A 71,080-nucleotide genomic window follows, 5' to 3' on the forward strand; every position below is an offset into this window, starting at 1 on the left:
GCCACCTCCGGGCTGGGCGCCGTTCCAGGGCTGGGGACCATGATGAGTGAGGCACGTGCACTGACAGGCATACATGCGGTGCACGCAGAACGTCACACAGAGAGCGCCGCGCATGGGGGTGCGGCGGGAGCAGAGGTGGGGAGACAGGTGGCCTGGACGCCCCGCTCCTGTGGTGTGTGACAGAGATCTCCGCTTCCAGGACCCAGCAGAGGGACAGATGGGAGGCCCTGCGGGCCTGACGGGTGGGGAGATGGCCGGACGGGTCTGTGGTGGGGAGATGGCCGGAGGGGTCCGTGGTGGGGAGATGGTTGGAGGGGTCTGTGGTGGGGAGATGGCCGGAGGGGTCGTGGTGGGGAGATGGCCGGAGGGGTCCGTGGTGGGGAGATGGCCGGAGGGGTCCTGTGGTGGGAGATGGCCGGTGGGGTCCGTGGTGGGGAGATGGCCGGAGGGGTCTGTGGTGGGGAGATGGCCGGAGGGGTCTGTGGTGGGAGATGGCCGGAGGGGTCCGTGGTGGGGAGATGGCCGGAGGGGTCCGTGGTGGGGAGATGGTTGGAGGGGTCCGTGGTGGGGAGATGGCCGGAGGGGTCCGTGGTGGGGAGATGGCCGGAGGGGTCCGTGGTGGGGAGATGGCCGGAGGGGTCTGTGGTGGGGAGATGGCCGGAGGGGTCCGTGGTGGGGAGATGGCCGGAGGGGGTCCGTGGTGGGGAGATGGCGGAGGCGTGGTGGGGAGATGGCCGGAGGGGTCCGTGGTGGGGAGATGGCCGGAGGGGTCCGTGGTGGGGAGATGGCCGGAGGGGTCCGTGGTGGGGAGATGGCCGGAGGGGTCCGTGGTGGGGAGATGGCCGGAGGGGTCTGTGGTGGGGAGATGGCCGGAGGGGTCTGTGGTGGGGAGATGGCCGGAGGGGTCCGTGGTGGGGAGATGGCCGGAGGGGTCCGTGGTGGGGAGATGGTTGGAGGGGTCCGTGGTGGGGAGATGGCCGGAGGGGTCTGTGGTGGGGAGATGGCCGGAGGGTCCGTGGTGGGGAGATGGCCGGAGGGGTCTCGTGGTGGGGAGATGGCCGGAGGGTCTGTGGTGGGGAGATGGCCGGACGGGTCTGTGGTGGGGAGATGGCCGGAGGGGTCCGTGGTGGGGAGATGGCCGGAGGGGTCTGTGGTGGGGAGCCGGCAGGAGGGGTCTGTGGTGGGGAGCCGGCCGGACGGGTCTGTTGTGGGGAGATGGCTGGAGGGGTCTGTGGTGGGGAGCCGGCCGGAGGGGTCTGTGGTGGGGAGATGGCCGGACGGGTCTGTGGTGGGGAGTTGGCCGGAGGGGTCTGTGGTGGGGAGCCGGCCGGAGGGGTCTGTGGTGGGGAGATGGCCGGAGGGGTCTCTGGTGGGGAGATGGCCGGACGGGTCTCTGGTGGGGAGCCGGCCGGAGGGGTCTGTGGTGGGGAGATGGCCGGACGGGTCTCTGGTGGGGAGCCGGCCGGACGGGTCTCTGGTGGGGAGATGGCCGGAGGGGTCTGTGGTGGGGAGATGGCCGGAGGGGTCTGTGGTGGGGAGATGGCCGGACGGGTCTGTGGTGGGGAGATGGCCGGAGGGGTCCGTGGTGGGGAGATGGTTGGAGGGGTCTGTGGTGGGGAGATGGCCGGAGGGGTCTGTGGTGGGGAGATGGCCGGACGGGTCTGTGGTGGGGAGATGGCCGGAGGGGTCCGTGGTGGGGAGATGGTTGGAGGGGTCTGTGGTGGGGAGATGGCCGGACGGGTCTGTGGTGGGGAGATGGCCGGAGGGGTCTGTGGTGGGGAGATGGCCGGAGGGGTCTGTGGTGGGGAGATGGCCGGACGGGTCTGTGGTGGGGAGATGGCCGGAGGGGTCCGTGGTGGGGAGTTGGCCGGAGGGGTCTGTGGTGGGGAGATGGCCGGACGGGTCTGTGGTGGGGAGATGGCCGGAGGGGTCCGTGGTGGGGAGATGGTTGGAGGGGTCTGTGGTGGGGAGATGGCCGGACGGGTCTGTGGTGGGGAGTTGGCCGGAGGGGTCTGTGGTGGGGAGCCGGCCGGACGGGTCTGTGGTGGGGAGATGGCCGGAGGGGTCTGTGGTGGGGAGATGGCCGGAGGGGTCTGTGGTGGGGAGATGGCCGGAGGGGTCTGTGGTGGGGAGATGGCCGGAGGGGTCTCTGGTGGGGAGATGGCCGGAGGGGTCTGTGGTGGGGAGATGGCCGGAGGGGTCTGTGGTGGGGAGATGGCCGGAGGGGTCTCTGGTGGGGAGATGGCCGGAGGGGTCTGTGGTGGGGAGCCGGCCGGAGGGGTCTGTGGTGGGGAGATGGCCGGAGGGGTCTGTGGTGGGGAGATGGCCGGAGGGGTCTGTGGTGGGGAGCCGGCCGGAGGGGTCTCTGGTGGGATTGAGGAGCATTCAGCCAGTGCAGCGGGCAGCATTCCCTCCGTGCTAGCTAGTCGTCTTATTACACTTACCAGTAAACCTTTCCCATCACGGCACGCTCCATGGGAGGGTGTGGAGGATGGATGCAGAAGCTGGACTTGGAATTTGTGGGACTGGGGCTGAGGGTGCCCTGGGGACACAGAGGGGCCACAAGGGCCTAGGCCAGAGGACAGGTGCAGGGAGGACCCAGGTCCATGGGCAGCCGGGAACCGGGGCAGGGCATAGGGCAGGGCATAGGGCAGGAGGGTGAACCGGAGGAGGCAGAGAGCTGAGGGAAACCCGGTGATGGAGCCGAGGCAGAGGGAGAGGCCGAGGGAGAGGAGACACCGAGGGGAGGCGGAAGGAGAGGCCGAGGCAGAGGTGGACACTACCTTCCCCAGGCCACCCTGCTCCCAGGAAGCTTTGCTTCCTTCAATCATTTGAAGGAATAAACATCTGAATAAAACTTTCCACGTCCCCTGCCCCAATGTGCACACCCGCGCTGGCCGGCGTGGCTCGGCTGGTTGGAGCGTCATCCCACACCACCTGGGGGTTTGCTCCTGGTTGTGGCGTGTAGGGGCAACCGAGCAGTGTTCTGTTCCACGTGGACGCTTCTCCGTGGCGCTCTCCCCTGCCTCCTCCCCCGCTAAAGTCAGTGAGCGTGCCCATCAGCCCCGACACGGTGCACAGCCCTTCTCTTGGTCACAGGCTCTGTTTCCTTCTTCTAGAACATCGGCTCCACGGACACAGAATAGTCCTTTAGTTCACCTCTGTGTCCCCAGCACCTGGAATGGTGCTGAGCATGTACGAAGCCCTTAGAAAGTATCTGATGAACAAACGAAGGATGAGTGATGAGTGGATGAGACGAGTATGAGCCTGGAGCTGGCAGTCGGCTGAGGAGGGCTTTGCAGAAGGCTTGGTCTCTGTCTGAGCCCGGGCACTGCACATCCAAGCCCATGTTCCAACCTGCCCAGGTGGACAGGAGCCTGCACCTCCCGCTTGGGCCTCCCGCGGTCCCTCCCCCGTGAATTGCTCAGGAACCCCTGGGGGTACTCTGTCAAAGTCCTGGGTAGGGAGATTGTGAGGGGTTTTCAACCTGTTAGTGGTGAACAGCACCAGATGTTAGACCTTGGTCCTTGAGTTGGGCTAGAAAAGAATTCATTGTCAAGACTCAAATGCAAGGGACAGTGTATTTAGAAAGTCACAGAGGTAGCCCTGGCCAGTGTGGCTCAGGTGACTGGGCATCGTCCCAGGCACCAGAAGGTCCTGGTTCGATTCCCCGTCAGGCCACGTGCCTGGGTTGTGGGCTCCATCTCCAACAGGGGGTGTTCAGGAGACAGCAGATTGATCTCTCTCTTTCTCTCTCTCTCTCTCTCCCCCCCTTCCTCTTTTTCTAAGATCAATAAAAAAATATTTAAAAAAAGAAAAAAAGTCACAGAGGTAGAAGAAGTGAGCCAGCTGGGCTATGTGTGCTTGGGAAACAAGTTACAAAGTCAGAGGAAGGGCCCTTGAAGCTTAGGAGAGAGAGGAGAGAGCCCTGGGCCTTCATCCGCAGGCTTCTCTAAAGGCAGGGATTTTAGGGGATGTCCCAGGGAGGATCTCAATCCCTGGCATGTCCTTTCAGGGTCGTGGTCTCTACTGACTGGTCGGTGCTGGGGTCGGGGGGTCACTAGTCAGTGCAGCTGGTCCTGAGGCAGCCAAGGGTCCCTTCGTCTGGTTTGGGGCGTTCCTGGGCCTGGAGCTGAGACACAGCTGAGGCCTGGATGCGTCTCCAGTCTGACCGGATGTCTCTGGGGTCAGCAGCCCCGCGGCTTTGCCCCTAAGAGTATCTGATGTGGGTCAGAGCCTCACTGTCCCGAGGGCTTAGTGCTTAAGGGAGTGGGCAGGCAGGGCTTGTGTGGGAGTCTGGGAGGCGACTCTGGGGCCCCGCCCCTCCTCTAAGGGGGTCTGAAACCACATGGCTAGTGACCTGCCAGGGGGGACAGGTCGGGGGTGTCCAAACTGCATCACCAGCGATAGGATAGGTCAGGGGATCTAAACCGATGTGTTAGGGTGGAAAGGTCACTCTGGGGGTGAAGGCCCACCCTAAAATACTTGTGTTCCAAGTTTCGCTCGTTGCTAGGCACCTGGGCCTGTCCGCCCTGGTGACCTCTGTACCTGGCCTAGCGTACCTGCTCTGCTCATGTCTGTCTGCCTACCGACTATCAAACCTACAGCCTGCCCACTTGAATTACCTGGAGGTTTAAGAGACACACCAACCAACAATAATACATGGATCTCATTCGGACCCAATTCAAACAAACAACATTTATGAGATAATCAGGGTAATTCACACACTGGCCAGTTGATAATATGAAGGAGCTATTGTGAATTTAAGCAGGATGATGGTATTGTGGTTATGTTTTATTAAAAGTTCTTATCCTTAGAGAGGCATGATGGGGCACTGTGGGTGCAATGGCACGATGTCCGGGGCTGGCTTCGGAAGGACCCAGGGCAGGGCGACGGTGAGAATGTGAACGAAATGAGATAAAACAAATTCTTCTCCATCTGCTCCCGCCACCCTGGAAGGCGGGTGCTAAATCTGACGGGGACTCTGTGGATCGGGACATCTGTGAACACTTCCGAAGCCCGAGATCCAGCGTGAGTGTGAGATGTGCTGTGACGGCGGTGTGGGTGCTGATTTGGACCTAAGGCCGGCGAATCTTCGGGTGGAAGGCCAGGTCACTAGTGTTGGCTTTGCTGGCCGCAGAGGGTCTTGGTTGTAGGTAAAAGCAGCCGCAGACCACAGTGAAGACACGGGCCAGGCTGAGTCAGTGACACTGAGCACAAGGGCAGCCGTGTGGACCAGTGGCCGACCCCAGGTGTCACTCCTCCATCTACCAGCTGGGTGAGCTTGGATGGGTCTGCAGGCTGGTAAAGTGGCATCATGATGGCACACACCCACGATGGACGTGCTGTGAGCATGAACGAGCTGGTGAGGGTAAAGCTCACACTCCAGCGTAAGGCATGTGATTTCTCTATGACTAGAGGCAGGTCCGAGCCTGGGTGCTGCGTCTGCAGGGCCCGCGGAGAGAGACAGGCTGGGTTCAGGTCAGAGACGAGGCAGAGGCCAGGGCCCTAGGTGCTGCGTCTGCAGGGCCCGCAGAGAGAGACAGGCTGGGTTCAGGTCAGAGACGAGGCAGAGGCCAGGGCCCTGGGTGCTGGGTCTGCAGGGCCCGCGGAGAGAGACAGGCTGGGTCAGGTCAGAGACGAGGCAGAGTCCAGGGCCCCTGGGTGCTGGGCCCGCAGGGCCCGCAGAGAGAGACAGGCTGGGTCAGGTCAGAGACGAGGCAGAGTCCAGGGGCCCTGGGTGCTGGGTCTGCAGGGCCCGCAGAGAGAGACAGGCTGGGTCAGGTCAGAGACGAGGCAGAGTCCAGGGCCCCTGGGTGCTGGGTCTGCAGGGCCCGCGGAGAGAGACAGGCTGGGTCAGGTCAGAGACGAGGCAGAGTCCAGGGCCCCTGGGTGCTGGGTCTGCAGGGCCCGCGGAGAGAGACAGGCTGGGTCAGGTCAGAGACGAGGCAGAGTCCAGGGCCCTGGGTGCTGGGTCTGCAGGGCCCGCAGAGAGAGACAGGCTGGGTTCAGGTCAGAGACGAGGCAGAGGCCAGGGCCCCTGGGTGCTGGGTCTGCAGGGCCCGCAGAGAGAGACAGGCTGGGTCAGGTCAGAGACGAGGCAGAGTCCAGGGCCCTGGGTGCTGGGTCTGCAGGGCCCGCAGAGAGAGACAGGCTGGGTTCAGGTCAGAGACGAGGCAGAGGCCAGGGCCCCTGGGTGCTGGGTCTGCAGGGCCCGCAGAGAGAGACAGGCTGGGTCAGGTCAGAGACGAGGCAGAGTCCAGGGCCCCTGCAACACTGGGATGTATTGAGAACACCCCCCCCACCCACACACTCTCTCACACACCCCCACACACTCACACCCATACACACACACATACACTCACACACACCCACACTCACACATACATTCACACACTCTCACACACACTTCCCCACACCCACACACGCATATATTCACACACACACACTCTCACACACACTCTCTCACACACTCACTCACACACTCACACACTCACACACACACACACACTCACACACACACACACACACACACACTCACACTCACTCACATTGGAACGGAGTCCAGGGAACGAGAAGAGCCCCTTGTCAGGGCCCCGGAGCATCGCAGCTCTAACTCCTCCACCCCCTGCTCCTGGCTGGAAGGCTGCTCCCTCTGTCAGCACTTGTTCTTCGGAACCCAGAGTCTACAGCACATACCGCCGGTACTCGGCCCCATGCGGCCTGAAGAGCCCACTCTTGCAGCTTGTGCACTGGGTGGCGGGTCCCTGCGGTGAGTTCCAAAGACGTGTTTTGGAGCCCAGATAACACATCATCGCACCCCAAGGCTGTCGTAGAGAGGTGGTGGCATGGAAACAACGGAACGTGGAGCTGCAGGTCCTTATAAAATACACACTGAGAACTGGTCACGATTCGCTGCTTATGGGCCATAACATTGCATTAGATCTATTTGTTTTAAATCCTCAGATAGTTTGCTAACCGCAGTCCCCAGATTAATATAAAACATTCATTCATTCATTCATTCATTCCACTTGCTCATTTTCCTACCCCCAGTGCCAGCTGCTGGGCAGAGAGCAGTCAGCACAGAGTAATGTAGATTGTGCTCACAGAGTCTGTGCACTACCCAGGAGAACACCTCTGTGCTTGAGCAGGTCAGCAGAGACCTCGTGCTCTCGAAGGTGTAGGGAAAACGTTACTAGGGGGAGAGGCGGCTTCTGACCAGACATCATCCTGACAGTGCGCCCCCATCCTGCCCCAAATGAGAAAAGAAGGAAAGGAAACCATGTTATAGATCTAATGTGTACTTTTATGGCAAGATAGCTAGGATATATTTTATATTTTTGAACAAGAAAATCAGAACACCAAACAATATGCATATCTGATTCCACATTTTCAACACCTGTAAGGATTTATTCCAGACTGTTAAAAGTAGCTTCCTCAGGGATGGGGTTATGGGAGAGATTTTTATTTTCTACTTAACATATTTTTATTGTATCGGTTGGCATTTTTACAAGGATTCTAGTCGTGACTTTTAAAAGACATCATTACACTTGAGAAAATTTGTTAAAAAAAATGGGGTACACTGTGAAGTAGTGAGCTTCCTGTGGTAAGGGGCATTCAAGCAAGAGCTGGAGGAGCATGAAGCAGAGGCTGTGATGGGGGATTGGACCAGTCATCTCTGGGATCCAGGAACTCATCTCTTTGAAGGACTTGTTCAGTGTTTGGGGAGCCAGTGGGCTCCACGGCTGGCATGGGAATTCGCTTCTCGCTGCTCTGAGCTACCTCTGTGCGGTTTACACAGGTCCACCTGACGCTCTGCCTCCCCTCCAGGGCCACTGCCAAGCTGTGGCATTGCTGGGGAGATGGTGGGCCCTGCCCCCCATGCAGGGACTGGTGGGCAGGGAGGGGCAGTGAAGATGTGAGCTCTGGCACGTGTGTTAATAAGGGCCCCTGTTCCCCTCCCCCTGCAGGACAGCCATGGAGCTGCTCTGGGGGTCTCTGCTGCTGGTGGCTGCTTGTGTGCCTGCCGCCCAGGGCTGGCCAGAGGACCACGTCAAGGACGCTGACCTCGACATGCCCCAGCCCTTGCACCTTGTGGAGGAAGGCAACCTGAAGGTGCTGACCGCCGCGGGCCTGACCCAGATGCTGAACCAGACCCGCTTCCTCATGGTGCTTTTCCGTGAGTGCCGCCTCCTGGGGTGGGCGAGGACGGGTGAGGCCTGCCCCTTGCCCCTGGAGGACAGGCGTTTTCTCTATTGCTAAACACGGGAGAACGCATATTAATATTTCAGAATGTAATGTGTATATTGACATCATTCCCCATTTCCAGATGAGAATAAGCACAGGGAGATTAAACGGTTTGAAGATCATACGTTACTGCTCCAGTCTGGACTGGTGTGGGGCTCCTCTGTCCCTGCGACAGCGAGGAGCCAGGCCTGCCCTCGGGTGTCCTTACATTCTGGAACTCAGTTTTTCCTTCTGTAAAATGGGCGTGCACCTGATGGCCACACTGGCTTGTCGTCAGGCAGCTGGAACACATCCGGAGAGCAATGTGTGTTGACGGTCATGGGCATGCTCTCTAGGGGGAGTTTCAGACCGTTATCTCTACCAGCTGAATCGCTGGCCACTCCGCTCTCCAGCTGCTGCTCTGCAGGAGCAGACGTCTGGGGGAGAGCAGCGTCTTTTCCCCCGAGTGGGCGATTTCTAGGACAGCTGCCCGTGGTGAGCACTTCCCGGCCTCACTCAGTGCTCAGTCATGTGATCCTCACAGCAGCCTGGTGGGGTGGACTCTCCCGGAAACACGCTCAGAGGTCAAGGGAGCTGGCGCCCAGTTCATAGTGGAGGCGCAGACCCGGGCTAGAGCACTTCCCGTGGGAGGACGGGGCCCAGAAAGCAGGTGGGAACACTGATTCCAGCCCTGCCTTCAGAGCCACTTCTGGGGAGTGGCTGGTCCTGTCCGTCCCCAAGTCCGCTCCAGGGCGCGCAGGCCTGCCAGTACCCACCCAGCTCCCAGCTCCCAGAGGCTGGGCGGCAGGGCAGGCCTGCTCCTGGCTTGGTTTCTGCCCCTTCCAAGCAGCCCCTCCTCCTACATCCCCCTCCCCCCTCTCAGCTGCTGTGTGTGTGGCTTCACCCCTCCCGCTTGCCCTCCTCTGGCCACAACCTGCGAAGGCTCCCTGTCAGCTCCGGTCTGACCAGGACACGCAATGGGAAGAAGCTGGCCTGAGGGCGCAGGCCTGTGCGGAGGCCTGGGCTCCGTGCTCACTGATGAGGGGCCTTGGGCACTTCTGGCCTCTGTCATCCAGTACTGAGAAATGGGGCTTTAATACTGTAACATGATTCCAAAGGAGTTCAGCACGGGGCCTGGTGTGTAACAGGAGCTAAGAATGTATTCTCTTTATTATCATTGCTGGCTTCCTCATCTGTGCCAAGAGTCAATGATGTCTCCCTTCAGGGGGTTGGGGTGACGGAATGAGGTCAGACACGCAGTCAGTAGCTCCTGGGGAGCACTCATGGGCAGAGCTCCTACTGTATAAACCCCACTTTACTCAGTGGTGCTCATGTCAGGCCCCGGCTGGGCCTGTAGGGGTCCCAGAGCCAAAGGGCTTGGTTCATGCTCAAAGAATTGTCTGAACCGTCCACACTTCGGTCCATAAGCAACATCACATTTGCGTGTGAGTGAAGCTCCGTCCTGCCCAGATGTTCCGGCCTTAGAGGCATGTCTGTGCCTCACCTTCCTCCCCTGTGAGGGCCAGGGCCCTGGAGTCCCTGCAGGGCCACCTGAGCATGTCTGTGCCTCACCTTCCTCCCCTGTGAGGGCCAGGGCCCTGGAGTCCCTGCAGGGCCACCTGAGCATGTCTGTGCCTCACCTTCCTCCCCTGTGGGGGCCAGGGCCCTGGAGTCCCTGCAGGGCCATCTGAGCATGTCTGTGCCTCACCTTCCTCCCCTGTGGGGGCCAGGGCCCTGGAGTCCCTGCAGGGCCATCTGAGCATGTCTGTGCCTCACCTTCCTCCCCTGTGGGGGCCAGGGCCCTGGAGTCCCTGCAGGGCCACCTGAGCATGTCGTGGGGGACCTGGTGCTCAGAAGATGCTCACACCCAGCCCGGCCCCGGGCACCTGGACAGAAGTGTCCGTCAGTGAGGACTGGGCTCCGCTACAAGGAACAGACCTGCTGCGGAGGCCGTAGTGAGCGCAGCTTCCCTCGCTGGTGGGCCCCGTAGCGGCCAGCGGCTGGCACAGCAGCTGGCACAGCAGCTCCCAGCGTCGGGCTCCTTGGCCCTTCTTGCACCGTCATCCTTGACATGTTAGATGGCGGCGGCACCTCCTGTGTTGCATCGTGGACCCCAGCTAGGACATAGGGGGACAGGCCAATAGCAAAGGGACAAGAAAACAAAAAAAATGTACCAACAAAGTATGTTCCTTAAAACAAACATTTCCAGAAACCCCACCAGTGACTTGGGTTAGACCTGGGCTGTGGCCCCTCCTGAGGTGTCTGGAGGGGGTGGTGAAGGTCCCCGCCCCCTGGTTGAGAAAGCAGGAGGCAAAGTGGCGGTGAGAGGCGAGTCACAGTGTTTGCCACAGGATCCAAGGCTGTAGCTCACCTGGCTGTGGGAACTGTCTTGCGAGAACTTTCCGTTTTGTGAGTTCGCCGTGCTAGGTGACGTCCTTGAGAGAAATGAATTCTCAGGTTGACTGCGAACTTTTACGCTCAAGCTGCTTTTCTGTTGTGATTCTGACTGGCTGTTTCCGAGGTCACCGCTAGCGGGAGAGCTCACCTGCATAACCCTCCAAACCCAGGTTCACAAAGGTCCACGGCACGCTTACCTCAGTCCCGTCAGGCCGGCAGGGGCCGTGCTCCCCGTCGCCCAGGCGCCCAGCCCTCCCGGAGCCTCGAGCTCCCCGGCCAGGGCCGGCCTGGCTCCTCTGCCCCGCCAGCAGGAGGCAGAGAGGAGGCGTCGGCGGGCCGGCCTGAGAGTGGCGCACAGCAGAGCTTCTCAAGGTGTGGCCCACGGGCCAGCGGTGCCAGCACCTGGGGGGCTCCCTGGAAATGCAGGCGCTCAGGCCTCACCCCACGAATCGGAACCTGCATTCTCATGAGATCCCAGGTGACCCCGCACTGCAGTGTGAGCACCCCTGGTGTGCGTCCCCTCTGCCTGCACCCCTGCCACGGGCCATCCCTTCCGGGCAGGGAGGCGGGAGGGCAGCGTGGCCGTGTCCTTGAGGGAACGCCAGGGTCTGGGGACACGTGGGGGTCTCCTTCTCCCTGTACTTCCTGCTGCTGGAGAAGCCTAGGAACGAGGTTCGGCCCGAGACAGCCCGAAGCTGTGGCCGAGGGCGACGGAGGCGCGTCTGCCAGGGGCTGGGTCCGCGTGTCTCAGCTTCTCCTGTGCGGAGCATAATGGAGCTGCGAGGTCCCCACGCCCCAGGCGGCCTGCGCGCTCGGACGTGACCCCCCGGAAACCTTGTCTTCTGAGCAGGAGTGTCAGCAGCTGTTTCCTCAGGGGGGAAGTGACTTTCTGGAGCCTGTTTTGTTCAGGTTGACGTTCTGAGGACATCTGGCTCCCGGATCCAGGGGCGCTTGGCTTCCCCCTTCTTTGGCTTCTTTGCGGCCCCATGCTGGGACCTGAGCCCCTAATGTCCCTCTGTGGCTCACTTCCTCAGTTCTGCTGCGTCTCCTCTTCCCGTGACCCGATTCGGGGTGCCCTAGGAAGACGGCCGGCTGGGCCGTGCTCGGCCCACACAGCGTTCCGGAAGCTGGGCTTTCACAATGAACATTGACTTTACATCTGCTCTGACAAGGTAGACCACCTGGAGCCCCACCCCATCCTCTTGCAATAGGACCGTCGGCTGTGAGTGACTAATGAGTTCTCCTTTCGATCGGAAAACTGGCCTGTCAGCTTGCACATCCCTAACCCTAACCCCACAGTCATACCGTCTCCAATCTGAGTCCGTGTCCCCTGCGGAAAGTCGGGCCTTGCGGCTCTCCCTCGGTCTCCGTCTCTTCTCCTCGGATAGGTTCCTCCGAGCGACCCCACTTCCACGGGGAGCTGAGGTGTCTGCCAGTATCAGCAGCCTTGTGGCCCTGGGCCTTGGGGCCTCCCCAGGAATCCTGTGCAGTCATGTCATAGAACAGGGCACTCGCGGGCACCCCTCACCTTGAGGGTCCCCAGAAGGGAAGATCAGATGGTCACGTCTGCCTGCGTCCAGCACGCTCATTGCATCCATTCCATCAGAGCAGTTCCGCCCTCCGACTCCCTCGGGCTCGGGCTGTTCATGAAGGATTTCCTTCAACCCAAGTGCCAGGGCCCCTGCTGGAGGACGCGCGGGGCCCCTGGAGCAGGGCCTGGCGGGAGAGGCCCAGGTTGGGCCGTTTCCTTCCCGTTGCCTGCGCGCCCGGCAGACACTTCCTTCCCTTTGCTGGACACTCCCCGGCCGCTGCCAGCACCGGTCACCCCAGCAGGACGCAGGCCACCGCGGGCACGTCTGTCCCCTGCTTCCTTTTATAGGGAAGAGCCGGGAACCGCGCATACTGCTCTGCTTCTTGTGGAAGCACAAGTGACGGTTTGCGCAGATCAGGCACCCCTTTTTCTGCCGTGGTTCTCATCTCTGCACCTGGGACCTCAGCAGGTGTGGAAGGGTTCACAGCCACACCCCTAGCATGACCCGGCACACGTCTAAACACAGGCTCACCTTCCCCGGGCCACGGCCCGTGGACGACAGGGCCCTGCGGTCATGTGAGCAGGCGACCCTGCTGCCCATCTTGAGTGGGGCTCGTGACTGCGTGGTTTTCGCTGACTGTGTGTCACTTAGAGGTGGACACTGAGCCTGGGCGACAGAGACAGCCAGTTGATTTCAAATTCTGTAATGACTCTTGATAACAACCAGTCTGAACCCTTTAAACTTCATGCATTCCCACCAGCGAGTGTGTGGTTCCAAGCAATGAACACCAGCAGAGACTTTTATCTCTAAGAGACACTCAAAACTCATTACATTTGAATATTTAATTCCTTCCAGAACACAGTTTACATCTAAATGAGTTTGCAAACACTGACCGGCCTTTTAAAGTGAATTTTGGGAAAACGAATCGCTTGGCAAAAGCAGTGTAAAAGCTTTTTTCCAAGGGCAAACGGGCTCTTTACAGAGAGGATTTTTCCAATATTACCCTGAGGGAAATACTGTCCTGGCAGCTCTTGTCCTCCTCTCTCCAAGGACTCCAGGCTCAAAAGCTAATGGCAGGAACGTGCCTGGCACATCGCAAGTGCTACGTGTCCCAAGACAGCCCTCGCCCTCTCTGACGCCCTGAGCAGCGAGCTTCCCCTCACACTCGCCTCGCTGGCAGCACCACTGCCCTCCCGGGTCCGAGCCACACACCTCAAGGTCATTCTCCACCCCTGCCGGGCCCAGCACCCATCCCCAAGCCCCTGCAGGCTCCAGTTCTTCCTCCCGCCTCCTTCCGCCCCCAACCACTGCCGCACCTTCCTGGACGGTCTCCTTTCTCCCTCCAGCGTTGTCCCTACAGGGGACACAGACACATTGTTTTTTCTAAAATGCAAATCTGATTAAGAAAACGTAAAGGCTCTGGAACACCCCAAACTCCTTCATGTAGGTACCACGTTCTCTGCGTGACCCAGCCAAGGCCGAGGCCCAGTCCTCTCCAGACCCGGAGTTGCTGGGGTTGCAGGCAGGCCCCTGGGCCTCTGCACTGCTGTTGCCTCTCCCTGTCCTGTGCTCTCTACACATCTTCATTGGGGCCCTGGGGCTTAGCTCATGGGATCACCTGTTGGAGGCTGTGTTCACCTCACTCTTCCCTAGAATGACTATCCTTACCTCCTGTGGGCTCACAGCCCTCTGCCCCCCCTCCCCCTCCTGTGGGCTCACAGCCCTCTGCCCCCCCTCCCCCTCCTGTGGGCTCACAGCCCTCTGCCCCCTCCCCCTCCCCCTCCTGTGGGCTCACAGCCCTCTGCCCCCACCCCCCTCCCTCCTGTGGGCTCACAGCCCTCTGCCCCCCCCCTCCCTCCTGTGGGCTCACAGCCCTCTGCCCCCCTCCCCCTCCTGTGGGCTCACAGCCCTCTGCCTCCACCCTTCCACAGCATTTGCTATACTGTATTAACACTGCCTTAAACATCTGTGCTCCCTGGGGGATAGGGACCAAATTTTATTCCTCTTGTCATTCCTAACATCTAGCATAGTGCTTGGAAAAACAAATGAATAAACTTTCCTTTGGCCCATGATGTTCTCCACTAATGAGGCAAAGAGGGAAGAGAAGACCTTCCTGAGAAGGTGGCCATGAAGCAGTGAGGCAGCCGCCCACGCAGATACCTGGGAGGACAGACTTCAGGCAGCAGAGACAGCAAGTGCAGGGTCCCTGAGGCCTGAATGTGCCGCGTGGCTGAGAATGAACAGCAGAGCAGGCCTCATAGGCCCTTGCAATGGTCAGAGGACTTTGTGGGCTGAGCTCTGAGGAGCTAGAAGGGGTGATGACCATCCTGAAACCCTTACCACCTGTGAGCACCTTGCACACTGTAAATGGCCCGATGGGATGGAAAGACGGTTATTCTCAGAATACTTTTGCATGCTTGATCTGGAGCATGGTTTAAAATAGGGTTTCCCGTCCTCAGCAATACTGACACTTTTGCTAGATAATGCTTTGTTGTGTGTATGGGGGGCAGGGGTCATCTCTGTGCATTGTGGGATGTTTAACATTGGCCCCTGTCTCTGCCCAGTAGAGGCCAGTAGCCCTCCAGTTGCCACAACCAGAAATGTCTCCAGATGTGGCCAGGTGTTCCCCATGGAGAAGCACAGTCTAAAGAGAGGCCTACTTCAGCTTCCCATGACAGGAGCCAATCTGCGGCCCCGGCACTCAGCCCCTCCCGTCCATCACTCCCACAGGCTGCTCAGAAAAGGGCTGTCTACTAAAGACCCAGGCAAACACTGACTCCGGGTCCGTTACCCAAAGACATATCTATGTGCAGACAGAGAACCACAGCCTGTTCTCATATGCTTACCCCAAACCCAGTGACAGCCACATGGGAGGCCGAAGCCTTGGATTGGGGGACTTGATGCTGGTTACCCTTGTTGACCTTTATCCAGGAGCCAGAAGATCTGCTGAGGATTCAGATCTCTCCATAGGAACCCCTTCCCAGAGCGAACCCTGCCAGAGCAAGGCCAAAGTCTGCCCATCTGCGTCGTCACAATGGCTCGCTTTTATTGGGCACTTCTGTGCTAAAGCTTTTCTTACTATGTAGGATCATCCTCAGGTATAGGATTTATTAATTTCCCATTCTATAGATAAAGAAACTGAGGCACAAAGATGTTTTAAAAAACATCTTACCTGGGCCTCAGCTACTGTACATCATCGTAACTGTTGTATGAGCTAACCTGATCATCACCACCACCACCACCACTGTCACGACCACCACCACCACCACCATCACCATCACCACCATCACCACCACCACCACCACCATCATCACTATCACCACCACTACCACCACCATCATCACCACCACCACCACCACCATCACCATCATCACCATCACCACCACCACCACCATCACCACCACCATCACCATCACCACCATCACCACCACCACCACCATCACCATCATCACCATCACCATCACCACCACCACCACCACCATCACCACCACCATCATCACCACCATCACCACCATCACTATCACTATCACCACCATCACCATCACCATCACCATCACCACCACCACCATCACCACCAACACCACCACCATCACCATCACTATCACCACCATCACCACCACCACCATCACTATCACTATCACTACCATCACCATCACCATCACCACCATCACCACCACCACCACCACCATCACCATCACCACCACCACCATCACCACCATCACCACCACCATCACCATCACCACCACCACCATCACTATCACTATCATCACCATCACCATCACCATCACCATCACCATCACCATCATTATCCTTCTGGTGGCTCAGGTAAAAAACCTCAGAGTCCTCTGGATTCCTCTCACTCACATCCCATGTCCTATCTGTCACAAAATCCAGGCAACTCCTCCACAGTATCTCCAGTTCTGACCATGTCTCCCCCTCCATGGCTACTCCCCTAGTTCAAGCCAATACCATCTCTCCCCTGGGTTCCTACAGTGTTTCCAGCTGGTCTCCCTGGATCCACTCGCCCTTCAGTTCAATCTACACATAACATTCAGAAAAATCCAGGTAAAAAGGAAGTCAACCCACATCTCACCCTGCCCCAAACCCTTTGGCACCTTCCAAAACCCTTAGAGGAAAGGCCAAAGTCTGTTCAGTGTCCTGTAAGGCCCTACCCCAGGGCCTTTGCACAGCTGTTCCTCTGCCTAGAACACTTCCCTTCAGACACCCACATAACTTGCTTTCTTACCTCCCTTCTCAGGGAGGCCTCCTTTTAGACTCACGTAGATTCAAGACCCCTGGCGCTCGGCATCTCTAGCTCTGCTTCTATCTCCACCACACTGAGCATCAAACAGAATATTTCCTGCTTCTTCATTTTGTTTGCTTTCTGCCTTCTCCAGTGAGGGCAGGGATTTTTATCTGTTCACTGTTCAATCTTCAGTACCTAGGGCAGTGCCTGGCACAGGGCAGATCCTAAAACACATCTGCTTGCTGGCTAGATGGGCACCTCCCCATTATGACAGCCAGCGGGTCCTTTCCTTTAGCCTTCCAGCTGGGAGCAGAGCTGTGGAACTCTCAATGCTCCACCATTTGCACAGTCGTTCCATGTGTTTCTCTTGCCCTGAGCTGCTTCCCGTAGACACTCAGGTTTGCAAACTAAGTCAGTCAACAGTCCCGAGCCAGGCACCACCGAGTTACCAGGAGGCGGGAGGGCCCGCAGGCGGTGCAGCTGGCAGTGACGGACGGGGTGCGGAAGGCAGTGATGAGCCAAGGTCTGTGAGGGAGCAGAAGTCCCACTTCCCATTCATCGGTCAGGTCGCATTGCGGGAGCAGGAGCTGACTGGCCATGGCACATGCCCGCTGTCCCAGGCCTGGCTTTCTGTGTTTTGCTTTATAAACAACCTCTCTGTTGAACTTGAAACTGGTTCTTGGCAGTGAAGGGCTCCAGATGGACAAGGTGTTTGAAAATGATCAAGTGTTCTGGCTGGAAAAGTCAGATGAGCCCCTGCCCTGGCTCAGTCCACCTGCCACAGATGTCAGGTGGTGAGGGCCAGGTGTTGTCAGGTGCACAATGTTATCAGAAGGAAGAAAAGCAAACCAGATTGCCCTCTAGTCCTCGTCCCTCAGGCCAGGAAGACCCCACAGGCTCCCAGGACCACCCGCCCTCTCCCTGAGGCTATTTCTAGAGAAGGGCTCTCACCCCACCCCACCCACTGCCCAGCAATGTGACGAGCCAAGGCATTTTAAGTATTCAAACGTTTTACTAACGTGTAGTTGGCCTGCTATATCACATTAGTGTCAGGTGTACAACATAGATTCTATATCTCTGTTCCCTATGATGGTCCCTGGTCCAGGAACCATCTCACCGTGCAAACCATAAGCCAGACTGTGAGGTCTTGTTTTTTATCCTCATCTGAGGACATTTCTTCAGATAGAGCGGGAGGGAGAAAAGAAGGGAGAGAGAGCGGGAGAGACATCGATGTGGATGTGAGAGACACTGGACTGGCTGCCACCCACACGACCCCAACTGGGGCTGGGGACAAACTACAACCAAGGTCCGTGCCCTTAGCGGGAACCGAACCTGGGACTCTCTGGTCCGATGCTCTAACTGCTGAGCCAAACCGGCCAGGGCCAGAGTGTGAAGTCTCTGAGGGGTAGGGGAGCATTATAAACTATCCCTGTGCATCGTAAACTGTCCCTGTACCCACCTTCCCCTCTCCCTGCCTTTCTTACCCAAGAGTCCCCTGCCCTGTTTTATCAGCCACAGGGCTGCTGGGGCCTAATTTGGCCTGTTGGCTCTAGGACTTTCCACCAGATGGCGCTCTTACTCTCTCCTTCTGTCTCCCTGCCACTTCCCTGTACTTTCTGACCATAGAAATTTTACAGCAATAATAACAGTAGCTATTATATATGTATATTATAATATGTAACATATTAAAATGCATATTTTTATATATTATAACATATAACATATTTATTGAGATACTAATACCTACCTCATGGGAAAGCTGAGAAACAGGAAGTCCTGTGTAACTGATTGTTAAAAGGCCTCTGATGGTGCCAACTCTGAGCGGCAGCCGCTGTCTCCCCCTTGGGGAAGTGGAGCTTAGAGAGACTAAGTTGCCCAAAGCTGTATTGTTTGCAGTGATGCTGAAAACCCCTTTTCCCAAACCTTGATGTGTCTCTTCCCAACGGGCCAACTTCAGGAGACATGTGTCACCTTTCTGAAAGTTTGCCCGGTATCGGCAGAGCGTGGGAAAGGCCCAGCAGCTAAGTGACCACATTGAGTTCTGCTTCGCATTGGCCCTTTCAGACAACCCATCCTCCAAGCAGTCCAGGAAGCTGGCCAAGGAGCTGGGCAAAGCCGTGGAGATCGTGGGCAAAAACAAGAATGGGGTCGGCTTCGGCAGAGTGGACATCACGGTCGAGAAGGAACTTTGCAAAGAGTTTGACATTGAGAAGGCCCCAGAGTTGAAGCTGTTTTTTGAGGGCAACAGGACAGAGCCCATCAACTGTGAAGGTAATGGTGTCTGTGTGTCAGTCAAGGTGATGTTAGCTATAGAAACTCTTACACACCAGCATCTTAGTGGTTTAACAGAATTATAAATTCAGTTATTGCTCGTGTAGAGCCCTGTTGGCAGCCAGAGAGTAAAGGTGGGGGCCTCTGCTCCTTGTCTTTCAAAGACCCAGGCTCCTTCCAGCTTGTGGCTCTGTCTTCCCTTAGGGCCTCTGAACCACCGCCGTTTCCTCTGCATCCTGCCATAATGGGGGCAAGGAGGCAGAGGACCCTCACTGGTGGTGTTCACCACCCAGGCCTGGACATGGCAAACGCCACCTCTGCTCTCGTTCCGTTGACCAAAATTCCATTACATGCCTGCACCATTGACAGGCTGAAAAGTACATGTTCAGAGGAAAAGAAAGCAAATTCTGGAGAGCATGTAGCTACATCTCTCTACAGCTTGCGTCTCAGCTGGTGGGTCCTAGAAGCACCATGAGGTGGGGGAGTGAGGTGCATGGTCTATAAACCACCAGAGACCAGAGAGTGAATTCCTAACTTCACCGTTTCCTTCCATCTCAGTCTTCTACTCCAGAATAATTTTAGAGTCATTTTGGTCTCAGGCCAAGGAATCATTGGCTTCCAAGAGGGCGACTGAGAGATGATAGAGCAAGATGGGCTTGGGACACAGTGACTACCTAACTCGTGCCTCCATCATCATCTATTTCATTCATTAACTCAGACATTCACTTATCCAATGCTCTTTTATTGAGAACCTACCATATATCAAGCCCTATCTTGATGCTGACAATACTTGAAGAAGTATGTGCCTCAGTGTGGTACATGGTAGGTTTTTTAAAAAATGTTAACTGCATAAATGCATGCACAGTGGGTAGACGGGTGGACTGCACGCTGAGCGCGGAGGAGCGCGGAACAGACTGAACCATGGTGGTGGAATGTTCCCATTGTGTGTGTGCAGAATGACTGGATCTCAGGAAACGAAGATTGTTTTTGCAAGGCCGGGTGTTCAGTAGGTCTGCGGTAAGCCTGTTTGAGAATTCTTGCGAGAACTCAGAGAGTGCTGCCACCTGCAGGGGCGGTAGGATGCGTTGCAGTTCTCAGAATAGAGCGGGAGGGAAAGAGAAACATCGATGTGAGAGAGACACATCGAGTGGTTGCCATCCACACGACCCCAACCAGGGCCGGGGACAAACTGCAACCGAGGTACGTGCCCTTAGTGGGAAGCGAACCAGGGACTCTCCAGTCTGTGGTCCGACGCTCTAACTGCTGAGTCAAACCGGCCAGGGCCCTCATTGTTGTTTTAATTTGCATCTCTCTGATGATTAGTGACGTTAAGCATTTTTAAATATATTTCTTGACCATTTGTATGTTCTGTTTGGAGAAGTGTCTATTTAGTTCCTCTGCCCATTTTTAAATTGGGTTCTTTGTCTTCCTTTTGTTGAGTTGTATGAGCACTCTATATTTTTGAAAATTAACCCCTTATCTGATGTATCATTGGCAATTATGCTCTCCCATAGAGTGGGTTCCTTTTCCATTTTGGTGGTTGTTTCTTTGGCTGTGCAGAAACTTTTGAGTTTGATGTAGTCCCATGTGTTCAATTTTTTCTTTGTTTCTCTTGTCTTAGGCGTTGTATTAGTGAAAATTCTGCTGTGTGTGATGTCTGAAATTTTGTTGCCTGCATTTTGTTCTAGGATTTTTATGGATTCACAAGTCACATTTAAGTCTTCTATTCATTTTGAGTTTATTCTTGTGTATGGTGTAAGTTGGTGGTCTAGCTTCATTTTTTTTGCATTTTTTTGCATGTAGCTGTCAATACTTTGTTTCTTAAAGTGTAGTTACTGAGTTTACGTGGAATGAAATGGCAAAGCCTGCGGCCAGAGGCAGCTTGGGGTGAGGCGCCAGCCCCTAATTTTGCTGGGCTTCCCATTCTCTGTTTTCCTCAGTATCACCCCTCAACCAGAAAAGGAGGCAGTGGGATGCTGGCTTGGAGCCTGGCCTGGATTTTAGGAGAAGCACTAGCTTTGGGAATTTAACCCAGCCTTTCAATTTCTCATTTCCTAAAACGGGATGAACAGCGGGTGCCGGTCCTGCCGACTTGACTGGGCTCCTCGGAGCTGAGAAGGGTGACAGTGGACTTTTATGAAAACCTCTGTAGGAGGCAGGTGAGGTGTAGTTCTTGTTGGGTCAAAGCCCGAGACCACACGTCTTGCTGTCAGGGATTGAATAAGACTTGCCGTGGCTGTCTCCTGGAGGGAGGGGACTCAAGTTGCCTCCAGGGCCTCCATTGATCATGCATTTGCAGCCATGCCCAGGAATGTGCACAGAGTGGCAGCCCGTCAGTCTGACTCAGCGTTCACACCTCACCAGGCCCCTGGCTCAGGCGCCTGCCCAGCGGGGACAGTCCCTGGCTCACAGACACTCGGAAAGGGACTGTTAGCCAAGTTCAGAGCTACCTCGGTCCCATGGGGTCCAGAGGGGCAAAAGAGGCTCACATGTCCCAGAGAGGGGGGCCCAAGGCAGGGTCCCCCAAGCCAGCTTCTCTGGTGATTGACCCACCTCATTCATTCGCTCCACAATGACTTCTTGGGCACCAGTGTGAGCCAGAAGCCACAGGAGCTACTGAGCAAGTCGGTCAAACATCAGCATTTTGGGAAGAGATAGATTCAATGAAGAAAATACAACAGGTCATGAACTAGAGAAAGATGGTGGGGTGCTGGTGGAAGGAAAGACCCCCCCAGAACTGAACAAGCAGGAAAGTGCCCTGACAGCTGAGGACAGCCAGGGCCTGGCACAGGTCAAGCCTGGTGTGCCTGGCATGGGCTGGAGTCGGACAGCGGGCAGAGTGCCATCAGAGCGGCCGATCTGAGGATCTGAGAGTTAAACCTGCTCACAGGTGACTGTCCCCCTCTTTCGGTATTTTCAGAACTTTTAAACCCATGCCTTTCAGGGCACTTACAGCATAATTTTTTCAAGTAAAAGCCTTTAAGAGAAAGTTTGTTTCCGTGATAGGTGCCTGTTTTCCTCCGAGAAATGGCTCAGAACACCGTAAAATTATACCCTCAACCTGGGTGTAAATCCACGAGGTGGGGGTGACTGCAGTGAGCTGGGGTGTCAGGAAGCCTCGCCCGCCCTCTCTTTCCCTTGAAATCACCACATCCTTCTTCTATGAACTTCCATAGGCCTGCCCCTGTGGCATTTAGCATGTCCCACGGGCGTCCACGGAGCCGAGCCCGGTGCCGCCCTGAGCCCGGTGCTGCCCAGAGCCCGGTGCCGCCCAGAGCCCGGTGCTGCCTTGAGCCAAGTGCCCCCAGAGCACTGTGCCGCCCGGAGCCCGGTGCCGCCCGGAGCCCGGTGCCGCCAGGAGCCCAGTTCCACCTCGAGCCCGGTTCCTCCCTGAGCCTGGTGCCACCCATAGCCCGGTGTTGCCCGTAGCCCAGTGCCGTCCATAGCCTGGTGCCTGGTGCCGCCTCGAGCCAAGTGCCACCAGAGCACTATGCCGCCCCGAGCCCAGTGCCGCCTGGAGCCCGGTGCTGCCCAGAGCCCGGTGCTGCCCGGACAGAGTTCTGCGTCCTCCGGAGGGTGGAGCTCAGGCTGGAAACAGCCCGAGTGCGCCGGCGAGAGGGGGCTCGTCAGCTGTGGACCAGTCACCCACCAGGGGGCTGAGCGGCGTGTGCACGTGCCTACAAGTACAGGCAGCACGGGGACCTCTCAGGCATGGCCGAACCTGGACTGAACTGCACACTGCGTGGTTCATACGACATTTCAGTCGCAGACTGAAACAGGCTGTGGGAACTCAGGAGAGACTTACCCCGGTGGGAGGGCCGGGCAGGGCCGGCAGGGTGCACTGGGACTTGCCAGCGACTGGTAATGTCCCATTTCTTGATCTGGGTGGTAGTGACTCAGGTGTGTTCATTTTGTGAAAATTCATCAAACGATTCATTATAATTTGTGTACCTTTCTGCATGTAAATATACTGCATTGAACATTAAAAGAAACTTTTTTTCTTTATTGATTTTAGAGAAAGAGGAAAGGGGAGGGAGAGAGAGACAGAAACATCGTAAGAGAGAACATCGATTGGCGGCTTCCTGCACGCCCCCAACTGGGGATCGGGCCCACAACCTGGGCATGTGCCCTGACAGGGAATCAAACCGGTAATTTCTTGGTGCAGGGTCGATGCTCAACCACTGAGCCACACCAGCAGGGCGCACATTTTTTTTTTTTTAAAGGTCTAAAGTTCTTAAAAAATGCATGAGTCCTTTTCAGGAAAAGAAAAGTCCTTTCCAGTTGATCGACCACTGAGTGTGCATTCACCAAGCCCAGGAGCCATGTGTCCTGTGCCAGGGCCTTTGCACGGCTGTCCGCTCTGCCTGAAGCTTTCCCTCCATGTGTGTACTTCCCGCGCATCCCTCAGTTCCCAGCTCTTAGCGGTTTCCTCCAGACAGCCCTCCTTGACTCACGGAATGTGCTTTCAAATACTTACCTGGTTGTGTGTGTACACTTGTTGGTGTCATGACTGTCTGTCCTTAGCAGAGTGAGAGCGGCAGACCAGGCAGTGTGTGTGTTTCTGCTCACCACGACACCCTTCCCCAAGAGCAAGCACGGCCTTGCACAACTTCGCAGACACCCCAGCATGTCTATCCCATGGCAAGACGAAAGGATTGACGAGTGAGTGAACGAATAAAGCCCTATGGATGTAGCCCAGGGCTATTCACAACAGCATTGCTTCATCTCATGAACTCATTTGAAACGCGCCATTCTATTCTGTAGCTGGCTTTGATATGAAATACTTTTCATAATCCGCCATCACGTGAAATTACGATCCCAGCAAACACGTGTCTGTGTGAGCCCGGCACGCCACGACGTCTCCCAGAGAGGGTGCATATCTCACACTGTCAGAAGCGAAGATGTTTCTGTGTTTGGCACCTCCCACATGGAGCTGAGAAATGAAAGTCAGGACCTGTCATCTTAGCACACATTTGTGTCTTGGCTGAACAACTGCAGACACGATGCTATGATGGAGTTTTCCCAAGGTCATGGAGCTAGCCAGTCTTTTGATTTACATTTTATTTATTTATAGTTTAAAAAAATCAATCTTACGGTCACTGTGGAGGGTGCAGAAGAAAAGAAGGCTGGGCTGGCTCCCCCTGAGTTTGATCCCAGGTTCGATCGGGAGGTGGGCATTGGCAGGTTCAGCGTCCACATCTGCAGGGAAGGGGACAGTAGTGATATCTGAGGCCGAGAGCAGGACGGTGGTGGGATGTCACGTGAGTGCCTGGCCCTGGTGCGTGCTCAGTGCAGCTTGCCTGCTGTTGTTCACGCTCGCGCCTTGGGGCCTGGGGGAGGGGGTGCTGGACAACTGACCATGGCTTGGTGTGAGCCCAAGGTAGGAAGCTTCTAACATACAACTTGGGAAAGACAGGCTTATTACACCGCTGAAGAGAAAACTCCTCTGGGGTCCATGTACCTGTCTCCCTCCAGGGGTGGTGGAAGCTGCTGCCTTGGTCGTCTGGTTGAGAAGACAAATTAGCCAGAAAGCATTTTTATTCACCGACACCGAGCAGGTGGCAGAGTTTGTGAAAACCAGGCCCTTGGTGATCATCGGCTTCTTCCAGGTATTGAGCTCCAGAGGTGGGAGGTGGCTTTTCGGTTGGCGAGGAGTCCAGTGTCGGAGGGGAGGCGGGGGAGGGGGGGGCGTGCCCTCGGGTTGAGTCCATGCCTGCTCTGCATTTGCAATGAGCTGGTTTTCTGGGGGAACCAGGTTTACAGCGAAGAAAGGAAGAAATGGATGCTGAACAGAGTAGAAGCTCATTCGATAGGAGGATGAGTGAAGAGAGGAGGTTGAGTTGGTTTTCATAGTATAACTGATCATTTTGGGGTTGATTTAGAATAGCACCGAATAATCAATAATTTGCAAATTGTTTTCCCTTTTGGAGCATGGGGTTCTTGAACATCGTAACTCATGTGCTGTAACTTTGATGACTCCACCTTCTTCCAGTGAAGTCAGCATTTTGGCATTAAGTTTATGCCTGGGGAGAGGACGGACATACCTCTTGCCCGTCCGACTTTCTGACAGTGTTTCTAGCCCCCCTTTCTTCTAAGCTTAAGAATGAAGGCTAACGCTACCGCCCTATCTTGATACCAAATTTGTATTTGACACTATATGTAGTCAAATTAATCGCCCCTTCTGAAAACAATTAAGGAACAAATGTCAGAAAGCTACAACCCACTCTAATACTTGGAAAAGGTCAAGTTTATCAACTCTTTCCATCATCTCTGTGGATTTGCCTATTTTAGCCTAATCATAGCCATAAAAGTATTCTGGGTATGAAACATCCATAAAATGGGACTTAGGTGACACAGCAAAATTCCAGAAGTTGGAAAAGTAAGGAGACAAATTGGTCACCATTTCCACCTTGCCCTGAAATGAACCATGTGTTTTGCTTTCTACCAAAACCTCACCCAATGTCCTTCCCCAAACAGGATTTAGAAGAAGAAGCAGCAGAGTTGTTCTTTGATGTGATCAAAGACTTCCCAGAGCTAACGTTTGGAGTGATGTCGATTAGTAACGCCTTTGGGCGTTTCCACGTCATCCTTGACAGTGTGCTGGTGTTTAGCAAGGTCAGTATTTGATCCTGTTGCTAGTGAGGAGTCTCTGGTTCAAAATGGGAGACTGTGCATAGATGTATGGCTTTGAGTATAAATTCCAGTTCTGCCACTTGTGAGCCAAGTGGCAATGGACAAGTTAGCGTTTGCAAAATCAGTCTCCTGGTGTGTCTCTGGCCTTTCCAGCCATTCTCCTCTAAGCTCACCTTCTTTTCTTTAACCAGTAAATGTAAGTCTGCCTTGTGTTTTCTTGTGGTCTGTGCTCCCCACCAGCCTCCCTCAGCAGTTCCTACCCGAATACCCAATGGCTTACACATATCCATCTCCAGACCTTCATATCCATCACCAGATGTCTCAACACGGCCAAGTCTTCATCTCCCTCCAGATCCTCTTCCGGTGTTTTCTCTCTCCCATGTGAGGAAAGCCAGAACACCCGGGCATCATTCTGACACCTCCTCTGCTCCGCCCTTCATAACCAAACCGTCACTCCAGCGTACTGGTTTTAAACCCAAAAGGTCCCTTGCAGCTGCCTGTTTTTCTCCACTGTGTTCCCCCTACACCAAGCGATCATCATCTCCCTCTGCAACAGCCACTCGACTGATCTGCCACATTCTCCTTTGTCCTCTAAAGAGCAGTTTTTTCAAAATTCAGATCTATTGGTCACTTTCCTTTTCTCGTCGAAAGCCCTTTAGTGGTTTCCTATTACTGATCCTATTATTATAGGATAAGGATTCAAGTCCTTAATGAGACCTACGAGGCCTCTGCAGTCTATCCTCTATCATATACCTTCTCCCGCCCCCTCTGGACCTAGATCTGAGCTATCGAATGTGCAGCTACTGGTCACTTGTGACTATTTAAATTAAAATTTTAGTTCCTCAATAAAAGTAGCTTCACCTGGACATGACTACTTTACTGGGCAGCATCAATTCACAGAGCATTTCCATGGTCACACAAAGCTATATTGTGGTCTGGTTCCTGGAACATGCCTTACTCCCTCCCTACACAAAGCCAAATCCTTAAAATAACCATGTTCCTTATAGATGTGGCTCAGAGAGGTTAAGTTACTTGCCAAAGGCCACACAGGAGGTAGGTAGAGTGATACTCAGATCTGCTTGACTTTAAGAGAAGACTGTGAGCCCTCTGTATTTTTACATGGGCCCATGGGAATCACTTAAAGGTTTTAATTTGGAGAATAAAATAACTCGATTTGTGTTTCTGAATGGGACAACAGAATCCTTATCCTATAAGTAGTCCAGAAGTAGATTCAAATACATATGAAAATTTAGTATGTAATATCTATAGAGAAAAATATATGGTATTCAATGACTAGTGTTGAAAGAATTGAATAGCCATTGAAAACAAAACACTGAAGCTAATTTAATACATCACTCCCTTCATCAAATGGAAAGACTGGAAGACGCCAAGGAAGAGTTCGCTTTGCAGTCTTGGAGTGGGAAGCCCCAGAAACAAAGAAATGAAATATTGATAAATTTTGACCACACAGAAATTTAAAAGTTCTGCAGGATAAAACACACGACAAAATCGAAAGCCAAGTAGCAAACTTAGAAAATGCATTTGGAAGAGAGTTGGTCTGTTTCAGGGGTTAAGGGCATGGGCAGTGGCGTCAGACTGCCTGGGCTGGAATCTAGGCTGTGCCTCCTGCTAGCTGAGCAACCTTAGGCAGGTCACTTCACTTCTCTGTGCCTCAATGTCCTCATCTGCAAAGTAGGAGAATAGTAGTCTATAGCTCACTGGGCGTTTGAGGATTAAATGAGTTAGGCATACAACATGAGATCTCATCGAGTCTAGTTAGCATTATTAGATTATTTTTATGACCAGAAAAGACTTCGGACTGTATCCAAAGGACAACAGCCTCTGTGAAGTATTTAAGCGAGAGAATGACATGACCGGACTTGCACCCTCATATCACTCTGGCTGAGGTGTGGACCATGGATTAAGACCATGATGTAGACCTGACTCTTAGGAAGAAAGGAAGGAAGGAAGGAAGGAAGGAAGGAAGGAAGGAAGGAGGGAAGGGAGGGAGGGAGGGAGGGAGGGAGGAAGGAAGGGAGGGAGGAAGGGAGGGAGGGAGGGAAGAGGGAGGAAGGAAGGAAGGGAGGAAGGGAGGGAAGGAGGAAGGGAGGGAGGGAGGAAGGAAGAGAGAGGGAGGGAGAAAGGAACAAAGGGAGGAAGGAAGGGAGGAAGGAGGGAAGAAAGGAAAGGAGAAAGAGTCCCTGACTACAGTGAAGTTCACAGAAAGTTTATCAGAGTCACTTAGCAGAGAAACCTTGCATCTCCCAGAAATGTTCTCACCATGGTATCCCTGACAGCTTCAGTCATTGGTTAGAAGCAGTATGTGAGAAACTGCGTAGCATCAGTAGGGATGCATTGATGGATTTCAGAGCAAGGCAGCTGGGATGTCAGTCAATTACACTCCTTGCCTTTGCAGATCAGAGATTTTCATGGCTGCCACATACCCATGGGCCCACAGGCCAATCTGCCCAGCTCTCCATATTTACAAAGTTAACTAGGTGACTGGATTACATTGCCTCCATGATGTCTTTTCTTTTCTCTTTTTATCCAAGGGGAAAATTGTGCTATTTATATTTATTAAGTGCCTACATCATGGAAGTTATTGCCCTCCAATGTTTTTCTTCTTTTGTCCAAGGGAAACATTGTGAACCGCCAGGAACTTATTAATGACAGCACCAACAAAAATGTCCTGAATCAAGTCATCAAGCCACACCTCACAGGTTTTGTTATTGAATACAACACTGAGGTCAGTGAGCAAAGGCCTCCCCAGGAGATGGGCCTCTGGGCTGCTGTGTGCGTGGATGACTGGTTTTCTTTGTCGTTTCAGAATAAGGGTCTCATTTATGAACTGCAAGTCATGAATCACATGCTGCTTTTTGCCTCCAAGAGAGCCAGATCGTTTGCTATGATAATGCAGCATTATAAGCTGGCCGTGAAGGAGTTTCAAAACAAGGTTTGCGAGGGCACTATTCTTCTCTGGGGGTCTTGGATGGGGAGCAGAGACTTGTAGGCCCTGATGCCATTTGCTTGCCATGATGATTACACATTAAGCCAGGAATGATTTGCATGTTCATTTACATTTTAGTTTACTGATTTGGATCACAATGCAATGTATTATTTACTATTTAATTTTTTTATCTTCTTTATCTTATTGTTGACATTATTACAGATATCCTTGCCCCCTCCCCCCCGCTTTGTACCCCTCCCCCCCCTCTGACATCTGAGTCTGTTCCCTGTATTCATGATTCTGGTTCTATTTTGTTCATCAGTTTTTTATGTTCATTAGATCCCACATATAAATGAGATCATGTGGTATTTGTCTTTCTCTGACTGGCTTATTTATTTATTTTTTATCATCCTCACCCAAGGACATTTTTCCATTTTTTGTTCAGGTAGAGTGGGAGGGAGAGAGAGGAACAGAGAGAGAGAAAAACATCGATGTGAAAGGGACACATCGAGTGCCACCCGCACAACCCACCAGGGCCGGGGACAAACTGCAACCGAGGTACGTGCCCTTAGCGGGAACTGAACCCGGGTCTCTCCAGACCGCAGGCCCATGTTCTAACCGCTGAGCCAAACCGGCCAGGGCTGACTGGCTTATTTCATTAGCAGTATAATCTCCAGGTCCATTAATGCTGTCAAAAAAGGTAGGATTTCCTTCCTTTTTACAGCCTCATAATATTCCACTATGTAAATGTACCACAGTTTTTTTATCCAATCCTCTACAGATGGGCACTAGGGCTGTTTCCAGATCTTGGCTGTTGTGTATAACGCTGCTTTTAGTTTTTGTCTATTGAGTATGATGTTGGCTGTATGTTTTTCATATATGGTCTTTATTATGTTGAGATATGGTCCCTTTATATCCATTTTGGTGAGAGTTTTTATCATAAATGGGTGCTGAATTTTATCAAATGCTTTTTCTGTATCTGTTGAAATGATCGTGTGATTTTTATCTTTTATTTTATTTATGTGATGTATCACATTAATTGATTTGTGAATATTGTGCCAACCTTGTATCTCCAGAATAAATCCCACTTGTCATGCTGTATTTTTTAATGAATTGCTGGATCCAGTTTGCCAATATTTTTTGAGGATTTTATCATCTATGTTCATCAGGGATATTGGCCTATAATTTTCTTTCTTTTTAGTGTTTTTATCTGGTTTTGAAATTAAGATAATGCTGGCCCCATAAAAAGAGCTTGGAAGTCTTCCCTGGTCTTGAATTTTTGGAACAGTTTGAGGAGGATAGGTGTTGGTTCTTCTTTGAATGTTTGGAAAATTCACCTGTGAAACCATCTGGTCTAGGACTTCTGTTTGCTGGGAGTTTTTTGATTACTGCTTAAATTTTATTACTTGGTCTTTTCTTTAAAAGAAATTGTTTTTAACACCATTTATCTCCTCTGTGCCTTCTTCCACTTCCACCCCCCACCACACAACCACCACACTGTTGTCTATGTGCATGAGTTCTCTCGTTTTTTCTTTATTGCTCAATATCTGCACCGCCCCCATCTCCCCGAGCTATCTGCCTTTGTTCCATCTATGAGTCTGTCTCTGTTTTTCTTGGTAGTTCAGTTTGTTCATAAAATTCCACAGATGAGTGAGATCATGTGGTACTTGTCTTTCTCTGACTGGCTTATTTCACTTAGCATAATGCTCTCCAGGTTCATCCAGGCTGTTGCAAAGGGTAAACATTTCTTACTTTTTATGGCTGAGTAGTATTCCATTGTGTAGATGTACCACAGCTTTCTTATCCACTCATGCATGTACTGATGGACACTTGAACTGCTTCCAACTCTTGGTTATTGTAAATAATGCTGCAGTGAACATAGGGGTACATATATTCTTTCAAAATAGTGTCTTGGGATTCTATGGATAAATTCCCAGAAGTGGTATCTCTGGGTCAAACGGCAGTTCCATTTTAAATTTTTTGAGGTAACTCCATACTGCTTTCCACAGTGGCTGCACCAGTGTGCATTCCCACCAGCAGTGTACTTCATCTCTTTCATGTCTGATTTTATTTATTTATTTATTTATTTTAGTCTCTATGTCATTTATTTCCACTCTGATCTTTATTATTTTCTTCCTTTTACTAAGGGCTTTTCCTGTTGTTCTTTTCTCTAATTCTTTTAGGGTTAGATTGTTTCCTTGAGCTTTTTCGTGCTTCTTGAGTTAGGCCTATAATGCTATGAACTTCCCTCTGAGGACTGCTTTTGCTGTGCCGTAGATTTTGGGTTGTTGTGTATTTATTCTTGTTTGTTTCTAGGAAGTTTTTTGATTTCTTCCTCAATCTTCTTGGTAACCCATTCATTGTTTAATAAAATGCCTTTTAGCCTCTACATGCCTCTTCCTCTCTTGCCAAACATGTGCTCCTCCTTCTCTCATTTTTGGTAAGTCTACTATGATGGTCCTGCTGCTTTTCTGATGGACACACTCCTCTAAGAATGGATGACAGCTGTGTGGGTATTGGCCTGGCGGTGAGAGGGAGGCCAGACCAGTTCTGTCTGAGGTCAGGAGCAGCACAGTGTCTGGCAGGTAGCTAAGTTCCTAGGCTTTGCTCAGACTGGGGCTCAAATTTCCTTCTTCTTAGAGGTGGATTCTGTTAGATGAGTCTCTTAACCTCTCAGCCTCTGTCGCCCTATGTGTGAAATGGAGCTTTGTGGTGAGAATTAGAGGTGCTTTATATAAAGCAATGAGCAAATGTTCAATAAACAGTCCTTACTATTATTGTGGTCCTTATCGCCCTTAGAAACCAGTCTGTTTTCTCCAAGCTCTGTACCTATATTTCTGCAGTTACCACCACCTGGACTATGGAAGCTATTTACTTCACTTTTCACTTTATTTTTACAAGAAGCACAATAGTGGCATTTTTAAAAAGAAAATGACTGAAGTTTAAACAAAACAATGAAAAACTTTGTAACCTAAAATTAACACAGATTAGAGCCTCTAGGTCATAAAACTATTTAGTTGTTCATGCTTCATCTCACCTCACCATTTCCCAGGAATGATGCTCTAATCACAGCAACACTGCTTGTAAATATATTTCCTGGTTTATTCCATTTTAAACTGTAAGATTTTTGATGTATTAAATTGATCGCAATCTGATTGCTTTCCCTCTGGATTTATTAACTTGTTTACTCATTAAAATTTTTTTTTTCTTTATTGATTTTGGAGAGAGAAAGAAAGAAAGACAGAGAGAGACAGAGAGAAACATCGATGAGAGAGAATATTGATTGGCCACCTCCTGCATGCTCCCCACTGGGGATTTGGCCCATAATCTCGGCATGTGCCATGACAGGGAATCAAACCGGTGACCGCCTGGTACATGGGTTGATGCTCAACCACTGAGCCACACTGGTCAGGTGACTTGTTACTCATTTGTTGTCTGATTTTTTCACTAGAACATAAGCTCCATGCCTAGTAGGCGCTCAATAAATATTTGTTGAATAAATGAGTGAAATCATGAATTTCCTTGGTAGAAGAATAATTTAGAATAATAACAAGTTGACATGCATTGAGCATTTTTACCTCTCAGTCACTGACGTCAGCCTTTACGACATTGTCCTGTTTTGTTCTCCTAGCAACCATATAAGGTGAAAGCTATTATAATCACCACTTTACAGATAAAACTGGAGCAGAGAGGGGAAATTACTGTTCTGCCCAAGGAACTGGGTGAAAGCTCAGGACCCCTGACCTCCTATGGTGGGTAGAGATACTGGGCCGGTGGCTGGTGCCTGTCTGTGCACTAGGGTGCAGGGCTGCACCTGTCTGATGAGAGGGAGCCTTTATTAAATCTCAGGGGGGTTCCACAGACCCTGCTGCTGCAGTCCATTAGTGCCCTGCTAGTTTCTCTTCCTCTGTAAGGAATTTCATCCCAGCTTTAATTCCTTCCCTTCTTCATGGCCACCAATCCAGAGACACACAGGTGTTACTTGCTTTGACAGATCCTCTTCATCTTTGTGGATGCAGATGAACCCAAAAACAGACATATCTTCGAGTACTTCCAGATCACAGAGGCCAATGTCCCTTCTGTCCAAATTCTGAACTTAAGTTCAGATGCAAGGTACAAAATGCCTTTTGAGAACATAACCTTCCAGAACCTCAAGCACTTTGGCCGCAGATTCCTGAGTAGAAGTGCCAAGGTAAGTTTGTGGACCAGGCCTACCCAGAACTCCAAAGTCATTCCTTTGCCCGATTCTGTTGGGTTTGGTCATCTGAATGGGGATGAAGAATAAGGGTCCATCTCAAAAGGTTCAAGGTGGGGAACTATTCCCATATCCCCACTTCTCCTCTATGCAACTCTCGGTCTGCCCTGACCCTGGAACTCCACTATTAGTTCTTCATACCTAAAGGAAAGGCATTTCCTTTGCAGGAACTTTGAATAGAAATGGAGGCACTCCCTGGGCTAATGCCCTCTTGTCAGGGTGAAAGGTTTACTTGGCCTAAGGACAAACTCTTGCTTTGGGGATGGCGATGGGCTGGAATGTATTCAGAAATCAGGATTCAACCTCAAGGGCTTCAGGGACCTTTTATTTGGAGGGTTAGAAGGTCCTCTGTTTTGTTAAAAGGGAGGGGAGGAGGTGAAAGGGTGGCTGCCTCACCTGCTACGACCACGTCACCTGCTGTTTCTGCAGCACTTGCTACATCCTCAACCACCCTGCCAAATTAGGTGACCATCCTCTTCACTTCCTAACTGAGGACACTTTTGAGAGTATTGGAGGCATTCTTTAAAAGTATTCTAGAATGACAGGAATCAACTGTGACTCCTCAGGCAACCAGAATGTATGGTGACCTTTGCTCTGAGGGCTTCTGTCCATGACCTTCTGTCCATATCCCCACAGACACTACTTCCCCTGTGGTCTTCTCAAGTGGAAGCTGTTTTTCTCTTATGCACATGATCATGGGCCAAGTGGTGAGAATGATGTCCTCTATGCGACTTCTGCATCATTTCTCCTCCTCCTCCCTTCAGGAACCCCTCCCCCTATCCTTTGGATCCCATCTTGCCTTCGGACTTAATCAGCTCCTGCTCCCTGTTGCCATTGTTCTCGGATCACCTCCCCTTCACTCTCTGAGGACGTCAGCTCCTCGTTGCAGACCTGCCTTCCACCCCTGGTCTGCCGCCATTTCCAGGGATGTCACGATCCAACACCCTGTGTCCCCTCCCATGACTGTGTGTCTGGGCCACGGAAGCCGCCTGCTCTGTGGCAGCCCCTCCGAGAGCCTGGTTCGAGCGTCCCAGCCTCTTAGTCCCCTCTCCAGTACCCATATTGCTACAGTCCCTTATTTCTTTCACTGTTTCCAATCTCCTGATCCCATGTCACAATCTCTTTAGTGCCCTCCTCTGTGAACTTGGACTCCATGGTGCACTGCTCTGACAATGATTCTTTTAACTCTTTTATTCCCTCCACCTTCTACCTCTTCTACACGCTGAAGTATTTACAGGGCAAAACCACAACCTTGGCTGAAGGCACGTAATTTTGCTACTGCTTCCAGGCCAGTGCTGGGGAAAAGAACATCGCTGTGAGGCAGGCTGGCTTCGCGGAATCATACACCAGGCTTACCACGAGCTCTTAGCATCCTGCCATCTCACCACACGTCTCAGTGTGTTCATTCCCTGAGCCTCTGACCCTGTTCCTCCTCACACCCCCTCCCACTTCAGTCTCAACTGAGCACTCTACGCACATGGCTAAGGAGACGAGGTTTCAGGTCGGGGCCTCTCATCGCTCACCTTCACGTCTACAGACCTGCCTAGAGCTCTGCCCGTTCTCCCTCCCCTCGGTTACATCTCAGGAGGTGCCCGCCTCCTTGTCGAGGGCCAACAGGTCCTCTTGTGCCCTTGGCCTAGAGATGAACATTCTTCATAGGACCTGTGAGCTCTGCCTGACACAGCCCATTATTAATTCTCCATTATTTTCATCATTTCCCATCCCCAGTCCCCACATCATCTATGCTCTTTTGGGAAGAATCTCAAGGAGGCTGGAGTGTGGGTGAGGGAGGGCATGTGGGAGACGAGGCCGTGGAGCTGGGCAAAGGCCGGACAGCAAGGACTTGCAAGCCTGTTGAGGATCTGCTATCCTAGCAGCAGTGGGGAGCCGGGTGCGCATGGTGGGACCCGAGCCCTGCTGGTGGGGAGGGTTAGGAGGAGAGGAGAGGACACTGAAGGGCTACGACAGTGATGATGGCCAACTAGACCGGGAGAAGCAGTGCAGACAGAGAGACGGGTGTGGATTCAAGACTTACCCAGAAAGAAATGTTTGTAGAGAAAAAATCTGTTCTGAGATTGACACCACTTTCTTCAAAGAGAAGCAAGAGCTGGGTTTGTTCTTTCATTCATTCACTCACAAACTATTTATTGAGGTCCTGCTCTGTACCCAGCAGTGGGACTCAGTGAAGAAAGAAATGTCTCTTGTGCTGTTCTGTCCAGTGTGGTAGAGACACATGAGTCAAATAACCAAAAAGTAAATGTAAGCGGTAACACTGAATAAGTGACGCAAGGAACACGACCAAGTGGCATGAGAACGTGTGGCCGCTGAGACAGTCTTGGGGAAAGTCAGGGAACCTTCCCCTTGAAGTTGTCCCGAAGCATACGTCCGAGTTAACCAGCTGGAGGGGGGCTCTCCAGGCAGAACAGCAACGCGAAGGCCTGCGGTGGGAGGACGGGAAGACCAGTATGTGTGCAGCAGGCAGAGGAGGGTGGTTGTTGGGCGTGGAGAGGCTGCAGGAACCAAGTCAGATAACACAGGTCACGCCAATCATCCTGCTTTGAACTCTTGGTGTAATTGGCGACAGCTGATATTTTGTGGGGGGAACAGTCTCTCAAGATATTAAAGACATAAACCTAGCTCTCATCTAAAATTTCCAAGAATCTGTCTTTGAAATGCTAGACTCCATCCCAGTCTGGAGCCTGGCCGTCTCCTCGCCCTCTGACCCCGTTTGCCATGGACACTGCAGCTGACATCAAGCTCATGATGACCTCAGCAGCACACGCTCTCCCCCAAGGGTCTTGTCAGAACAAGAGCCAGTGTTCCGTTGTCCCAGTCGGGGAGGGGGGTGGTGGTGGCTGCCAGTCCTCTTCTGGAGACCGTCACACCTCTCAAATTGTTCCCTAGAAACACCAGTCCAGTGAAGAGGTCCCAAAATATTGGGACCAGGGGCCAGTTAAGCAGCTCGTTGGGAAGAACTTCCACCTCGTCGTCTTTGACAAGGAAAGGGACGTTTTTGTGATGTTCTGTAAGTATCTCCACAGGGGCCACGGGGGGCTCGGCACTCATGCTACGTTTCAAGTGCCGTTCCTCAGTTCCTGGGCACCAGACTCTCCAGTGGCGATCTAAGAGCATGCGGGATGGTCTGCGGACACCCAGAGTTTGGAGCAAGATGCTCGCAGCTAACATTGCCACTGTGCCCCCAGACTGAATTCCCGGGATGTGTGCCTACCGTCCGCATCCCGTACGTGGCTTCTGTGCATGCTGACCCCACAGCACGCCCCTGGAGGCCGCTGCTGCTCGTGCTCCCGCTTGGCAGATGGCTAAACAGAGACCCGGGAGGTGAAGACGTTTCCCAAAGCCAGACAGCTGGTCAGTGCTGGACGGGGGCTGGGGCCGAGGCCGCGGCAGCCTGACAGCCGTGCCGAGCTGGTCCTGCCTGCGGGCAGCGGGTCTGGCTCTGTGCGACGGGTCGCAGGGCCCACACTTAGCCTACCCGAGTTGGTGGGCCACTCATACATCACACACGTCAAGGACTTAGCAGAGTGTCTGGCACATTGTAGCACTCGACAGCTAAGTTATTACTGCTGCTCTATTCCTTTTGTTGTAATTATTTCCCATGCTCCTCTAAGGACTACTGCCATTTCCTGTTTCTGACTTTCAGGGGCACCCAGACACCTTCTCTCCCACCCTGACACAGAGAGGGGTAACAGTGCCGTTGCTTCATACAGTCTCTCATTTGCCGGACTTTCCATTTATCGAGCACTTAACAGTGAGCCAGGCCAGAGCTTTGCTGTTTACACACTTGTTGTCATTTCCTCCTCAAACAAGCCTGTTAGGAAGGTTCGCTGGGTCCCCCAGGGCACAGATCAGGGAGCCCAACCTCAGAGAGGGACGGTGCCTGGCCCCAGGTCACACCGTGAGTCGTGGCAGAACGTTCAAAGGAGCTCTGGAGCCGTCCCTCCCTGGAGGGTGAGGCAAAGCCGGATGGCCTTGAAAATCTCGTGCAAATGGACTCGCGTCCACAGGTGAGGAGTTTACGTCTGTGCGGCTGAATGCCCGCCGTCTGCTGCCTTCAGATGAGAGGCTGGCGGCCCTTCTGTGCTTCCTACACGCGGAGCTCTGAGCATGACCACCTGGCTCTGGTGAAGGGCCAAGCAGCCTCCTTTTCTTGGAAGCAGGGCTGCTAGATTGGCCCCTGGGCCTGTCGGCTTCTGCTCCTTCCGGCTCCAACCCGGAGCCCGGGGCCCAGGGGCCTGCAGGGCGCTGCTGAGAGCGGGTGGCCCTGTGGGCACTGGCTCGTACATGGAGGGGTGACATGCGAACGCAGAGCGTCCGGGCCACTGAGGACGGCTCACACAGAGGAGAGAACCTTCATGGAGGAGAGAAGGCAAGGTCCGATCACCCCTCCGCCTTGAAGCTGGTCCCCAAGTCCTCTGCAGAGGGCTGGACCAGACTCAGAGCTCAGTGACCTGTTTATGAGGAGTCCGGTGTACCCTCCTCAGGGTAGATGTACTGATCACGACTTTGGGTCGATTTTTGGGCAGTCAGCTCCAGCGGACTGGAAGGCGGTGTGCCAATGGTCACGCGTCACAGCAGCCGCCTGTGCACAGTGCTTCCTCTGCTTAGTCAGTGGGGGGCCTCAGGCTGGGAAGGCTCTGTGCTCACACACACACATACACACACAATTAACGGGGGACCTCGGGCTGGGAAGGCTCTGTGCTCACACACACACACACACTTAACGGGGGACCTCGGGCTAGGAAGGCTCTGTGCTCACACACACACACACAATTAACGGGGGACCTCGGGCTAGGAAGGCTCTGTGCTCACACACACACACACACTTAACAGGGGACCTCGGGCTGGGAAGGCTCTGTGCTCACACACACACACACACTTAACGGGGGACCTCGGGCTGGGAAGGCTCTGTGCTCACACACACACACACACTTAACAGGGGACCTCGGGCTGGGAAGGCTCTGTGCTCACACACACACACACACTTAACGGGGGACCTCGGGCTAGGAAGGCTCTGTGCTCACACACACACACACACTTAACGGGGGACCTCGGGCTAGGAAGGCTCTGTGCTCACACACACACACACATACACACACACACACATACACACACAACGGGGGACCTCGGGCTAGGAAGGCTCTGTGCTCACACACACACACACACATACACACACACACACACACACACAACGGGGAACCTCGGGCTAGGAAGGCTCTGTGCTCACACACACACACACACAATTAACGGGGACCTCGGGCTAGGAAGGCCCTGTGCTCACACACACGCACACACAATTAACGGGGACCTCGGGCTAGGAAGGCTCTGTGATCTCACACACACACACACACACACACACACAATTAACGGGGGACCTTGGGCTAGGAAGGCTCTGTGCTCACACACACACACACATACATACACACACACATACACACACAACGGGGGGACCTCGGGCTAGGAAGGCTCTGTGCTCACACACACGCACACACACAACAGGGGACCTTGGGCTAGGAAGGCTCTGTGCACACACACACACACACATACATACACACACACATACACACACAACGGGGGGACCTCGGGCTAGGAAGGCTCTGTGCTCACACACACACACACATACATACACACACACATACACACACAACGGGGGGACCTCGGGCTAGGAAGGCTCTGTGCTCTCACACATACACACGTACATACACACACACATACACACACAACGGGGGGACCTCGGGCTAGGAAGGCTCTGTGCTCTCACACACACACACGTACATACACACACACATACACACACAACGGGGGGACCTCGGGCTAGGAAGGCTCTGTGCTCACACACACGCACACACACAACAGGGGACCTTGGGCTAGGAAGGCTCTGTGCACACACACACACACACACACTTTCGGGGAGAGCAGGAATCCCACTGGAATGCACAGCTCGTTGAAAGGAAACCGAGAACAGAGATCTCCCACCGTGGCGAACGCGCGGGTGTCGGGTGGAAGGGACAAGCTGACATTTCTCTAAGGGTTTTAACTGCGGTCAGGCGGTATGCCTGAGATCTAAGATGACCGTGCACCCTGTTGAAGGAAAGAGGGTGCCCGTTTCTGAGCCGCAGAACCATGGTTAGAACCCAGAGCCTGTGTCCGGGGGCTCTTCCGAGTCTTGGGTGTGAGGCTGAGCCGGGCCCTCTTCTGCAGATGCACCGTGGAGTGCAGTGTGCCGGGCGCTGTTCCCCGTGCTGGAGGAGCTGGGCCTCAGGTACCAGAACCACTCCACGCTCACCATCGCCAAGATCGACATCACAGCAAACGACGTCCCGCTGACGGACCAGGGCCGCTACCCCTTCTTCAGGCTCTTCCCCACCAACTCGCAGCCGGTGAGGGGCTCCTGGGCCCTGGGCACAGAGGGTCTGGTCCTGTTATTGTCCTGAATGCACTTCCCCTCGTTCCAGTCGCGCCTTCTCCCAAACAGCCTCCTGCTCAGTGTGGGCCGGTCATGCTCTCCTGTTCCATTTAGAGTGTCTTCCACTTGCCCCACAACAGTCCCGGACTCACTGTCGTTGGGTCAGCTAAGTTGTCTGCTCACTCCTGACCCAGTCCCTGTGGCCCGGATGTGGGTGTCAGGCCCGGTTTCATGTTCCCTCTGGTGTCCAGACGACGTGGGAGGAATTGCCACGTGGCAACTGTGGGCAGGGCTCCGGAGGAAGGAAGAACACGCGACAGGAAACAGTCGATGTCTTTGACGGTCAGCGAATGTCATCAGTGTCCACGGAACACACTCTGCATGTGCTTGGCCTAGTGGAACGGGGTTGTTCACAGAATGACAAGCCAGGGTTCTGGCTCCCCAGAAGAGTGTGACTGAGTGTGGGGGCAGTCAGGACCTGGGTTGGAGAGGACAGGTCCTGGAGGGCAGACTGGGTGGAAGCCTCTTGCGAACACGGGGTTTCAGAGAACTGTCAGGACCTGAACCAGATCAGGAGAGGGATGGGAACTAGAGGTGGGGCACAGGAAGGAGGTGGTCACAGCCCCACAAAGGACGCACCCTGCTCCTGGGCGGAAGGGGCCTGTGGGCAGCCTGAAAGGGAGGCTGGATCCGAGGGCTGACCTGTCCCAGATCTGCCTTTACCGGACGAGCGGCTTGGACAGCCAGTGGGCAGGGAGCAGCTTCCCAATCTTCTTGGAGACTGGAGGAGACAAGGGAAGTTCTGATGGCTGCGCAAGAAACGTACCAGATGCTCTGTAAAATAACAACTGTTCTTCTTGTAATAATGACGATACCAAATACATACAGTGCTCACTCTGAGTCCAGCACTGTTCTAAATGGTCTTTTTAAATTTTTTTCTTCATTGATTTTAGAGAGAGAGTAAGGGAGAAGGAGAGAGATAGAAACATCGATGAGAGAGAACATTGATTGGCCGCCTCCTGCAGGTCCCCCCCTGGGGATCGGGCCCACAACCTGGGCATGTGCCCTGACTGGGAATCGAACCAGTGACCTCTCGGTGCCTGGGTAAATGCTCAATTACTGAACCACACGGGCCGGGCTTCGATGCCTTTAATACAGTAACTCATTAAATCCTTCTAACAACACTCTCAGATAGGTACCATTATGATCTTCATATCATAGGCGAGGACACTGGGGCAGAGAGGTCAGGCAACCAGACCACACTGCTGCGTGATGCAGCAAGGGCGTCAGCTCTGACTGTGGCCGCGGCCCATGCTCCGAGAGGTCTTTATCTTAAAGCCATGGCAATGGAGGCCCAGGGAGGCGAGGAGCCCACCCATCGCGCTCAGGTGGTCAGGACTGGGAGCCTGGATCTGTCTAGGTAGCGACCTCTGGGTATTGTGCAGGAAGAGGTGCTGTTCTGACTGCGTTTTGTGTCCTTCCTAGGCAGTGCCGTATAAGGGAGAGCACACCGTGAGGGGCTTTTCTGATTTCCTGGAGAGTCAGATCCAGACCAGGCTGCAGGATGCAGCTGAGGTAGGGCGGAGCAGCGGTGCCTCGGAACAAAGAACTCACGGCTGGGAACGTGTGTGCCCAGGGTCCCACACTCGTGCTCTCTCCGGAGATAGTTGAGGATAAACAGCCATCGGGTTTTGATGACTTGACTTCAAGGGTACTTGCTACAACAGAACAGAGTGGCAGACGTTGGGAACACGGGAAGGGCAAAGGCTCCAAGGTCTCCCCTAGCTCCTGAGGTTGCTTCCCTGCGTCTACTGTTCCTGACCAGGTGACCAGAGTCTTGGTGAAACCCTGCTCTCTGGGCAGTGGGGTGACAACACCCGTTCTGTCCTCCTCCATCCATGCCTCAGTGAGGCCATGTCCTGACTGCGCTGTCTCAGTCAGGACCCCTTCCGGCGCGGCGTCAGAAACACTCCTCTCTGGCTTAAACAGCACTGGGCATGTGTCCCACACAACTGGCAGAACATCAGACCTCGCTCGGCCCAGAAGTTCACACTGGTTCTGTGTCCCCTCCTCTGTGTCCTTGATGTTGACTCCATTCTGAAGCAGTCAGTTCCAGGAGGGCCCAAGACTGCCCGTGGCCCTGCCCGTGTCCTCCCAGCTCAGACAGCTCCTGCTCTGCAGCAGTCCTGACAAATGCCCTGGACAGGACCTCATAGCGAGGCCTGGGTCACTAGCCTAGTCCCGGGGCTACTCACAGGGCAGCCACACCTGTGGACTTAGGAGGGCAGTTCCCCAAGGATCCTCTTACCGGAGGGGCCAAACCACCCTTGGGCACTTCCCCACCCAATCAAATGGACCATTGTAGCCACTGGGATTGTCCAGGTGACTCTCTTTGGATGATTCCAGGGAAAGAGGGCTTGGCAATGACCATCACAATGACACACATTTATTGTCTCTTTATTTCTGCATCCTCCCCTCCCGCTCCCCCCTTGGACAGCTATCGTCTGTTGAGCCAAGTGAAGAGGTCGGAGAGGAGGCATTGGCGAAGCAGGAGTTACCTGAACAGAAGTCGCCTGAGCTGGGGAATGTGACCAGGCTGGAAGAGCCCGGGCAGGAGGCAGCTGCTGAGGAGGAGGGGGAGGGGGCCAAGCCAAAGGGACCCCCAGGGAGGAGGAAGAGGCCGGGAGTGAAGGTGGAGCTGTAGCTGCTGCAGCTCCGGGAGGGAAGGCGCCGTTTCCAGGCCCTGGCGTCGTCTGAGGGACCTGCTCCGACAAAGTTATGTTTCGCTGTGGGGGTGGTGGAGGCCGGAGAATACAGGCCTCTGCGTGTCTTCTGCTGTTGCACTCACCGCCTGTCTTTCCTGGCTGGGCTTGTGGGAAGGGCTGCCGGCCTGGAGTCGGAGGGCTGAGGGAGGTCACAGCCCTGGGCGGCCGCCGCCGGGGCAGGCGGACATCAGCTGGTTCTCAGCTTCGCGGGAGCGGGTTGCATGGTCCCCCTTCGCAGGCGAGGGAACGGGAACGCAGAGGCTAAGCAACCGGCCAGGACCACACAGCCAGACAGCCCCCGAGACAGGGTCCCAGGGACCTCAGCCCACAGCTGCGGGTCCAGAGTTCCGCCCACTCTTTCCAGAGAGGTGAATTGATGGCTCACGCTGCATTTCTGCAGAGAGAGCCCAGCCCAAACTGGTCCTCTCTCTCCCACATTTCAGGAAGCGACCCCACCTCTGCGGCATCAATCCCTTCCTTCTCCTGCGGGGGTAAAAGTAACGTCACCAATCCCTGTGACAGCCCCCTCCGTGCTGGGGGCGGCAGTCTCTACCTGGGCTGCACTCTGTCCCTCTGGCCGTCCCCTCCCACACCTACCCTGCACAGGCTGCTGAGGGGACCGCCGAGGAAGCTGCAGCACAGGCCACCACACGGCCTGCCCCAGACCTCGGATGGCCCCTCGTTGTTCTGGGATACATCTGTTCTGCGTACGATGCCTTCCAGGCCCAGAAGGTTCTGGCTCTGCGGTTCTCCTCCGCCCCCATGCCTCCCCCTTTCTAGGCTCCAGCCTGTTCTTTGAACAAGTCAAACTCTCCACGGTAGTTTCCTCTGCTGAGAGGCACACACACTACCCTCTCCTCCCCAGGCCCTGCGGCCGTGTCCTTTCTGTCCTCCGGAGCTCCGCCTGGAGGTGCGTGGAAGCAGGTGACTTTGCTGGGTGCTTGTCCACTGCCTGCTGGGGTGTGAGCCCTGGGAGAACTGGCCTGCATCCCCCCACAGCACCCCAGCCCAGCTCTCTGCTGGGGCCCAGCGGATGCCCCGAGTGCGCACGGACACAGTGGACTCCGTGCCAGTCCACATCCCCAAAGGGAAAGGTGTGGACAGTTGTCCCCAGACCCAAATTAAACTCTGTGTTTCCTATCACCGCTCTGACAAATTGCCACACATTTAGTGGCTCACAACAACCCAGATGTATTCCCTCTCAGCTCTGGAGGCCAGAAATGAGACAGCTTCGCCAGCTGGTCAGCAGTCACCAGGTCGGCCCCTCGGGCTGAGTCCCTCCAGGGCCTTGTCCTAGCTTCGGGTGCTGCCTGCATTCCTTGGCTCGTGGTTTCTCTCGACTCCCTCTGACCTCTTGTCTCCATCCCCGCATCTCCTTCCTCTGACCCCAGGGCCTCCGCCTGCCTGTGAGCACCCATGATGTCCGGGCCTGCACACCTCCTCCTCTCAGACCCTGGCCGCCTCAAACGCAAAGTCCCTTTGTGGGGTAACCTTCACAGGTTCTGGGGGTTGGGCCACAGACTTATTGAGGGTTCTTATTCAGCTGACCACGGACGCTGCTCACCTGTGACGTTTGTCCCAGGAGGTGATAACAGACCTTCTCTTGGGAAAGGGGAGGGTGTGTTATCTTAGCAACTGAGGCCCCCCAGACCCTCCGGGCCTCTCCGCTGTCCACCTGCCATGGCTGCAGAGGCTGCCCGTGCCCCTTCAGGCCGGCTCCCACCCCACCCCAAACCTGGCCCGCTCCTGTCCAGGTGAAGCAGGGAACAGCCTGGGAGCTGGAGCCCACCTGAGCCAGGTGGCCGCACAGGGGCAGGTGTAAGTGTCAGGACGTGACGCAAGGCTCACCTGCCTCAGCCTCAGCCCACGTGGCTTCTGGCTGAAGGGCCCACGGGCTGTAGGACAAAATCCCGGGGACAGAGTCCTCAACGGGTAACGAGCTAGAGCATGTGTGACCCCTGCAGCCTCCTCAGGTGTGATGGGGCTTCAGGAAGTGGGGGTGCAGGTGGGGTGAGCGGAATAGGTAGGTGGCCAGGTGGTGCTCCTTGGTTGGGAGGGTCTTCCTCCCTGGCTCACCTCTGCCCCTCCCAACACACACAACCCACAAAAAGCCTCTGTGTTCTGTTTGAGCAACTTTTCAAGACACTTTGCTCTCTCAGCTCCTAAGAGGATTGACTCCCGTAAGTCTCTTCCCTGGCTGAGCACAATGCACCGCTGGGGAACCCGTGGTGACATCTGAGCTTTCGTACGGATAGAGCACTAGCTGGCTGTGCAAACTGGGGAACTGCCTCACCCTCTCTGAACCAGTCTTCTCCGCCCCTGGTTTCATTGTGTGAGGGGTGGATGTACAAGCACTGGGCAGTGTTTGCCCCAGAGACACTCAGTAACACTGTAAGATTGTGGGGATCAAGTCTCCCACCCGTGTTCGAAAGCTGAAAGAACACTGTTCCAAGAACGTAGAAACTGCTGAGAAATGGAGTAAGGTTTGTTCAAAAACTAATATTTTGTAAAGCATTTCTCTAGAGGTGAGCTAGATAGGGAAATGTTGATTGAGTTTGGCCACAGGGTGTCCTTGACAATCTTGGTGAGCAGTGTCAAGAAAGCTTCATTCCAGAAGCGAGTCAGCGTGAACCAGAGTGGCCAGCATGAACCGGAGTGGCCAGTCGGCGAGAACTGGAGTGGTCAGTGTGAACCAGAGTGGTTGGTGTGAACCGGAGTGGGCAGTTGGTGTGAACCGGAGTGGGCAGTTGGTGTGAACCGGAGTGGCCGGCGTGAACCGGAATGGCCAGTGTGCAGATGGGTCCTCCAAGAAGTTTGACTACGAGAGGTAGAGAACTGGGTGGTGGCTGGAGGGGCTGGGGGTCAGAAAGGTCTCTGTAGAGGCACCAGTGGCTGAGACGGTGGCAGAGGGTAGGGAGGGTGGGAAAGGAGAGCTCAGAGCACAGGCACTGGGGCCAGGAGGCCAGAGGCGGGCTAGGCGCAGCTCGGTGTCCTCAGTGAAGTGTTTCCCGGCACTGCTGAATGTGCGGTGCTTATTGCATTAAAATATGGGTTTTATTATTATTTAGGGGTGGCCATGCCATCAGGAGACGGCCACCCTTGGGAAGATAGTTTACCGTGCTCTCCGATCAAGGGGAGGGCGGACTCCACGCCAGGGGCATCTGGGACAGCGGCAGGGCGAGCGGGGCGGGGGGGGGGGGCGGGGTGTGGGCAGGAGCCTTTCTCCCGGTTTCCCTGGGAAAGGAGGGTGAGGAGGGTAGGCTGCTTAGGACTGGCTGAGTGAGTGACGTCAGTAGCTCTGGGACGGGGATTTCTCCTAGTTGTGTGGTGTCTGGCCCCTGCGTGATTAGGACGGGACTAATGACACTCAGGGTGAGAGCCCTGTATAGGAGTTTGGGGTGCAGGGCTGTGGGCTGGTTGGTTTGCACGTGCAAGGTACTCTCTCAGGCCAGGTCTTTGCTGTCTCTGGGAATCAGCTGGCCCTGGGAGGGGCAGCCCCCGCAGAGTCAGCAAAGCCCCAGGGTGTTAAAGCATCCGACACAGAGACTATAAAAGCGTGGTTGTTAGATTCGTGAGCAGTCTGCAGCCCACACCCTTCACCCTCCCACCAGGGCCTCCCCAGACACCCGGCTGTGGCCTCCGCTGCAGTCCCTCACAGACACCCAGACGTGGTGCAGGCAGGGTCTTGTGGGCACATTCACCATCCAGGGTGGAGCGAAGAACATTCAAAGCATTTATTTTCTTCTTCAGCAACAGTGGGAAAACAGGACACATTTCTATAGAGAGCAAAAAGGCAAAGGACACAGACAATTCAGGAAAGAAGATAAATAACAAACAGAATAACTTTCCCTTTCATGGAAGAAATGCAGAAGCAAGCAATGAAATATTTCTTCTTTTTGGAAGTCATAAATATTTTTATTTATTTATTTAGTATTTTATTGTTAAAAGTATTACAGATATCCCCCTTTTTTCCAAATTGACCCCCTTCTTCCTGATCCCCCTCCTGCCCATCCTGCCTTCACTAGCCTACTGTCCTTGTCCATTGCTTGTGCATATAAGTTCTTTGGTTTATCTCCTCCCCTTCCTCCCAGCCACCATCCTCTGAGGTTTGTCAGTCTGTTCCCTACTTCTTGATTCTAGGTCTCTTTTTGTCAACAGTTTATTTTGTTCACTATGTTCCACAAATAAGTGAGATCATATGATACTTGTCTTTCTCTGACTGGCTTATTTCACTCAGCATAATACCCTCCCGGTCCCTCTATGTCATCTCAAAGGATAAGAGATCTTTTTCTTACAGCTGCATAGTACTCCATTGTGTACATGTACCACAGCTTTTTTATCCATTCATCTACTGATGGACACTTGGGCTGTTTCCAGATCTTAGCTATTGTAAATAGTGTTGCTATGAACATAGGGCTACATATATTTCTGATTGGTGTTTCAGGCTTCTTAGGATATATTCCAAGAACTGGGATCACTGGATCAAATGGCAGTTCAATTTTTAATTTTTTGAGGAAACACCATACTGTTTTCCATAGTGGCTGCACCAGTCTGCATTCCCACCAGCAGTGTACTAGAGTCCCCTTTTCTCCACACCCTCGCCAACACTTGTTGTTTGATGATTTGTTGATGGCGGCCATTCTGACAGGTGTGAGGTGATATATCATAGTTGTTTTATTTTGCATCTCTCTGATGATTAGTGATGTTGAGCATTTTTTTTTTTTTTTTTGTATGTCTCCTGGCCATTTCTATGTCCTGTTTGAATAAGTGTCTCTTCAGGTCCTTGTTGAGTTTTTTTATTTTTTATTTTTTATTTTTTTTAATCCTCACCCGAGGATATTTTTTCCATTTTTTGTGCAGATAGAGTGGGAGGGAGAGAGAGGAAGGGAGAGAGAGAGAGAAACATCGACGTGAAGGGACACATCGAGTGGCTGCCACCCGCACGACCAACCAGGCCGGGGACAAACTACAGCCGAAGTACGTGCCCTTAGCGGGAACCGAACCCGGGTCTCTCCAGACCGCAGGCTGACGCTCTAACTGCTGAGCCAAACTGGCCAGGGCTCCTTGCTGAGTTTTTAACTGCATTGTTTGTCTTCCTTTTGTTGCGTTGTATGAGTACTCTGTATATTTTGGATATTAACCCCCTATCTGAAGTATTGTTGGCAAATATGTTCTCCCAGAGAGTGGGTTCCCTTTTCATTTTGATGCTGGTTCATTTTGCCGTGTGGAAGCTTTGTAGTTTGATGTAGTCCCATTTATTGTTTTTTTTCCCCTTTGTTTCTGTTGCCCTAGGTGGTGTATCAGTGAAGATTTTGCTACGTATGATGTCTGAGATTTTTCCGCTTACATTTTCTTCTAGGATTCTTATGGTTTCATGGGTTACATTTAAGTCTTTTATCCATTTTGAGTTTATTCTTGTGTATGGTGTAAGTTGGTGATCTACTTTCATTTTTTTGCACTTAGCTGTCCAATTTTCACAGCACCATTTATTGAAGAGACTGTCTTTGCTTCATTGTCTTTGACTGCAAAGACAGTCTCTTGCCACCTTTGTCAAATATACATTTTTCATAATGTCTTGGGTATATCTGGATACTCTGTTCTGTTTCATTGATTTAAATGTCTGTTCTTGTGCCAGTACCAGACTTTTGATTACTATGTCTTTGTAGTATAACTTAATATCCGGTATTGTGATCCTCCTACTTTGTTCTTCTTTTTCAAGATTGCTGTTGCTATTCATGGTCTTTTATGGTTTCATAGAAACTTTTGGAGTATTTTTCTAGATCTTTGAAATATGCCATTGGTACTTTAATTGAGATTGTATTGAATCTATAAATTGCTTTGGGTAGTATGGACATTTTAATGATGATTTTTTCTGATACATGAACATGGTATATGCTTCCACTTTTTTATATCTTCCTCTATTTTTTTCTTCAATGTCCTGCAGGTTTCTTAGAACAGGTCTTTTACTTCCTTGGTTAAGTTTATTCTTAGGTATTTCTTTTTTTTGTTGTTGTTGCCATGGTAAATTGGATTTTTTGTTTCCCTTTCTGAGTGTTTGTTATTGGTGTATAAGAATGCCATTAATTTCTGGATGTTAATTTTGTATCCTGCTACTTGCCATATTCATTGTTAAATCTAGTAGATTTTTGATCTTTAGGGTTTTCTATGTACATGTCATCGGTGAATAATGACAGTTTCATTTCCTCCTTTCCAATTTAGATCCCTTTTATTTTGTCTTTTTGTCTAATGCTGTGGCTAAGACATCCAGTACTATGTTAAATAAGAATGGTGTAAGTGGTCATCCATGTCTTGTTCCTATTCTTTTTTTTTTTAATTTTTTTTTCTTTATTGATTTTGACTTTTTTTAGAGAGAGAGGAAGGAAGAAGGAGACAGAGACAAACACTGATGAGAGAGAACATCGATTCGCCACCTCCTGCATGCCCCCCATTGGGGATTGCGCCCACAACTTGGGCACGTGCCTTGACCGGGAATCGAACCAGCAACCTCTTGGTACATGGGTCGACACTCAACCACTGAGCCACACCAATTGGGCTTGTTCCTGTTCTTAAGGGAAATGCTTTTAGTTTTTGCCCATTGAGTATGATGTTGGCTGTAGGTGTTTCATATATGGCCTTTATTATATTGAGATATGATCCCTCTATTCCAATATTGCTGAACATTTTTATCAGAAATGGGTGCTGGATTTTGTCAAATGGTTTTTCAGCATCTATTGGTATGATCATATGGTTTTAATCTTTCATTTTGTTTATGTGGTTTATCACCTGTATTGATTTGCAAATATTGTACCAACCTTGCATACCTGGGATGAATTCCACTTGGTCATGGGGAATAATTCTTTTACTGTATTGCTGGATCTGATTTGCTAATATTTTGTTAAGGATTTTGACACTAAAATCAGGAATATTGGTGTGCAATTTTCTTTCTTTGTAGTATTTTATTTGATTTTGGAATTAGAATTATGTTGGCCTCATAAAAAAAGCTTGGAAGTCTTCCTTCTCCTTGAATTTTTTGGAATAGTTTGAGAGGAATGGGTGTTAGTTCTTCTTTGAATGTTCAGTAAAACACCCTTGTGAAGTCTTCTGGGCCTGGGCTTTTGTTTGCTGAGGGTTTCTTGATTGCGTCATCAATTTCCTTTGTTGTTATAGGTCTGTTCAAGTTTTCTATCTTTTCCCAGTTCAGTTTTCGGAGACTTTATGATTTTAGAAATTTGTCCATTTCACCTAGATTATCAATTTGTTGGCATATAATTTGTTCATAGTAGTTTTTAACAATCCATTGTATTTCTGTGGTGTCAGTTGTTATTTCTCCTCTTTTGTTTCTTATTTCATTTATTTGAGTCCTCTTTATTTCTTAGTGAGTGTGGCTAAAGGTTCATCAATCTTGTTTATGTTTTCAAAGAATCAGCTCTTTGCTTTGTTAATCTTTTAAATTGTTTTTTTTGTTTGTTTGTTTGTTTTTTTTAGTCTCTATGTCATTTATTTCTGCTCTGAACTTTACTACCTCTTTCCTTCTACTTGCTCTGGGTTTTTCTCTTTATTTACTTTCTAGTTCTTCAAGTTGTGGGGTTACATAGTCAATTAAGAATTTTTCTTGTTTCTTGAGGTAGGCCTGCAGTGCTATAAACTTCCCTCTTAGAACTGCTTTCACTGCATCTCATAGATTTTTTGTTGTTGTGTGTTAATTTTCATTGGTTTCCAGACATTTTTTCAAATTTCTTCCTTGATCTGCTTGGTAAGCCATTCATTGTTTAATAACATGCTATTTAACCTCCATGTGTTTGAATGTTTTTGTGTGTTTTTATTGTAATTGATTTCTAGTTTCATGCCATTGTGATCTGAGAAGATGCTTGATATGATTTCAATCTTCTTGAACTTGTAGAGATTTAGTTTGTGTCCCAACATGTGGTCTGTCTTTGAGAATGTCCCATGTGCACTTGAGAAGAATATGAATTCTGCAGTTTTGTAGTGTAATTCTCTGTAAATAATTTTAAATCCGTTTGATCTAGTGCATCTTTATAGTCTCTGTTTCCTTATTAATTTTTTGTCTAGATGATCTATCCAGTGATGTCAGCAGGATGTTGAAGTCCCCTGCTATGATTATAGTGCTGTTGATTTCTCCTTTGAAGTCCTCCAGAAGTTTTAAAATATAATTTGGTGCTTCTATATTGGATGCAAATATATTTACCAAAGTTATATCTTCCTTTCAATATTATGGATAAATCCTTTCAATATTATGTAGTGGGCTTCGTTGTCTCTATCTATGGTCGTCATTTTGAAATCAATTTTTATCAGATATGAGTATTGCTATCCCTGATTTTTTTTCCTTTCTATTGCTTGGAAATATTTTTTCCATCCCTTCACTTTCAACTTATGTGAGTCTTTTGTTGTGAGGTGGATCTCTCGTAAACAACATATATATGAGTCATGCATGCTTTCTTATCCATTCTGCCAATCTGTGTCTTTTGTTTGAGCATTTACTCCATTTACCTATAAGGTTATTATTGATATGTACTTATGTATTGCCATTTTTGTTTATTGTGGTTATATTTTTTCTTCCTATTTCTTCTACTTATTGCAGTAGTCCTTTTAATATTTACTGCAGTGCTGGTTTGGTGCTAATATATTCCCTTAGCCTTTTTTGTCTAGGAAGCTTTTTATTTCATCTTCTATTTTGAATAATAGCCTTGCTGGATAGAGTAATCTTGGATTCAGATCTTTGTTTTTAATTCCTTGAATACTTCATAACATTCTATTCTGGCCTGTAGTGTTTCTTTTGAGAAGTCAGCTAATAGCCTAATGAGGGTTCCTCTGTAGGTAGCCTGTTGCTTTTCTCTTGCTGCCATTAGGATTCCCTCTTTGTCTTCAATTTTTTGGCATTTTAATTATTATGTGTCTTGGTGTGGGCCTGTTTGGGTTCTTCTTACTCGGGACTCTCTGTGCTTCTTGAACTTGAATGCCTTTTTCCTTCACCAAGTTAAGAAAATTTTCTTTCACTATTTCTTCAAATATATTTTCTAATCCTTGCTCATTTTCTTCTTCTTCTGGAACTCCTATGATTTGAATGTTGTTATGTTTCCATTTGTCCCACAGTTCTCTTAAGCTGTCTTCCTGTTTTTTAATTGTTTTTTCTTTTTGGTTCTCTGATTGGGTGAGTTTTTCTACCCTATCTTCTAATTCATTGATCCAGTCCTCTGCTTCCTCTGCTCTGCTGGTTATTCTTTCCAATGTGTTCTTTATCTTCTATGTCATTCTTCATTTCCACTAGGTTGTTTTTCAATGTTTCTATATCATTACTCATAGTATTGAGCTCTTTACTCATGCTCTTGAGCTTCCTCATTATCATCAGTCTGAACTCTACCTCTGATAACTTGCTTAACTGCATTTCATTTATCTCATCTTCAGTAGAGTTCTCTTGTCCTTTCATTTGGGATTTTTTGTTTGTTTGTTTCACCAATTTTGCTATCTCAATGAGTTTTGGAGCCTGCTAAATTTTCCCTGTGGGTGTTGGTGTTCTGCTGTTTGTGGCTGCCTCTACTGGGTTTAGATGAATGTGGGAGGACCTACGTTAAATACCACTGTCAAGTCTTACTTCCCTGGGTAGATTTACAAGTCCAGGAAATGTTCAGTTATCCTCTAGGTTTTTGCCGGGAGGCTATTAGTCTCAGTTACTTGATGAGTCTTGGGTTGTAGTCCTCAGCTGAATAAATATAATCCCTCAGGTGTTCAGGGTAAGAGGATTTCCAGAGGGTGGGGCAGATGCTGGCTATTAATGAGCATCAATTTGCATTTCTCTGGCCCAGCTGGGTGGGGTTAAATTTCTGAATGAGGGGCTGTTGCTACTTCCCTGGGCTCTGGGAAGGGACTCTTTGAGTAATATGGCTACTGTCCTGTGATGGAGTAATTCAGCAAAAAACTCTCAGTGCCCTTCCAGCTCTCCAAGCTCCCAAGTGTCCACAGATTTCCTGTCCAGTCTGCCCTCCCTCTGTTGGAGCCCAAGGTGAGTGGCTGTAGCTAATTCAGTGCTCTGTCCTGGCCCTCTGTGCTGTGGAGCTTGCTTGAGATTTTAACCACAAGGGGAGCTGCTCACAGTTAAAACAGCTGCTGTCCGTGGGCTCCCAGCCAACTTTCTCGTGCCTCTGCAGACCTACCAAGCTCAACCCAGTGTCCTTTTTTCCTGTACCTGGTCATATGGGTCCTCTGCAGCTGCTTTTCCCAGTGATTTGTCTTTATTTTAGTTGTAATTCCAGTTTGGTCTGTGTGGCTTCCATTCACTCTGCCACCGTTTGGGAATCCAATGCACTTCTTTATCCAGTTTCCAGCTGTAGACAACAGCGAGCAAGAGAAGTCCCAGTCCAAGTTCAGGCAGACGGGGCTCCCACGAGAGTGCTCTGAGGCCTGTGAGATGAGTGGGGGACCCGCTTCTGTACCAGGCACGAGGGATCGGTTGCTTCTTCTACTTGGTGCAGCGAGATACAAACTACCCTGACTCCACCTCCCCTTCTAGTTTTTTTCTCACAATGAAATATTTCTGACATCATTTTGTCCAAGACAAAAGGAAGCTGAACATGCTCAGGGTCAGTGAGCACTGTGGCAGGGCTGCTAACCAACACTCGGCGGGGTGCTGTCTGGGAAGAGGTGTCAAAATTCTTAAAACTGTGCCACTTCTTTTACCCAGGAGTTTTCCTTCTACAAAATGTGCACAGGTGTGTGTGCATGTGTGTGTATGCATGTGTGTACGTACCTTGTGTGTGCACGTGTGTGCATGTGCATGTGTAGGGGCAGTGTCACCTTAGCTGAAACACTCTCCATCCTTCTCTTGTCACACTTGAGATTTGCATAACCTTTATTCTAATGACTTTTTACATGTTAATGTACACAGGACTCACCCAGGAACAGGAGGAATGAGCCTCTGCCTCTCTGACAACTCCCAGGTGATGCTCATGCTGTGGTCCTTGGGCCACGCATGGAGAGGTGAGAGTCTAGAGTACCACTAAGGACCTTGGCATTTTACTGGAAGGCCAGCAACATGCACAACCACACAAGAGATTTGAACACACCCGGGTGGCTCTCAAATACCTCGCCTTCACACCTACAAGGCCGTTCCATCAGGCTGAGCATTGTCCTCACTCTGCTTTCAGTTTCTCCTTGGAGAAGGGAGCGGGGGGACTTGGGGCACACTAACATCACTGTGATATCACAGTTAAGAGCACACAAACTCGTGGTCTCGCCACGTGGGTTTGTGTCCTGGCTCTGCTGCCTGCCAAGTGGCTTAAGCCTTCTGAACCTTAATTTCCTCATTTTTAAAATAAGGTTAAATTCAAAAGTAACCCCCACAGGCCTCTAGGGGAGAGTTCAATGTACAATGAATGAAAAGCACAAATTTCAGTGTCTAGCATTTAGTATTTGCTTAATAAACCACTGCTCATTTCTACAAAGGAACACAAGAAATGTGATTGCCAGGTAAATTTGGGGGCCTCTTCAGAGAGGAGGTGACACTGAATGGTGGGCTAAGGAGCAGCAGGCACCTCAGCCCTAACAAGGGTGGAGGACTCTGCATCACGCCCCTGAATGTGGGAAGGTGACCTTTCAAGACCCAGCTTGAGGGCAAGGCTTCGCACCAGAACGGATGGCGGCCACGCAGACATCCTCACAGAAGTTCTGTTCATTTGTTTTGGAGGGAGCCAGCTTGGGACTAAGTCTTAAAGAACACGTGCCCTCTGCTGGCCTAGCTCCCCAGCTCTGAGGCTGGGCCCCTCTGTCTGCAGGAGGCTGCTCTGTGCGTCACAGCAAGGCCACCGGCCTGGAAGACAGGTGCCACGACGGCTCCTGCCAGGCAGGCTTCGCTGGTGACAACGCTGAGTGTTGGACCTAGGCAAGTGTGCCAGCCCGACGCCCACAGCTGCTCTGCCCACGGCAGCTGCGTGAACACACCAGGCTCCTACATGCGCGCGTGCCCCAGGGCGTCCGCCTGTCGCCCGTCTGGCTGCACTGTGGATGCGTGTGCAGAGCCAGGACTCAGCAGCTGCCACGCCCTGGCCAACCGTGTCAACGGGCACCCCTCAGGCTGCTGGGGGGACGGTGGTGCTGCCAGTGCTCCCCAGGCTCCTGCAGGCCAAGGCTGGATTGCATGGCCCAGGGCGACTCACCAGTGCCATCCGTGCCAGGCGCACCGCGCCCTGGAGCAGCGCTGGCTCAGCGCCAAGCACGAGGCAGGCTTTGCCTGCCACACGAACCTGCGCAGCTGGCACCACCTCGTGCGGCAGGGCGGTGCGCACCTGGCTGAGAGCTGCGTGCGGGTCCTGTGCTGCAGCACGGCTGTGCCATGTGGCTCCGTGGCACGCACCCTCCAGCGACAAGGCATCCTGAGTTAGGAGGCCCGCGCGCTGGAGCGGCGATCGCTGCCTGAGGGACGCGCCCGTCCAGGTGAGGCCTGGGCCACAGTTCCCACGTCTACAACCTGCCGCCCATCTGGCACATTGCACAGGTGAACAGTCTTCCCCCAGCTGCCCTGCGCCCGGATGGGCACCACGGGCGACTGGGGAGCATCCTTGCTGACTGCGTGTCTGTGACCCGCAGTCCCCAGCTCAGTGGAGGGACTGAGAAGTGCGGCACAGAGGAGGACGCAGGTCGGCAGGTCGGAGGAGGCTGATGCGCTGCCAGTGCTAACAGGACGTCCGCAGCGCTGGAGGCCAGGGGACGGGCGGGGCACGGTCCTGAGTGGGAGCTCGGTGTGTGGGCTGACCCAGGAGACAGCAGGTGCCTGTTCAGAAATATGAACTAAAACCAGCAGGACTCTCTCTGGGCTTCCAGAGTCTCCCTTAGTGGACCACAGACTCCCAGAGCTTGGGGCACCTCTTCGCCCGGCCTTCTTTCTGAGTCCTCCAAAATCACTGCTGGCTACAGGCGCCCGGAGCTTGGGGCGCCTCTTCGCCCGGCCTTCTTTCTGAGTCCTCCAACATCACTGCTGGCTACAGGCGCCCGGAGCTTGGGGCGCCTCTTCGCCCGGCCTTCTTTCTGAGTCCTCCAACATCACTGCTGGCTACAGGCGCCCGGAGCTTGGGGCACCTCTTCGCCCGGCCTTCTTTCTGAGTCCTCCAGCATCACTGCTGGCTACAGGCGCCCGGAGCTTGGGGCACCTCTTCGCCCGGCCTTCTTTCTGAGTCCTCCAACATCACTGCTGGCTACAGGCGCCCGGAGCTTGGTGCACCTCTTCGCCCGGCCTTCTTTCTGAGTCCTCCAGCATCACTGCTGGCTACAGGCGCCCAGAGCTTGGGGCGCCTCTTCGCCCGGCCTTCTTTCTGAGTCCTCCAGCATCACTGCTGGCTACAGGCGCCCAGAGCTTGGGGCACCTCTTCGCCCGGCCTTCTTTCTGAGTCCTCCAGCATCACTGCTGGCTACAGGCGCCCGGAGCTTGGGGCACCTCTTCGCCCGGCCTTCTTTCTGAGTCCTCCAGCATCACTGCTGGCTACAGGCGCCCGGAGCTTGGGGCGCCTCTTCGCCCGGCCTTCTTTCTGAGTCCTCCAGCATCACTGCTGGCTACAGGCGCCCGGAGCTTGGGGCACCTCTTCGCCCGGCCTTCTTTCTGAGTCCTCCAGCATCACTGCTGGCTACAGGCGCCCGGAGCTTGGGGCATCTCTTCGCCGGCCTTCTTTCTGAGTCCTCCAGCATCACTGCTGGCTACAGGCGCCCGGAGCTTGGGGCACCTCTTCGCCCGGCCTTCTTTCTGAGTCCTCCAGCATCACTGCTGGCTACAGGCGCCCAGAGCTTGGGGCACCTCTTCGCCCGGCCTTCTTCTGAGTCCTCCAGCATCACTGCTGGCTACAGGCGCCCGGAGCTTGGGGCACCTCTTCGCCCGGCCTTCTTTCTGAGTCCTCCAGCATCACTGCTGGCTACAGGCGCCCGGAGCTTGGGGCACCTCTTCGCCCGGCCTTCTTTCTGAGTCCTCCAGCATCACTGCTGGCTACAGGCGCCCAGAGCTTGGGGCACCTCTTCGCCCGGCCTTCTTTCTGAGTCCTCCAGCATCACTGCTGGCTACAGGCGCCCGGAGCTTGGGGCACCTCTTCGCCCGGCCTTCTTTCTGAGTCCTCCAGCATCACTGCTGGCTACAGGCGCCCGGAGCCGCAGCTGCAGCGCAGGACTGGCCGCCAGTCTGCGGTTTCCTGAGCCCCGCCCTCCACTGACCCGCTGGGGACCTTGACAGGACCCTGGCCACCTCCAGACCTCTTCTCTGCATGGACAGTGACGGAAGCAGGCTGGCACTTCCCAAACTTCCGTCACGACTTTAGTCACTTTACGTACCAACTTCACCGTTTTGCTTTATCCAAGTACTATCTTTACTGTGATCTTTATTATTCACTTGTTTTTCTTCAAATTGATTAAATTCTTCTTCTTTTAAGGAAACTTGCAATGTTGATGGTCATTACTGAGTCTGTCTATGGCTTTAGATAGAAAGTTACAGTAAAAATAAATATAATGAAATAAAGTTGTTAAATTCCAACAGCTGTATAATATACTTCCATAAAAATAAGTTTAAAAAAATCCAGCCAACACTTAGCCTGCAGTCTGTGCTCGGTGTTAAAAGGGAAGTAAGAAGCGCACACCACCAGAAACATTCGCAGCTCATCTCTGACGTAGAAAGAGCAGAAAGATCACAACGGACTCATTAGCTCCGTTTGTTTGTTGTTTGTTTTAATGGGACTCAATGCTATTTGATGTTGGGACAGTGAAAGACTCCATCATCATCCTGCTTTAAAAGAATTTCTTCATTGATTTTAGAGAAAGAGGAAGAGAGAAGGCGAGACAGATAGAAACATGGAGGAGAGAGAACATCCACTGGCCGCCTCCTGCACGCCCCAAGGTGGGAATTGGGCCCACAACCTGGGCATGTGCCCTGGCCGGGAATCGAACCAGTAACCTCCTGGTGCAGGGTCGATACTCAACCACTGAGCCTCACCGGCCGGGCTCATCCTTTTTTGTATGCATCCCGCACTCGGTAGGTTGGTACTGATGGTTGGCACTTGGATCCTCCAGGGATCTCAGAATCCAATGTCACGTCTCCATCGCTCTCAAGGGGAGACCGCAGTGAGCTCAGACTGAGGCTGCCCGAGCACCCCAGCTGGTGGCCAGCCGGGCCAGCTGGGCCCAGGCTCTGGGAGGCGCTGGGCCCTGAGCTGTGGTCACAGTCTCGAATCCTGCCTTCCCTGCCTGTCTTAGGTCTCTCTCCCGAGCCCAGGCTGGAGTGTGGGGCCAGTGACATCAAGATGCCGCCGAGCAGGGCCAGCTGGAGAGCCGGTGCTTCGAGGTCATCATCTACTTGTGTGACACCCAGCGCCCAGGCTTCCTCGGGAGGGACGGTCGGTGGGTGTCTGGGCGAGCCCGCCGGGGATGGCCCCTGTGAGACTGACGACGTGCGTCCCGGCCAGCGTGGGAAGGGGGAGCCCCGCGGGGGGGAGCCCCGCTCTATCACTTACTAGCTGTGTGAGCTGGGCAGTGACTCACCTGGCTGTGCCTGTTCCCTCAGCTGTAAGTGGAGCAACAACGTCCACTCCACGGGTTGTTAAGAGGGTGAAATGATTGCGGTGGTGATGCACACGGACATGCTGAATAGTAGCTGCAGGTAAAGAGGGTGATCCATGGTGGTTCCCCACTTCACAGACAGGAAGAGCAGGGCCCGACCAGGGCAGTGGTTCTCAGCCAGTCGGCAGCAGCACTGGTTCGGAAGCAGATCTGCTTGTCTGTGGGCGTCCTGGGACAGCCAGGACCTCACCTGCAAACCCCTGCGACGGACCAGAGCACCGTGTGTGAGGGGGTGGCATCCCCTCCCACCCCCATCTCCCCAGAGAAAGAAAGAAGGAAAAAGAAGAAGAAACCACATAGCTAGAAATTCCGCCTTAAGGGTGCCCAGGCCTAGGGCTCTCCGTCCTTCCGGTGCCTGAGGGGAGAGCCGGCTTCGGAGCCCGAGAACCTCTGCCCTCATCCCAGGCAGGAGGCGGGGTCACTGGAGGGCCATGCGGTGACTGAGGAGGAGCCAGGGCCTTGCTCGTGCTCACAGAGGGTTCTCTGGTAACTTTGGTGACAGAAACTGGGAGGGCAGCTCCCAGGTGGCTGGAGAGAACACTGTGGTTTCAAGTCCTGCTGGAACTCTCATGCCCTTTCTCATCTGCTACCCGTCCCCCAAACACAGGAGCACGAAACCCATGCCTGGCGACACCCTCCACCCGACAGGCGGGACCTTCATCGTGATGCAGCACCAGCATCACCTCTGTGCGCTCCTGTCAGCTGGACCCCTCCCTGCCCTCAACGGCAGGCGTGGCCACGAGGGTCGCCAGAACCCCAGACAGCTGCACCTCACATTCCCTGACCCACTGGGCCTTAGAGTCCCTGTCGACTGCCTCCCTTGGGAGCTGGGGGGCCGGGAGGCGTGTTGTCCAGCGGAGGAGCCTGGCAGGACTTGGAGCTCAGATTCAAGCTCAGATGGCTTTGGGAAGGGGACGGCCCCGTTCTGGGCGTCTCCTTATCTGTGCAATGGGTTTGGCAGCACAGTACCGCCTCCTTCAGAGCATATCAGCGCTCTGCAGGGGGGGTCAGACCGCAGGGTGCGGCTTTCCACAGGGCAGGTGGCAGGACCAGGGGGCAGGAGGGAGACGCAGTCCAGACCTGCTGCAGGGCTCTGGGCCAGTCTCCTCTGTATCCGTGCCTCGGCTTTCTTTTCTCTCTGTAAACAGGAGTTTGATTGGAGAGGGATTTGCAAATTATGCTCCTTGAAGTTTGAGGGCGTTTACGGAGGTGCCTTGGGTGCCTACAGGGTGAACCACAGAAGTCACAGGAGGTTTCATTGTTTACAGATATTAAAGGTCTAGGGTTAGTCAGTCTATCCGCAGAAGAGGGGGTGGAGGGGAGAGATAAGTCACAGAACTTATATGTGTGCATGGACAACGGACATGGACAGCAAAGCTGGGGACAGGGTGGGGAGGGAGGGGGAGGGGGGAATCAGTGGGGGAAAAAAGAGAAACATCTGTAACAAAAATAAATAAATTAGTTGTTGTTTTTTTTTTAAAAAAAGGTCTATTGATAAATAAAATGGAAAATCTCTGCCTAGGATGAATCACAGACCAGCGATGCCGATGCTGGAAAAAAAACCCTTGTAACAACAAGCACTCGCCGAGAGCTGGCTGCGCGTCAGGTGGTGGGCTCAGCGCTCTCCATGACACATCCCAGTGACCTCCGACACCCCGGGAGGGTGTCTACTCTCCCTATGTACCGGTGTGAATATTCAAGCTCAGAAGGTTGACTGACTTGCCCAGCACTGCAGAGTCTAGTACGTGGCGGAGCTGGAACTCAAACCTGGGTCACCAGGCCTGAGCTGCCGCTGTGCCTTAACCTTGGCTTGGAAGCTTGCCCAGGTCATGTGTTCCCGGGGCGACCAGGCTTGGGGGAGGTGCTGGGCCTGGTGGGGGCCATGGATGGCTGGAGGGCAGAAATGTGCCCCGGAACCACGTGGTCAGGTCCCAGCGTTGGTCGGCTCCAGGCGCAGAGCATCTGTGTGCACATCTGTCTGGTTGGAGCTGGAAATCTCACCCCAGCCCAGCTCTGAGTCTAAACGGATCACCTGGTTCTCACCTGTGAAACGGACTTCCACACCGAGCATTTCTCAAGCACCTTATCTCCTGGGGAGCCAGTCTTACAATGGCCTTTGTGGGATGACCCCATAAGTCTGCATGAGGGTGGCTGTTTTCACTGAGGTTCAAAATGACCCACGTAAACCACCCATCTTCTGCTAAGCAGCAGCCAGAACTCCGAGGCAGCCTTAGGACTCATGGCCCGTCCTTTCCACCTCTTCCAGGTTGACACCAAAGAAGGAACCTAGGTGATCACCCTGAGGATTCGTTGGCTGCACACCTGGAAGGCAAGGGCCACCAAGTGAAGGGGTGGGCATGCCACCAAGAATGTGGTGTGGGCACCAGGGGCATCAGCTTCACCTGGAGCTTGTCAGAGATGCAGGCCCTTGAGCCCTTCCTGGACCCACCGAATCGGAACCTGCACTTCCACGAGAGCCGGTTCACGCACAGCGCAGTGACGGAGCCGTGTTGGTGAGCCGGTCCTGCGGCTGGATACAAATGCAAAGCGCTGCCCCCACCGCCCCAGCCCCAGAGCCAGACCTGCGCGGGTGGCCTCCTGCTGTGCTCAGCGCTGGCTCTCTCCCGGCCCCTCTGCCCTGCAGCCTCCGCAGTGGGCGGGGCCGTCCTCGGCGACTCCGCCCACCAAGGCCTTTCCTAGGAGGACGCCACGCTGGTTGGGGCAACGTGTCCGCTTCGCACTGCTGATGACCCTCTGCCAGGCCAGGCCCAGTGGCCACGCCACAGGCCCTTCGACAGACACACTTCATTACCCAGGACAGGCCAGGCCGGTGGGGGAGAGCCAGGGGCTTCGCGCAGGACTGACCTGGAAGAGGGCTGATGCGCGTTGGAAAGCGGGAAGCTCGCAGGAGCAGGGAGGTGGGCTGGGTGCGCTGTGTCTTCTGCCGGTCACGGGTGGGAGTGGGATTGAGGACGCTAGACCAGGAGAGGGGCCAGCCTGTCACAGGATGAGGGAGGAGACCCGCTGGGGAGGCGATGGGAGAGGCTGGAGGGGCACTTGGGAGCCCTGCACAGGTTGAGGCACAGGGCCGCCCAGGGCCCTGCTGGACACCGCTCTGTGCCTGTCAGGACGTGGGCCCCTTAGCCTCAGGGCTTTTATTTTGCCAAGTGGGATTTGCCCCTCTGGAATCAGATCTGAACGGGGGGTGCACAAGGTAGAGAGTAAACACCCCCAACCCCCCTTTCCTTCCAAGCTTTCCTTCTGTGCAGTCAGCACCCAGCCCCTCCTCCAGGCCACTCAGCCTCGTGCGACAGGCCGGGGCGCCCGGTTTGCTCGTGTCCAAGGCTGCCCCGTACCCGGAGCCTGTGTGTGCAGACCCCCTTTCTGTGTGCGTGTGTGGTGCAGGGGTGCATGCGTCCAGCCTGGCCAGCGGCCCTCAGGACTCAGATCACCGATGGTTCCTGAATGCCGCTCCTCCGAAGTCAGAACGGGCTCACTTAGGACAGGTTCCACTCTGCGCTGGCCACACTTCTCAGCGTTGGAAGTGTGTCACCCCCGCTGTGTGGCACGTCCTGGAGGGCACTGTGAGAAACGAGCTCAGCCCTCACAGCTGTCTCCCTGTCCACAGCGGGCACTGGGCACAGAGACTGAGCTGTCCAAGGTCACCAAAGTGGTAGAGGGAGGGACCCAGGAAGTCCGGCCCCAGACCGTTTGCTTAACCAGTTATGGTGTCTGCATCCCCCTCTCCGATGCCCACGGACTGAGGACTCGGCCATCCGAGTGAAGGATGGGAGCCCCCAGGCCGGTTCTCCATCCAGGTGGTCCGTGTGTGGGGAACCATGACCTGGTCGACCTGCGCGGTCAGGTGTGTCTGACACCGCGAATGGAAAGTGGAGACCCGCTCGAGGCCTCCCTCCTCAGTCGGCTTGCCCGCCCTTCCCCCACCAGTCTCCCCAAAGCATAGACGTGTGGCCACAGGTCCTAAGCAGAGGTGAACATTTTGCCGTGCCTCTCCGAGCGGGAGGCTGGGTGTCCGTGGCCGGCAGAGGACTTCCCGCGACAGGCTGCCACGTGCTCCCGCGTCTCTGCAGCCTGTCTTCTAACCAGCACCTGATCCGTGTTAACTTCTCAATTCCTCACAGCAGCTCTGTGAGGTCGGCATTCTACCGGCCACTTTTTCTAGGGTAGAGAGGCTCAGAGAACCTAAGTGACTTTCCCAAGATCATACATGGAACATAGCAGAGAGGAGCACGAGCCCGGGTCCCCGCAAGCCCAGCCTGGGGCCGAGGGTGCTCTTCTGAGGGGCGCAGCTCCCGCCCACGGCAGGGTCCCGTTTGCTCTCCCTCCTGGGAGGGATTTGTCACCCATCCCTGCAGTGGGGACACAGATCAACCCCACGTCCTGAATGTGGGTCCCATACTGCGTAACGGTAAGGGTGCCACTCCCGCCTCCATTTTCTGGCAAGAACACTCCCTGGAGATGAGGCGGGCACAGACCTGGTGCTGGAACCTGCCAAGCAGGAGCAAGCGGGGTCTGGGGAGCCAGGGGCACACCCTGTGCCCCCGGTGGACACCTTACAGCGAACAGAGACAGGCCAGCTTCACGGAGCTGTGGGGCAGTGGGGGAGACACCAGTCAAAGAATCCTAGACAGATGGTAGATGATAGATAGGTAGGTAGATAGATAGATAGATGATAGATAGATAGATAGATGATAGATGATAGATGATAGATGGATGGATAGATGATAGACAGATAGATAGACAGGTAGATAGACAGACACATAGATAGACAGGTAGATGGATAGATAGACAGATAGATAGATGATGGCTACAGATGAAGGTCTGCAAGTCTGATAAGTGACATCAAGAAACTATGTCAGGAACTCTGAGCTCGTACAGTGGGGGGACCAGGCCCGATCTGGAGGGTTGGGAAGAATGGGGCTGAGCTCTGGAAACTGAATCGGGATTAGCCAGGAGGGGTCGGGGAAACGGGCGCTGCAGAGGGAGTCCGTGGCAGGGGGCACAGATGAGGCAAGGGCCTGTGGTGGGCCCGCCTGCCAGAGGCCTGGCGAGATGGTCATGCAGGCTGGAAGGAGCAGGAGTGGGGTGAGCTGGGTCAGGGACCCAGACGTGTGGGGCCTAGTAGTTCTTGCTAAGATTTTGGGCCTTCCTTCTGAAAGTACCGGGAGTCCCTGAAAAGTCCAGGGTCATGAACAGATTGGGGTTTGAAAGCGATCACGCTGGGTGCAAGGAGAAAAGCAGACGCAGGGGCATCGGGGCGGCTTGCCCTCCAGGGCGTCTCTTGCACTGGGCCCTCTCTCTCCCTCACAGGCATGCAGGCCTCAGGCCCCAGGCTGCTCACGCAGCTTGGGCGCGTCCAGGTCCTCTTGGAGAGGGCTGCAGCTGAGCCTTCCCTGGGGCTCTCACAGGTGGGCCAGCGCCTGTGGGAACGCCTGTGCACGTGTGCACATATACCTGTGCTGTCCCACAGTGGTGCATGTGTACACATAGCACAGGCGTGCAAGAACAGGCATCATCCAGACATGTTTGCACATGCACACGAGGTCACATGTGTGCCTTCCTATTTGCACACTTGGACACACAGACAGCTGAAGTTGCATGCATGCACGCACAGACATGCACACGCTTGTGCAGCACTGTCCACGATGGCCATGTACACATTCTGGATCTGCACCTTGGTAAATCACGTAGCTTGTCTCTAACATTCTTTAAGAATCATTTAACAACCCTGGCCAGTTTGGCTCAGCGGTTAGAGCGTCAGCCTGCGGTCCTGAGAGACCCGGGTTCGGTTCCCGCTAAGGGCACGTACTTCGGTTGCAGTTTGTCCCCGGCCCTGGTTGGTCGTGCGGGTGGCAGCCACTCGATGTGTCCCTTCACATCGATGTTTCTCTCTCTCTCTCCCTTCCTCTCTCTCCCTCCCACTCTATCTGTACAAAAAATGGAAAAATATCCTCGGGCGAGGATAAAAAAAAATAAAATAAAAAAAAAGAATCATTTAACAGGTGACAGACACATTTGAAGCACCACACTGAGTTCTGGGATGAGCACAACAGACAAACAAGAAGCCCCGTTTCTCTGCTTCTCTGCCACAAAGGCAGGGACGGATGGCATTCTGTGGACCTCGATTTCCATGCCACCAAGTCATCTGATGATCTGGATGAAAAGGAAATCCATGTCAGTGCTGACCTTCTTTCTGGCCCCTGGCCCCTAGATCCGAGGGGGCAGTGACACCAATCTGGTGCTTGACCTGAGTTAATTCAACCCAGTGCCAGTGAGCTTGGAGCTGCAGAGTCGAGGTGTTCCTGAGAGGCCTGTCCTCTGCGAATATCCCAGGTCACAGGGGTGCCCTTTTGAGGGGATACCACGCCTTGTGCCAGAGGAAAGGCTGTCTTTTTCAAACTGATCCACCTGGGAGGGTACCTTTTTCTATTGTTCAACCTAGAATGGCACCTTTTTCTAATTGGCTCTTAGGAAAGATTAAGAGAAATGTTCCTTTTCTAAGTGATCAGCCCAGAGAAGGTGTCCTTCCCTCACTGGCCAGCCTAGCAGAGGCATCCAAAATTAGTTTTCACAAAAGCACAAAATGCTCCCGACAACCCTGTGACCACTTTCTTTGCTGGGCTCCTGAAGGTCTGGCGGCCTCTGCTCCTGTCGGCTACCTGGCCCTGAGGTGTCAGTGACCAGCAGCTGACAAGCCTGTGCTCTGGCTGCAAGTCCCTTCCTGCTGGCGGGGAGCTGAGGCAGAAAAGGGCTCATGCTTCTTGCAGCTCCTACTTCCTCCCCTTCCACCCTCGCTGCCAAAAAGCAGCCTGTGTCTTTAAATGCTGCCTTCTCTCAAAATGGGACCTGTGGCGTGTCTGCCCCTGAGGCCCCTGTGTCCATAAAGTGACAAAATAATAATTAAAAAAGCTCAGTCTGTGAAGTCATTCATTCACTCAACAGGTGTGCACTGAGCACGTCCTCTGTGTGGGCGTTGTCTGTGGCGCTGAGTGAGCGGGACTCCATCCCTGCCTCCTGGAGTCCACAGTGCGGCCAGCGTGGCTTCTGCAGTGTGACCTCAGATGGAGCACACCACATCTCCGAGCTCATCCACCCCGTCGTCACCCACTGTGTGCTGGCTGCTGGGGATGCAGCATGAACCCATCTGACACACCCCGGCCCCTTCTGGAGCCGAAGGTCTGGCAGGGGAAGGAGCCGTTGGACAAACACCAGAGACGTTGCAGAAATGGAGAGACCACAGGGTCTGCTTCCGTGCTGGGATCGTAATGTACCCTCACAGGCTCATTCAGTTTTTCAGGAACATGCGTGTGAGCCCCCAGGACACGCCAGGCCCTGTGCTTGGTGCTGGTGAAATACTGGGGAGTCAGGCAGACGTGTCCCTGCTCCAGGAGTCTCCCAGGCCTTCGAGGTGCCGTACCTGGCGTACCCTCAGGCCCCTCCCTCCACTGCGCTTCTCCCTGCCAGGTCCAGAAGAGTGGACCTGTGCGAAGAGCCACAGAAGCAGCAGCGGAGAGCAGACCCATTGTCCCCCAGGAGGGAATGCTTCGCAAGGGGGACCTCCTGGAGGCTCCTTGGAGGCACAGCCAGAAACCAAGGGGCTGCTGAGCTGAGGAGACCTGGGCATCCCAACGTTCTCTGACTTCCATGTCAAGCGGGGTGAAAGAAGCAATGCTGATGGGAACTGACTGCCCTGACACCAGCTGCTTCCCTGGCCTCCTGCTGTGGCTTCCGGGAGAGGCTGAGGTCTTGACGCACTGTGAGGGCCTTCAGGTCCCAGGGAAAGCCACATATGTGTACGTGTACCAGCCAACGAGACCTCTTATCACATGCAAACACGCACTGACCCCCAGGCCTGCTGTCTTCACGCGATTGCTTTCTTAGGACCAGGGCGCTCAGTGCAGCGGGTCTGCGGTCAGCCGTAGTCGGTGGTGCCCGTCTGGACCAGGTGCACATTCATCGCACTGACACAGGTGCAACAGAACATAAAACAAAACAAAACAAAACAAAACACAAAAAAACAAGGGCCAAAGGCAAGAGCCAGGGAAAAGAAAGGACATCAGAATTTATTCTTTTGTCTTTCTGTTTCTTTTTCTTTATTTTTGCCCATTTTCTTTCAGTCATTCAGTGCGATATTTAATAAATATTTTGAGCATAAACTCAAGGCCAGACTTTTACAGGCAGCACGGAAACATTGAAACAATAACCATGTAATATGTCAGGTGGGGGCAGCACTTGGTAACAACTAAGGTGCGCCTTGCACAGGCTGGCTGAGAGAGCATCTCTGATAGGCGGAGTGTGAGCAAAGTGAGACCAGGGCAATGTCTGCCGAAGAACGTCACAGGCAGTGGGAGAAAGTGCAAAGTCCCCGAGGCAGGATCTAGTGTCTTTCCATCATGGCTTGACTGAGACTTGGACTAAGCCATAGGTTGGGGCATTACTCACAGGAGAGGGTCTGACGCATGCACATTGTGATTTTGTCAGTTTGTTTAGTCAACCAGTACTAGGTGCTGATTAAAACAGCAAGGACAGTAACCCTGTCCACAAAGACCTTACAGCCTTCAGAGAGAGACAGATACATTAGCAAGTAAGTGGGTCTGATTGCAATCATCTCAGAGAGGCACCCCCTAGACAGCTGCTAAATCACCTTGTAACAGATAATGGGGGCCTGAATTAGGTTCAGTGACATGGGAGTGAAAAAGGGATAGATTCGAGAAATATTTGAAAAGTGGAGTGGCAAGATTTGGTGATTATTGAAAATGTGAGACTGAGGGAGAAAGGAAGGAGCCAGGTTTCCAGTGTGGGTGACCAGGTGACCTATAAAAGCAGTTGGCGCCACTGATCAAGAGAAATGACGCGGACATCAAAGGAATGGCCATGTGAGAGGGCCCGCTGGTCTCTCCCCTCAAAGTTCCAACAATTCGAACAGCTATTATTCAACAAATAATTCTCTGCTCAACACACAAGCAAGCCTGAGAGATCTGCACACAGAAATACCTAAAAGTGGGCAAATGAGAGCAAAAAGGGGAGGCGAGAAGGGAGAAGGGCTGAGACTAGCCACAGATGTAGCCCTGCCGCTGGGAGCTCATGCAGGTCTCAGTCTGGAGAGAAGAAGAACCTGGTTACAGTTGGTGCTCCCTTCAGCTGGGAGGAGCAAAAAGATTTGGCAGGCATTCCTGTACAAGTGAGGAGTATGAGCTGCAGTTGTCAGGGTTGGCATTCCGAACAGAGAAAAAAAGCTATGGAGCCCTGCTGCCCTGTAGCCTCCAGAGCTTCCCTCCCCTCACCCTTGGTGTCAGGGTGTAGAGCACATTATCTGCAAACCCAAGAACTGGTACTACAGAATCAATTTCTTCCCTGAGCAAAGGGTGCACTTTGTGACGAGGTGTGGGAACAAGGCATAGGGGGAACCCCACAGAAGTCCAAGGCTACCATCACCAGGAGGGCAAAACAACGAAGGAGCTGGCAGGTTTCCCCAGCCCACCTACCCTATGCATCATGGCTACAGCAACGTCTGGCTGGCAGAGGACAGCACTGGAATTCACAGAGCTAAAACACTTGTGATTCAGATCACCTACTGGAAAGTAAGAGAAACCTCTTTTCATTAGTCTGCTAAAGAAGTGCCACTAATACACAGATGCCCAGATAGTGAAGGAATTAGTCAAATACCATGACTAATCAAGGTAATGAGACAGGTCAGAAAGAAAATAAAAAATCTCCAGAAAACAAACTTAAAGACATGGAAACATGTGACATAAATGACAGAGAATTCAAGATTTCAGTTATGAAAATACTCAATGAGATACAAGAAAATACAGACAGGCAACTTATTGCTCTCAGAAAACAAATCTATGAACAAAATGAGTACTTTACCAAAGAGACTGAAACTTTAAAACAGAACCAAACAGAAATTCTGGAGATGAAGAACTTAGAAAAAGAGATAAAAAATGAGCCAATAAGCATAGGAAATAAAGAAGAGCAGATGGAGGAAAGAATTAGTGATATCTAAGATAGAAATCTAGAAAAGATTAATATTTTATAAAGATAAAGGGACACTACACCAAGAAGACATAACACTTCTTAATATATATGCACCCAATTATGGAGCACAAAAATATATAAAGCAACTGCTCACAGAACTAAAGTGAGAAACAGACAAAAAATAATCATAGGTGGGGAACTTAATACTCCAATGACAGCTCTAGATAGATCATACAAACAGAGAATCAATAAAGAAATGTCAGCCATAGATGATACATTAGACTAAATGGATATAATTGACATCTACAGAGCCTTTCATCCCAGAACATCAGCTTATACATTCTTCTTCAGTGCACATTGAATGTTCTCAAGCATAGACTATATATTGGGTCACAAAACTAGCCTCAAGAAAGTTAAGAAGTTTGAAATTGTACCAAACATATTCTCTGACCACATGAATTGCAATTAGAAATCAACTTCAAAAAGGAAGAAAATAAGCCAAGAAAACTACCAAAAATGACTGAGTCAAAGAAGAAATAAAAGGTGAGATCAGAAGATATGTTGAGACAAATGACAGTGATAATACGACATATCAAAACTTCTGGGATGCAGCAAAAGCAGTAATAAGAGGCACATTTATATCATTATAGGCCTATCTCAAGAAATGAGAAATCCTAAGTAAATAAGCTGACATTACATTTTAAAAGACTAGAAACAGAACAAAAGCAACCCAAGGCCAACAGAAGAAAGGAGGTAATAAAAATGAGAGCAGAACTGAGTGAAATAGAAAAAAGACTATACAAAAAAATTAATACAACAAAGAGTTGGTTCTTTGAAAAGTCTAATAAAATTGACAAACTCCTGAGTAGACTCACTAAGGAAAAACAGAAAAGACTCATATAAACAAAATCAGAAATGAAAAAGAAGTTACCTCAGAAATCATAGTATATAAAGCAGTGGTTCTCAACCTTCCTAAAGCTGCGACCTTTTAATACAATTCCTCATGTTGTATGTGGGCATATCTGCATGTGGGCGGACCCACCTGGAGATGGATAGAGGAGCGGTGTCTCAGTTCCTAAGACCATCGGAAATATGTGTTTTCCAATGGTTTTAGGCAATCCCTGTGAAAGGATCATTTGACCCCCAAAGGGGTGGTGACCCACAGGTTTAAAACTGCTGATATAAAGGATCATATTAGAATACTATGAAAGACCATATGCACCAAATTCAATAACCTAGAAGAAATGGTTACATTCCTAGAAATATATAACCTTCCTAGACTGAAACATTAAGAATTAGAAAATCTAATTCTAAAAGGAGAGCAGAGTGAATGGAAGCTACACAGACCATCACCCAGGACCAAACTGAAATTACAACTAAAATAAAGACAAATTGTTGGGAAAAAGCAACAGAAAGCAGCTGCAGAGGACCCATATAACCAGGGACAGAAAAAAGGACACTGAATTGATTCTGGTAGGACTTGCAGAGGCATGAGAGGGCAGGTTGGAAGCCCACGGACAGCAGCTGTTTTAACTGTGAGCAGCTCCCTCTGGGTTAAAATCCCAAACCAGGTCCAAAGCACAGGATGTGGGTACAGAGCACTAAATTAGCTACAGTCACTCACCTTGGGCTCTGGCAGAAAGAGGGTAGACTGAAGTGGAACTGTGTAGAGACTTGAGAACTTGAAAAGGTGAGAGGGCAATGGGAGTTTTTTTTGCTAAATCACTCCCTCACAGGACAGTAGCCATATTACTCAAAGAGCCCCTTTCTAGAGCCCATGAGAGAAGTAACAGTCCCTCCCTCAGAAATCTAACACCACCTGGCCAGGCAAGAGAATTTTACAGATGATGAAATAAATAAAAGGGAATTGAGCAAGATATCAGAGGTAGAGTTCAGAGTAATGATAACGAGGAAGCTCAAAAGCATGAATAAAGAGCTCAACAGTATGAGTAAATATATAGAAACATTGAAAATCAACCAATTGGAAATGATAAACAACCAAGTGGAAACGAATGATATAGCAGAAATAAAGAACACATTGGAAGGAATAACCAGCAGAGTTGAGAAAGCCAAGGATCAGATCAATGAATTAGAAGACAGGGCAGAAAAACTCACCCAATCAGAGAACCAAAAAGAAAAAACAACTAAAAACCAGGAAGACAGCTTAAGAGAACTGTGGGACAATATGAAGCATAACAACATCTGCATCATAGGAGTTCCAGAAGAAGAAGAAAATGAGCAAGGGTTAGAGAATATATTTGAAGAATCAGGGACAGAAAACTTCCCTAACTTGGTGAAGGAAAAAGGCACACAAGTTCAAGAAGCACAGAGAGCCCCAAGTAAGAAGAACCCAAACAGGCCCACACCAAGACACAGAGTAATTAAAATGCCAAAAATTAAAGACAAGGAGAATCCTAAAGGTAGCAAGAGATAAGCAACAGGTTACCTACCCATAAGGCTATCAGCTGACTTCTCAATAGAAAACACTACAGGGCAGAAGGTAAAGGCATGAAGTATTCAAGGAATTAAAAACGAGGCTCTGAATCTAAGACTACTCTATCCAGGAAGGCTATCATTCAAAACAGAAGATGAAATAAAGAGCTTTTCAGAAAAATAAATAAATAAAAGGCTAAGGGAATATATTAGCACCAAACCAGCACTACAAGAAATATTAAAAGGACTGTTGTAATTAGCGGAAGAAATAGAAAAAAAAAAAGTAGAACCACAATAAACAAAAATGGTAATAAATAAGTACATATCAATAATAACTTTAAATGTCAATGGATTAAAAGCTCTGATCAAAAGATACAGAGCAGCTGATTGGATAAGAAAACATGACTCATATGTATGTTGTTTACAAGAGACCCACCTTACAACAAAAGACACATAGGTTGAAAGTGAAGAGATGGAAAAAATCTTCCAAGCAAATGGCAAGGAAAAAAGAGTTGGGGTAGCAATACTCATATCCAATAAAATGGACTTCAAAATAAAGGCCATAACTAGAGACAAAGAAGGCCATTACATAATATTGAAAGGATCTGTCCAACAGAAAAACAAAGCTTTGGTAATCATATATGCATCCAATATACGAGCACCAAAATACATTTAAAAACTTCTGGAGGACTTCAAGGATCAATCCTTTGAACAGTAGTACAATCACAACAGGGGACTTCAACACCCTGTTGACATCACTGGATAGATCCTCTAGACAAAAAAATTAACAAGGATACAGACACTCTAAATGATGCACAAGTTCAAATGGAATTAATAGATATCTACAGAGAATTATACCCCAAAACTTCAGAATTCACATTCTTCTCAAGTGCACTTGATACATTCTCAAAGACACACCACATGTTAGGACACAAACTAAGTCTCTACAAGTTCTAGAAGATTAAAATTATATCAAGCATCTTCTCAGATCACAATGGCCTGCAACTAGAAATCGATTACAATAAAAACACAAAAACATTCAAGCACATGGAGACTAAATAGCATGTTATTAAACAATGAATGGCTTACCAAGGAGATCAAGAAAGAAATTAAAACCTTCTGGGACCAATGAAAATGAACACACAACAACACAAAATCTATGGAATGCAGCAAAAGCAGTCCTGAGAGGTAAGTTCATGTACTACCAGGCTACCTCAAGAAACAAGAAAAAATTTTAATTGACTTTCTAAACTCACAACTAAAAGAACTAGAAAGTAAATAAAAAGGAAAATCCAGAGCAAGTAGAAGGGAAAATATAGTAAATGTTAGAGCAGAAATAAACAACATAAAGACTA

General features: G+C 52.1%; 1 protein-coding gene across 1 annotated transcript; it reads left to right on the forward strand.

The window, feature by feature from the left end:
- The first annotated feature begins 7,977 nt into the window (after positions 1-7,977).
- On the forward strand, positions 7,978-41,635 carry PDILT (protein disulfide isomerase like, testis expressed). Its single transcript, XM_036280892.1, has 11 exons — positions 7,978-8,179; positions 18,466-18,672; positions 24,148-24,281; positions 25,150-25,287; positions 27,941-28,051; positions 28,133-28,258; positions 32,247-32,444; positions 35,412-35,532; positions 38,727-38,905; positions 40,417-40,506; positions 41,429-41,635. Exons 1-11 carry the CDS (start codon positions 7,978-7,980, stop codon positions 41,633-41,635), a joined length of 1,713 nt encoding a protein of 570 aa, XP_036136785.1.
- The last annotated feature ends 29,445 nt before the right edge of the window (positions 41,636-71,080 follow it).

This window comes from Molossus molossus, unplaced genomic scaffold, assembly GCF_014108415.1.
Source record: "Molossus molossus isolate mMolMol1 unplaced genomic scaffold, mMolMol1.p scaffold_m16_p_3, whole genome shotgun sequence".
NCBI lineage: Eukaryota > Metazoa > Chordata > Mammalia > Chiroptera > Molossidae > Molossus > Molossus molossus.

Bases quoted from the DNA above. Each gene is read 5' to 3' on its own strand.
- PDILT (XM_036280892.1), top strand. From the start codon at position 7,978: ATGGAGCTGCTCTGGGGGTCTCTGCTGCTGGTGGCTGCTTGTGTGCCT. The intron at 18,673-24,147 runs GTAATGGTGTCT...GTCTCCCTCCAG, and splicing joins AGAGCCCATCAACTGTGAAG to GGGTGGTGGAAGCTGCTGCC. The intron at 32,445-35,411 runs GTAAGTTTGTGG...ATTGTTCCCTAG, and splicing joins TCCTGAGTAGAAGTGCCAAG to AAACACCAGTCCAGTGAAGA.